We start from the raw sequence: 72,089 nt of genomic DNA on the forward strand, positions 1-72,089 counted from the left end.
CCCTCTGGCAACCTCTGGTTTGTTCTCTGTATTTATGCGTCTGTTTCTTCAGTTGTCTGTTCATTTGTTTTGTTTTTTTAGATTCCACATATAAGTGAAATCATATGGTACTTTCTTTCTAAGGAGAACTCCTGAAAACTGTCTTTGGATAATAACACAAAATCATGAATTGGTAATTTTTAAAATTCCAATAAGTGCTAACTCAGCAGACCTACATGTTGGATTTGGTAATCAAACTAAATACTACTATTTCTGGATGTAAGACGTAAGTGGTCGATTGCTTTGAAAATTTAGGCCTTATGATTTATTAAAAATCACTAGGAAACAGATGATGAAAAACAAATGAAGTTTCTGAAAATGTTTTTCATTTTTCTGAAAAATACTTTCATTATCATTATCTTTAGCAAATTTAATCTAAAAATCACCTACTTTTTCTGAGCTTTGAGTCCAAAATAATAAAACACTGTAGAATCTGGGAGAATTTCTGTATTGGCCAAGAGAATTTTGAGGCAGTGAAGTCTGATAAGAAAGGAAGTGAGGGGTGAGCGAAGGTCTCCAGCCAAATGGGACAGAAGAAAGAACCCAACTAGTTGTGACAAATAGAGAGATAGCAGCTGCTGACCAGCTTTGTGACCTTATTTATTACCTGAGGAGGAGAGCTGGCCAATGACAGAAAGGAGGAAAACCATATCCTCCCTTGGGGACAAGGTATAAAGATCAAGGGATCCGTGAAGTCTTGCATGTCCTGCAATGATGATGACGGTAATAATGACCACAGCAGTCCCTAGAGTGTGACACCAAAGTGAAGGGGAGGAAAAACATACCCACAAGGAAATGAGGAGCATTTTGCAGCAGATGGAAAGCCTTCATTTGATTTCAAGTTCTTTTGACAGGAAACCCATGCTTCTCCTAGATTACAACAGTGTCCCTTCCCATCATATCCCTTGGTTAGAACAAAAGTTAGGGGATGCGCATGGGATTTTCTTTAAGATTCTTTGTATTGGAGACGATGGAGAGGGGGCACCCATACACTGGTAGCTCTTCCCTTCCCTCTGTGAAAATATACCATATCCCTATATTAAGAAAAGAAAAGCATAGGGGAGAAGAGAGTTTGGCAGATGTTACCATAATGCAAAAATTATACTGAGTAAAAGGAAAGTCCACTCTTGAGGTACGCTCTCTCTCAACTCCATAAGGTGTCAGACGAAAAGATATTCTGACTGTTAACTCAGACTTACATTCTGTTTTTCCTTATCTTCTCCATCACTTCTCAATCATGAATTAATCATAGCATTGGCCACATTTTACCGTGTTTTGAATCCATTTTCATGGATCTCTCTATCCATTTGAATAAATATTCTCTGATATATATCATATCACAAAGAAAGGACTTTCTAAATTGTAAAATCTTAAGCAGAAGATGAAAAAAAAGCACATGGAGAATTTGGGGTCCAGGAGTAAGGCTATTATTGTACATTCTTCTAAAGGAAGCTGAAGCATACACATCCCAGGATAGATTTGGGTTTCATTCTTTTTGATTATTGCAAAAAAAAATTGTGAAACTGGGTAAAAGTTTGTCTTTTATTTTGGAAGCAATAATACTCATAAAAAATGCTAAGTGTGGGCTACAGAAGGCCACCCATGCACTGATGTGTCATATGAAGTGAGGACCCCACAAGAAGGCAGAAACTCTGCACACTGAAACCCCACCTCAAAAAAGAGGATAAATGATAGCGGCTTAAAAAAACTTTTGCCTGCAAGGTTTTCAGGACCCAAGACACTACTGAAATAAAGAGTTTACGAAAGCAGTCAGAGCCAATGTTATATTGCACATAGCAGCTGCCACTGAGTCTCTGCTTATGGAAGGTGTGAAAGCAATGCTCACACATTGGTACCCACAGCCACAGCCTCCCTAGAGGACAGCGGTTGGCAGCAAGAGTCATCTGTGCAAAGAAGTGACTCACACTGAACAGAAGCAGTCAGCCAGGGCAGGGAGCCATGACTCATCACCGGGACCTCTCAGCTGCCCCGATCTCCTTCTTCCCCTCCCAAGGCAAAGCATTTGGAAAAGACTGGATGTTTTCTCAGTATGAATTAAACTCAAAAGATAGAAATTTATTTTTATTTCTATCATTCAGTCCACTTACGCTTAAGAGACTGTTATTTTGGATGCCACATTGCTGAAGCAACTAAAATTCCCAAGCAGAAAATATCTGGAAATAAGACATAATTCTGCTTAAGCACCATTCCATTTGGATACGAGTCAGATTTTGCTGTGTTCTCTGCAATAACATTGGATTTGAGAAGTCAGAAAACATAGGTTTATTTTAGGATCATGTATTAAACATATGACCTTCATCAAATCATTTAACCCGTCTCTGTTTCCTGATTTGTGATACAGGAATCATTGCATTTGCCCTGCTTACCTAACAGGGCTGCTATGGGTATAGTATTGAATAATCACTTGCCATTAAATCACTTGTCATTAATAAAGTACTATTTAAATCCAAGGCTGTTTTCTCAAAGTAAGTTCTCAGCTCAGACCTCAGTCTTGCCAATAACTTCTTGGACCTTTTCTTTCACCCAGGCTGGCATGGATCCTTCCTTCTTCAGCAGCGCCATGCCGAATGGAGCTGTGCACATAAGCCACTCAGCTGGAGGTTACATCTCTGGCCTCCATACTGTGCCTGTGGAACAAAGTTCTGACCAATGATATGTGATCCCAATGCTTGGAGCCACTTTCTGGTTGTTTAAAGGTGGCTCATGTCCTCCCCTCCCCCAACCCCTCACCTCTTGCTCTCTGGACTTTAGTCATTATAGAGATGAAATGGCCATCTCAAACCACAAAAAGAGAAGCAACATGTGAGACTGGCAAGCAGTGGGATGGAAAGAGCTCCAGTCTTAAACCCTGTGGAGCTGCCATAGCAGCCCCAGACTGTCGATGCTCAGACTATTAAGTAAGAGACAATAAACCAGTTGGCTTAAGTTGCTGTTGTTCTCGAATTTGTTACAGCAATATCCTAATGGATACATTCTAATTAATTTTAATTGATTTTATGCCCAGCTCTACTGTAGCACTTATCACAGCATAAGAAGTGGGGAAGGAAGGTTCATTTAACAATAGGGGAAGGATGGTGTATCTATCAAATGGACTATTATTCTAGCATTTAAATCTAACAGTAGAGGAGCTCTTCTGATCCTAAAGCCAGTCCCTGTACTTGCACTTTGGATTTGATCTTTTCTAACCCTTCAGAAATTTACATTACCAATTATACCCTCTCTCATAAATTCAACCATTTTTTTTCAGATAGGTCCTTTTCTCGGCATCTTTTTTAGAAAAATATTCCCAGATTCCCAACCATAAATTTCTTCACTTGTAAAATAGGGTAAATTAAAGAATTACTGCTGGAAAATGTTCTTAAAGAATATTTTTCTCTGTCTCATTTGGTGGAATGATGGGTGATTGTGTTCAATACTGGCCGCATCTTTTGAGTCTCTTGTGGGCCCAATCCTTAGAACCACACTTTGGGTGATCTCATCTAGTCTTCCGTGCCTTTAAATAACATTTAAATGGTGATGATTCCCAAGTCTATATATCCAGTTCCAGCCTCCCTGTTTAGTTCTGGTAGTGTGTATACAGTTGCCCACTTGACAGCTTTTGACTGGTGTTCCAGACTTCTGAAATTTAACGTGTCCCAAACTGAACTCTTCATCTTCTTCCCCAAACCTGCTTTTCTTGCAGTATAACAACTCGATCCTTCTAGTCGATGTAGTGAAAAATCCCAGCCTTATGTTTTGATCACTTCTCATGCTTTCATCACAGTTGACTTGGCCCAAGCTGGTCTTATCTCTTGCCACATTATTGCAGTGATCTTTTAACTTGTCTCCCTGTTTCTGCACTCTTGCACCTATCCACCCCCTTCAATCTAGTCTCCACACAGCAGCCACACCAAAACAAAATTAATATCATGACATTTCTCTGCTCAAAATCTTTCAATGGCTTCTATCTCATGTGGAATAAAATCTAAAATATTTCTCTACCAGGCTCTATGTGATAAGGGGCTATTGGACACTTTGATTTTATCTGTCACTAACTCTGCTTTGGTCACTCGGAATTTCTTGCTATTCTTTGAACACAAAACCATTATGCTCCTGCTTCTACATCTTTGCATTTGCGATTTCCATTTCCCAGAATCTTCTGCCAGATGTTGGCATGGCTTGCATCTTCACTTCCTTCAGAGCTTTGCTGAACCCCATATAAAATATCACACATATATCCACCCACATATCCCCATTACTCTCTGGTACACACCTTCATTTGTTTCATAACATGTGTCGCTATCTGACATATTCTCTGTATTAATTTATTTGTAGATTTATTGCTTGTCTTCTCTCCACGACAGCAAGGTCTTTCTTTGCTTTCCTTTTCCCTGCTATCTCTTCAATTTTTAGAATAACCCAGCACATAAATTTTCTTGGGTGAATGAACAAATTAGTGCATTTCTATTTCAAGGATCTTCTATATATTTTCTCATTTGGCAGTCTGTTTTACACTTAATTATCTTAACATGTGAATATATTCATCTTATTTCTAACTATAGCAGACTGGGAAAACAATCCCTTAAAATAGTGTTAGAATTCCTTTGAAGGACGTGAGTGCTTTGGAAAACAATATTTTATAAACTGATTGAATTGAAAAGTATAACCATGTCAGCAAGAGCTGGCAGAAGACAAACAACAAAAGGATTAAACTGCTCTGCATTTGAAATTTGGAGCAATGGAAAGACAGAAAAATAGGAGAAGAGGGGAGAGTATAAATAAGAGACAAGCGAGCAAATAGGCAGGGCACGGCAAAGGGTTTATGACATCTAAATGTTAAGGTGAAGTTGTTTGAGTTTCTGTTATATAAGCCACTCTCTTTCTGCCCCAAATCTTCAATAAAGTCTGCTAATTCCAAAAGGGTCTTTTGTCAGTAGATGGTATATGCGGTGTGTGCACGTGCACGTGTGTGGAAACAAGGAAACGAACTGCATTCTGTGTTTGGGCCAATGTAACACCAGGGTGGAAAGTATAGAAAAACAGCACGTGGTGGATCAATGAGAATGCAGTGGAGGCAGGGGGCACGTGGGTGGCTCAGTCAGACTCATGATCTCAGGTCATGATCTCAAGGTTCGTCCTGAGGGGTTTGTGAATTCAAGACCCGCGTTGGGCTCTGTGTTGACAGCGCAGAGCCTGGAATCCACTTCAAGTCCTGTGTCCCCCTCTCTCTCTATCCCACCCCCAGTCATGCTTGCTCTCTCTCTCTCTCTCTCTCTCAGAAATAAATAAACATAAAAAAAAAAGAATGCAGTGGAGGCAGGACTAAGCACCAAAGGTGACCCTATGTGAGTGAGCCCTACTCGAGTTGACAAGCACCTTTATGAGGACATTGGGCTCTGAGTCAGTCTTCCATTGTACTGACAGAGTAGAGAGGCCTCAATGGTCCTCTGTGTTCCTTGACCAAACTTTCCTTGCATATAAAGCCTCTTTCAATGCAAACCTTTACAGAAATGTGACTTGAAGACAGATATTAAGTTATCTTTTCAGACAGAAACAAAAACAAAATAAAAAAAAAGCAAAACAATGTCATCATTGTCATCTAGAAAGTTATTTATTCCTTTTAGTTAAAGAAAGGTTTTTTCCCCTTCTATATTTGTTTCTATGCCTTCAGGTTCCTTTTATTTTCCTTAAAAAGAGAAGAAACCCAGAGTTAATGTGGCAAAGCAGGTGTAAAACTGAGTACATGAAGAATGTTCCTCATTGTCTACATATGTTCTTTCTGTGTAAATGCCAACAGTGAAATGTATGCATATTAGGAATGGACTTACCTGGATAGTTCACATAAAAATTTTACTACTAGTCTGATTATTAGACCTTCTTCTAATTATAAGTTCAAAGACTTATTTGTATAAAAACAGAAAGTTGAAACATTATTTTTGCTACCCACTCCATAGCAACTTTTCCTCACCAGTAGCTTCATGTCAACTGCATAGGATTTTTATGGGTAATTCAAACCTCACTGCAAAAAGCTCTAAGCTACTGTCCAAAGACCTTTTGTAGAAATATGATAGGAAACATTATTTGAAACAAGCATGCCATTATCTGGATTTCAAAAATGTATTTTAAAACAATAGATTTTGATGTAAAACAATTTGATACCTTAATAGGTTTAAAGTCATAATTGAATACATTTAACATATCACACATCTCAGAATTATCCAGCTGTGATACACTATGATTATGCTATTGTTTAAAAATACATAATATAGCTTGTAGATCTATGATGGTAGCCTACAGGAGAGCCCCTTACCTTGGAACTGATCATGCAGTTGGTCGGCTGCTCCATTGACCTTAGAAGAGTGATTAATTAATGATACAAATATCAGAGCTTCAGAAAGATTTGCTGCTTCAACTATCCTGGGTTCTGGCAAGCCGGATTTGTGCCCTACTGGAGCCACGGCCGCCTGTGCTGTTTCCTCTAGCATTTTGGAAATAAAATGGAAATGGAGTCTGAGGAAGGAATGCTTGGCTCAAATAACAGCTCTTACCTTCATCAACACAGGTGAGGGATCTTCCCTAGCCCCTTTGTTGCAATCATTCATTTCCATGATGACTGGTCCTCCACTGCCACCATCAACCCTTCTCTTTCATTCTCTTTTACATGACCCACTAATTCAAGAAATAAAACATTTAGAACAGTGCATAATCGCCACTTTCATCAAACTTTTCATTTCATGCAATGCTACCCATTAGTATCCTCTAAACCAAAGAAAAGTGATAATTTGGATTATTCCAACAGCATCTAGATTTTTCTCATTTGTCTTTGTTCTGTAATTGGATTCTTCCCTGATCTGTCTGATGTTGGACTGCCCACCAAATAAGGTCAGTTTCAATCACCAAATTATGTTATATGGTCATGGAAATTAGCACACTTGTTTTCACAGACAGACTGCTAAGTGTTTAAATCTTAATTTTGCTAAATTGTATCTTTTTAATTAATGATTCTTGATTTGTTTTAAGTTAAATTGAACGAGGAAATGCAAGTGTCTTTCACTTTGTGTTACCATCTGTAAGTCATTTTGTCTATAACAAAGAGAAAGACAAACAGAGAAAATGTACATTCTTCATTCTTTTGCCCATTATTTGGGGGGAGCAAGAACTTTGTTTATTATTAGCTTTATTATTCCCAAATACAAATACATTTAACCCCTAAAATAGAAATTAGTAGTGGCAAAAAATCTTCATAATCCACAGACTTTGAAAACTTTCTAATTGTAAGTGCAAAGAAAAACTTTGTGAAACAGTATTACTTTTGCTGCCCAAATTTAATTCTTTCAGAGACACAAAGGGAGGACCAATCACACCCATAAAAATGGTCAGTTTATTTTTGAAATGTTTTTAAATGATGAGAGGAGAATATATTTTTAAAAGTGGAGTACTGAATTCAAACAGAGAGGAGTGTAATTGTAGCAACCCTGGAGATATTTGTGCTTTGAAGCTGTGTCGCGGAGGCGGGGGGGGGGGGGGGGGGGGCAGTTGTCTTCTGAAAATATGCAGTGGAGTTTGCCAGAATATACCAAGATGGGGAATAAAATTAAGAAATGGCACAATAATAATGATTTTCAAAACTTGTAATAATTTCCATGCTTGTCAGTCCCACAAGTGAAATCACTAAGGCTTCAGACCTCCCATGCCTGCCTTTCTTGTGAGTAACTCCCTCCCTTAGATGCTTCGGGGACTTATGGTGTGGCTTTCCTGGCCATCACCTCTTCATCAACATCCTGTTCATCTTGTGACATTGCCCTTTGGTCATTGATAATTTTAATCCATCTCTTTAGGAATGGTCCTAGAGACCTTTCCTTTCTGTTGGGCATTATGCTGAGGTGGGGACAGGGCCTTTCCCTACCCAGCAGTGAAATTTTCCTGACCAGAGAACATGCAGAAGCTGAGAGCCTTCAGTTTCATAGAGTCCCCAGCATTAAAACTTTTTTTATTCTATTTTTTTATAGCAAATAATTTGCCTAAGAAATGTATACAGTTTTCTGCAAGGGTTATATCAGAGTATTATTCATTCATTCATTCATTCACTCATTGTTTATACATTATTTATGTAGAATCTACTATGTGCCAAGCCCTTGCTCATGCCATTGAATAGGATGAATGAACATGACCTCTCCTCTAAAGCTGATTTTCTAACAAAGAGAGGCAGATCAGAAACACTTACATTAAATTAATTTCAATAGTGTTATGTGCAATGTAGGAAACAAATCTAAGTGTGGATGGAGATCAGTGAGAGAGGAGACCTGTGTCATCTTTCCATAGGGAAGGCATTGGGCAGGGAAAGGAAGGTGGACAGGGTAGGTACACAGGGAAGGCATCTCTGAGCCCCACTAGTGCTGCAGCCTGGGGAAGGCAGGTGGCAATGCACTTGCTGTGTGTGGAAAACTGAAGGTAAATTGGTGTAGCTGGAGAATAGTGAGGCAGAGAGGGGTGCAGAATGAGGTCAGAGCATGGGTCCAGGCAAGATTATGCAGGGCCCAGCAGGTCATGGCAGGTGGTTTGGTTTTCAGCTCTTACTTCACACTAGTGTAAAAGAAAACACATTCATCAAAATTTGTGTGTTTATATCATGAATTCATTTGAAACTAGAGTTTGCTAGTGTGACTCATGTACCATTGTGTGCTAATGCCACAGTGGAGCCAACTGTCAAACTGAGGAATGGCCACACATTAGCAACTTCTAGAAAACGTATAAGGGACTAATTTTAGACACAAACCAGCTGATACTCATACAGAATTTAAAAAAAAAAACAAGAGAAAAATAGAAATGAATTGTATTGGTTCTCAGTGCTTTGTTCTGACACAAAGATAACACACTTTAGTTTTTCAGGATCAAGGTTATATGCATCAGTCTATGGATTGGTATATGGAAACACGATTCCTGCAAAATGTGTCATGTGAGACGAGAATTTCCACTTAAGCAAGCACTGCACATCAATATCACTGAAAAAAGTATGCTAGCAGGTAATGCCAGGAGGTACTCTAACCAAGAAAGCCTGGTGAAGTTATCTCCTCAGAAGAGTAAGTCATTATGTCAACTACTCTAACAGAAGGGGCATTTTTTTTGTTTTTGTTTTTCAGTAAGTGTTTATTTTAATTCCAGTATAGTTAACATACAGTGTTATATTACTTTCAGGTATACAATACAGTGATTCAACAATTTTGTATATTACTCAGTGCTCATCAAGACAAGTGTGCTCTTCATCCCCATCATCTATTTCACCCATCCCCCACTCACTTCCCCTTTGGCAACCCTCAGTTTGTTCTCTGGAGTTAAGAGTCTGTTTCCTGGTTTGTGTCTCTCTCTTTTTTTTCCCCCACTGCTTATATTTTGTTTCTTAAATTCCACATAGGAGTGAAATCATTTGGTATTTTTCTTTCTCTGACTTATTTCACTTAGCATAATATTCTCTAGTCCATCCACACTGTTGCAAATAGCAAGATTTCATTCTTTTTATGGCTGAATAATATTCTACTATATATGGTATATAGTATATATATACTATATATGCATACATACATACATATATATACATACATATATATGTATGTATGTATATATAGTACATATATACATATAGTACATATATACATATAGTACATATATACATATAGTACATATATACATATAGTACATATAGTACATATACATATATGTATGTATGTATATATAGTATATATATACCACATCTTCTTTATCCATTCATCTGTCGATGGATACTTGGACTGCTTCCATAGTTTGGCTATTGTAAATACTGCTACAGCAAACATAAGGGTGTATATATCCTTTCAAATTAGCATTTTCCAATTCTTTGGGTAAATACATAGTCATATGATTACGGAATTGCACAGTAGCTCTATTTTTAAATTTTTGAGGAACCTCCATATTGTTTTCCAGAGTGGCTGCACCAGTTTGCATTCTCACCAGCAGGACACAAGGGCTCTTTTTTCTCCACATCCTTGCCAACACTTGTTTTTTTGTTTTTTTTTCCTTGTGTCTTTTTTATTTTAGCCATTCTGAGAGGTATGAGGTGATCTCATTGTGGTTTTGATTTGCATTTTCCTGAAGATGATGTTGAGCATCTTTTCCAGAAAGGGCATTTTTAAATAAATCATTTTACTAGGAAAATTTTGTCCTATTAACTGCTATTTATGCCTATGTATAAATGTCTACATATAAGCTATTCTTCAAAAAGTTTGGGATAATTGGGGAAAGGGACCTAAATCTTGAATTAGTATTTCCTCCATGACTTTATTGCTATTTGGAAAGTCAATATAATAAGTAACACAAATATGCTGAGGTATCCTAAGAGGTCTCTTACAATATTAAACCAATAAGTATTAAGGAGGAGAAATTTAACCCACATGTCCTGATTAGCTAAGAATTAGCTAGTCATTTGTAAGAGCCATTTGATATCAAAATATCTTGTAAGATTTTTATAAACTTTGTTTCTTTAAAGCAAAAATATCTATTGTAAGGGTAAACAAAACTTGAAGGCACATCTACTTTAACAATCAAATAAAGAAAAAACAAAGCAGCAAACGCAAAAGCCATTCATTAGCATGATGAAAATATTTCACAACTGAACTTTCTCAAATTGTTCACAGCATTCCCAAAGGAGAAAATATAGTCATTTGAGAACTGTGCACACCAGCAATTCTCTAAGTTTTGATGCAGGTGTGGCTTTCTAGCCAATCGCATCTCATCCACTCATTTATAATTTGATGGGTAGGGCATGGAATGGAAACTTCCTGTTAAATGCCAACAGCTGTTATGATTGATCCATTCCCCACCCCAAACAACCACAAAACTCGCTACAGACCTGGCTGTGATCTCAGACCGGCGCAATAAGAATAGGAAATTTCTGACGGAGCAGAATTAAATTTTCCCAAACAGCTATGTAGTAAAAATTAACTTGCTCTTTCCTTTAAACTAAATGAAACAAAGTAGAAAGTATTAACTTCACTAAGCATGGGACTTCAGAGTAGATGGGCCTGACTAACAGGTCTTTTGTGACCAGTTACAAATGGGAGGAACATCTTATAGTTTGGCCCTTAAGTGAATCTGGACAAAGAAACAAATACAGGCATATAAAATATACAAGTCAGTTGAATCTTTTTTAAATATAAAGAATATAATTGCTAATGTTTCATGACTCAACCTTTAGAATCTAATAATCATATGTTTTTGGTAAAGGATTAAATGTGAGACCTAACACTGTCTCTATATTTTTTAAATAATGTATATAAAAAAGTTTTATGACCTAACACTAACTGTCTCTATATTTTTTAAATAATGTATATAAAAAAGTTTTAAGGCCAAAAATTTTACTATACATGTTAAAAGTATTTGCAGTCCATTAAACATTTAAAAATATTTAAAAATTATTTTAGGACAAATGCTAGGTCTGGGAGCTTGTCCACATCCCACTCTCCACACCCTGGTGGTCACCCTCTGAGTCAGTCCACTTTTGGGTCCTCCCTTTGCCTGCTACCATCATGATACCCTGGAAGATGCACAATTTTAATTCTCAGTTGTGCCCAGAATTCTTCCTTGGGCCCATGACGACCTCTGGCTTATTGACAGCTACGGGCAGCCCATGGAGACCTAACCCTTCTCTGTTTTAAGCTAGCCGTGTTGCCATTTCTACTCTCCTCTTGGCACAGGGCATTCTGCAAGTCTCCTGAAAGGATAGCAAATGAAAAACAGAGCACATGCATTGGCTTCCCATTCAAACCACCTCCTCTCCGTGATGTTCAAATGGACATTGGCATTTGACTCCAAGACTTCCATCCCCTTCTCTCTGGCTTCTCCTCTCGTGCCCCAGGAAAGGCTTGCATAATAGTCCAGATTTTTCCCTGCTTTATAATCTATTCTGTGGTCAGTCTTTCAGGCTCTGACTCATTTGAAACATACAAACTTTTCCCATTTGTCACTAAAGTCTGGCTTTTGAAAATCAAAAGTACTTGTTTTAGCCTTTTAATTAAGAATGGATTCAACAACCTCTGTTGTGAAATATACAGTCAAGCAATGATTCCCTTGATCTTGGCAGCTCCCACCCCACTTCCACAAGGCAATGAATTCCACTGATCCATTGCATAGGTCTACTCTAAAAAGGGGATTGCCACATAAAACATTGGTTTGATGTTTCAAAAATGTGTCTCTGGTACCAACCACTAGAAATAGAATTGTTGAGTTGAAGGAAATGTGTTTTTTATCTATTCTTCATAAACTTGAAGGTGTTTTAACTCTAATCATTTCCATTGTAATCTTATCCACTATTCATTAAATACTTATAATACATGTTACTAAATTATCCTCCAGTAGCATATGATGAATATCCTTTTAAAACTTTAACACATGTTAATATAAAATATGGATGCATGTTTTAATATTTGTCAAATTAATAAATAATATATATCTCGTTGCTTTAATTGCTAAAGACTATGAACAAATTTGATAGATGATTTGGTAGTTACATTCATTCATTCATTTGATAAACATCTATAGGTTTCCATGTGTGTTAGGGGAAAAGATCCATGAGACATGATTCTATTACATTCAAAAGGCTCACAGTTAAATGGGAGACAGCTTGTAAATAATTACTTCTGAGAATCAAAGCGAAGAATGACAGGAATGGGAGAAAGACATGAAATGTTTCTTAAAAGTTTATGAATCCCAACTGATACTTTAAAAGCTTTTTTTTTATTTGAGAGAGAGAGAGAGAACGAGGGAGAAAAGGAAATGCTTGCTTTATTACAAGTCAGCTAATAAATACAGAACGAATGATAGAAATAGAAAGTCATCATTTTGCTAGCACTATAAAAATAATTTATTAAGTTAGGGTCATCCTCAGATGCTAGAATTATTGGATGAAACCTTGTTAGGAGCAGTATACAGGCAAATGGAATTGAGAAACATTATCTTACTAGATTACAAAATTTAACAATAATAGGAAAAACTGACACCATGTGATTCAATAAGGCACATATAATATCTATGTAATATTCTTGCCAAAAATGTTCAACCTAAATTAATTATAAAGAGAGGCACCTGGGAGGCTTTGTCACTTAAGTGTCCAACTTCAGCTCAGGTCATGATCTCGTGGTTTGTGAGTTTGAGCCCCACATCGGGCTCGCTGTTGTCAGCAAAGAGCCTGTTTCAGATCCTCTGTCCCCCTCTTTCTGACCTTCCCCTACTTTTGCTCTTTCTTTCTCTATCAAAAATAAGTAAACATTTAATCATAAAAAAACATTAAGTTTAGATAGAATCAAATCGACAGACATTCTGAAAACAACTGTCCAGGATTCAAAAAAAAAAAAATCAAAAACATGTCACACAAAAGATTCCTCTCTATCCATCCTCATCCCCCCTCACCAAAATTCCAGGAAATTGTTTGAAATTAAAGACAAAAAAAATATATAACAACCAAATACAACAAGTGATTGTTGATCAGACACTAAAACCAACCAACCAACCAATCAACAAAACTATAAATGAAATTATTACACAATGGGAGAGTATTTGAATAGGGACAAGCATATTAGATAATAGTGTCAATATTAAATTTTGTGATCTTGGTTGTAAAAGAAATGTCCTTCTCATTAGGAGATGTGTTGAAATATCTAGGAGTGAAACACAGTGTTGTTCACAAATAATTCTCAGATGATTGAGAGAGAGAGAGAGAGAGAGAGAGAGAGAGAGAGATGGGGGTGGAGGGACAGAGAAAGCAAATACGATGAAGCACTAACCATCCACAAATGTAGGGGAAGGGCATATGGCTATCCATTGTATCAGTTGGCAACCTTTCCATAGGTTTGAATTATTTTGAAATAAATATTTGAGAACTTTTGTCATTATTGGAAAAAGAAAAATGAATAATTGCCACATATCATGAAAATTACATGAGAAAAGCGTTGGGAAGCCTTTTCCCGTTTTCCCTCAATGCCTACTCTGTCTCTTCGTGACAGTACCCCATCCTGTGGCTTAAATACCCTCTGATGCTGATGACTGCCAAATTCATATCCCTAGTCTGTACACTTCTCCAAACTTTTCACTGCTGAATCCTCACTGCCATCTAGTAGATCCTCAATAAATGTTTCAAATGAGTGAATGCATTTTTGCATGGAGAAGAGCAGGGCAATGTCACAGAGTAGAAGTTTTTTAATCTAAGTCTTTCAAAATGGGTAAATATTAGTAATAAGATCATTGGGAATGTGGCGTGGCACATCCTTGGCCCTCTCATTTTGCAATGTCTTTTGTTCTTAACAGTAAACTGGATAATCAGCACCAGCTGGGGCAGAAAGGAAGGGAAGCTGGTGAAATGAACACGTCCACTCTGTGTCACAGCAATGACAGAACTTCAGCTGATTGTTGTCTGTGATAAAGGAGACAAAGTATGGCCAACTTGGGTTTTGCAGAAGTCACTGGAAATCCACAGCTTTCTATGAAACTTCCCGATTCTTAACAGTCTCTAAAACAAGGTAAAATACATTTTCTGGCTGAATTATGCAGTTTGAGGTCCTAGATCCAGAACATGATATAGTAGTAAGAGGTCAGAACTGAGGCCATAGGAAAGAGTCATATCTTGGAGAGTCCTGTGCAAGATATGTTAAGGAGATATAATCAGGTTTTAGTGGAAGATTAACTGTGTCTGATAAGAGCAAAAGAAGAAATAATCACTGGTCAAATAACAATAAGGGAGACAGGTCCTAAGTAACAGGTAAAAAAATGTAACATCAACAGCAAGAGAGAAAGAGAACAAGAGAGACTCCCCTTTAAAAACAAGCACAGGGAATTTTTAGCTTTCCAGAATCCTCTGCACTGAATGTGCCTGGGAATGTGCTCAAGCCTGGCAGGAGGGGCACTAGTGGTGGAGATTGGACAGTGGGATGTATCCAAGTGGAGCTGCAGCAAAACTGTCTTGCTGACACTTACTGAGTTCTCACAATTTGTTCTAAGAGGGCCTTCCTTAGTACGTGAGCCAGAAAGCAGAAGTCACAGATGTTAGAGACCAGTCCTGATAGCACATTCTCAACTCTGCTATAACTCTAACTCAGTTACCCATTTCATCCTTCTTTGCATCTTTTTATTCCTAAGAAACATAAGAATTTTGCTAACTTGAGGAAACACCGATAGCACCCATAATTTGTATCCTTTTGTTTTCTCCATGTTTTGGTCTCCATATTTGCAGTTGTTCCACAACTGTTTCCTTGGCATACTCTAGGCCAGGGAGTGCCAGAGATAAAGTGAAGAACAAAGGAGACAGAAACAAAAGTTTGTGCCCTGGCTCATGCTTACCCTCGTGGAGCTTAGATGCCACTGAAAGATACAGACAATATAACAAATAAGTGAATGATACTTTGGAAAGTGGTAAGTACTATGAAGAGAAATCCAGCAGAGGTGAGTGAGAGCATGTGCTGGGATTAGGGAACGTACTCCCCAGTACTCCCAGGCTGCACGATCTAGTGGGGGCTGCTTCCTAGTTATTTGACAAGTCCAAGGGTATAAGTTAAATTTCCATAAATCTATCCCATTATTCATTCTTTCTAGAATTTGAAAGCCAATATCAATTTTTCTCAGAATGAGAAATAACTAATTTTTGCAAGTGTTTAACATGCAGTATTTCAACTTTTTCATATTCTCTTCCATCTCTGTTCAGTAATCACTAGTCAACTGTTTTTCAGTGATATCTACTATGAGCATATTGAACACATGACCTGACCTAAGTCTGTGAAAACAGAGATGCAAAATTAGAGTGGAAGCTACAGGGAGGTCCTATGCCAAAGAGCACAGCACCTGGTCATGGTGCTTGGTATAGAGAACTGGATGGTTAGGGATGGATAGGATGGATGGATCCTATGGATAGGATTTTGAAACCCAGGAGCCTTTTGCCTGATGGATGGATAGGATTTTGAAACCCAGGGGCCTTTTGCCTGATCTCATTCTGACTCTTAACAAGCAAAGCTTTTGTTAAGGGTGCTAAGTAGTAACAAAACAGCTTGATGTGTACTTGATGCTCTCTCTTTTTCCAATGGCTATGTGGTGGACATGGTGAGAAATGGAAATAGGCATAAAAATGAGATGTAAAGAATAAAAGGAACAGTCTAGAAATCCCATGAAATCATCATAGCCATCTCTGGGAGCACTTGGCAAAGCACCAGTTTAGGGTCACCTTGACACATAGTGGTCCAATGGTTTTTCCATTCTTTCCCCTTTTCTTCCTGAGTAACTGGGGGAAAAAAATCTTTGTGATTTGCAACTGATAATCTTAGTCAAGGTCATCCAAAGCAATTGTCTGTGCTGCCCCCCTCCAATAAAGACTTTTCTTCTGTTATATTTTAATTGGTTATATGATTGTTAGTAAAATTTTCTTAAATATCAATTTATTCCTTATTTTCCTTACCTTGAAATAATCAAAGCCTTTATCTAGGAATGACTTGATAAAAGCACCTAGTTTAAAATCAGCAACTTTTACAAAAATATCCTATTTCCTATCCTACCCTTTATTTGCATTATATTATATAATTAAGACTGCTGCAGAATGAAGACTCTTCACTTTCACCTACATTATTTTTGTTAATCCGTACAAATAACTGGTGTGGGATAGATTTTGTTCATGACTAAGATTCAGAAAGGTTAACTAATTAGATTAAGATCACACTGCTAGTATTATCTGATTTTAAAACTCATCTCACCATTAGTCACTGAAAGGCTTAACCTGGAATAAAAAGCTACAGTCTCCCATTACTCTTTTTTTTTTGTCTTCTCTCATATTCTTTCTCTTACGATATCGATTTTATCATGTTCACTCCCTATACTCTTATTCTTAGAAGATTGCTACAATTCCTAATGGACCTCCATGATTTTAGATTCTCTCTCCTCCTTTCTAACACACAGACTAATGTTACTAAAATATTTCTTTCATCTTATCACCCTCTTCAAAAATATACAGTATGTAAGAACAAATCCAACCATGTCACTTAGTTTAAGAACCTCCAAAATCTGAGCCCATTTTACATAGTGCACTGTTTGGGAATAACATTCTTTCACTACCAAACCATGCTCATTTTTCAGGTACATCTTTAATCCTATTTATTCCATAAAGCTTTATTCCTATTCTCTGTCAAGAGCTATTAAAGTCCCGGGGCGCCTGGGTGGCGCAGTCGGTTAAGCGTCCGACTTCAGCCAGGTCACGATCTCGCGGTCCGTGAGTTCGAGCCCCACGTCAGGCTCTGGGCTGATGGCTCAGAGCCTGGAGCCTGTTTCCGATTCTGTGTCTCCCTCTCTCTCTGCCCCTCGCCCGTTCATGCTCTGTCTCTCTCTGTCCCAAAAATAAATAAACGTTGAAAAAAAAAAAAAAATTAAAAAAAAAAAAAAAAAGAGCTATTAAAGTCCCAAGACATTACCCTACTTGCAAGCTTACAAATTAGCCTGCTATAACTTCATAGATGCTGGCAGAGGACATGAGACTCAGGGTTCAGAGATAAAGGACTGTATTACTCATGACAAAGCCAAGAATCCTGAGTATCATTATAGTTGCATTAAATTTTCTTCTTCCCAAGTTCCACGGAGAAAGAAATTGGTGCCTAAACATACAGTGGATTGTATTACATGAGAGAAAAACTGTGCTTAGGGACCCAAATCTTTTCTTGCTTTTCAATAATGGCTGTAAGCAAGTGTGTTCTTTGCCCCTACGAAGACCCTATCTTTATCTTCCAAGTCTGGTCACTATACAAACATCTTTGAAAAGATAACTTAGAACAAAGGCAGTCAGTGCCTCTTCTTGCAAGACAGGCAGAAACTTCACAGATCCTTAGAGAATCTTCTTCCAATACTCTGTAGTCCAAGCTAGTACTAAGTGCTTGTATTACATGATTTAATACTACTCTATCCCCCTGCATTGTTTTCAAATCATTTCCTACATGTGCTATGTCTCCCCTCAAAAGATTATTAGCCTCATGGGAAGGCTACATCTTATATTATTTCTATATTTCCTAACACTGAACTGAGTACTATGTTCATAGTGGTTTTTTTGCAGGAAATTGTTCAATGATGATAATAATCACTCAAGTATATCATGAAGAATTATCTAGCTCGGCACTTTCTCCTGAAGTGTATTACCAGAGAAATCCAAAATCTCTGCCAATGAAACAAGCAAAGCTTCTTAATAAAGAATATTCATTAAAAATATGATATTGCATTCAAATGCATTTTGTCTTATGTATGTTGAGAAAGAATATGTTTTCTTAGGTACACCAACAATATGGTCTTCTGTGTTCTGGTTTATTAGCCTCTCCCTGATTCTTACTTAAGCCACCAGTTGCTATTATTTGGTTTCAAAAGCATGAAATAGCTTGTATCAGTTAGTATTGTGTTGGGTTCTCTACACAACACCTCTGACAACCAAGGTCTGATTGTCTGGGACTTGACGATTCTGACCCAAGTGAAGGGAAAGGTGTGGAATGTTTACATGATTGGACAAAAATTATTGCCGGGGAAATATAACAGCATTAATTATATATAAGTCAATGTATGATTTTTTGAGGAAAAGAAGGGGAATATATTTGGGAAAAAAATCTACAGAACAAGAAGATTGCAGTGAGTTATTCTTAGACAACACCAACTAAAATCATCATTTACTCATTACTTTCAAAATAATTTATTAATCACTGGTTGTGTCTCAAGCTGTACAGGATGTTGGAAAGAGAAAAAAATTGTTTCTTCCCCTAGAGTTCACATACTAAGGGGAAAATAAAAACTTATATATAAGAAATCATTACAATATTTGTGGTAAGACCTACATTAGAGATGTCAGAAAAAACAGTTTCAGATCTCAGTCGAGGAAGGAGATAATTCTAGCCAGGGTTCTGGGCAGGCTTCTCTGAAAAGTAGAGTGAGAAATTTGAATTTGTTTGATAAAACTTGGATGTGTTTGGATTTTTTTAATTTACTAAGAAGCCAATGTAAATGATAAATATAGAATACCACAGTCAAATGGAGCAATAGAAAATACATTCGAGTGAGCTGCAAAAGTTAAGAACTGATGAGAGGAGGTCCTGTGACAAAGTATAATGAAGTAGGAAGAGCATCTGTGCTGTGCTGGGAAAGAGACGCGATGGTGAGAACCATAGGTAAAGGGGGTAGCTGGCCTTACTACCCAATCGTGTAAGGTTCAACAAGAAGAAAAAAGAATTGAGAAAGTGGAGATCTTGATACCCATTATGTCCCAATAATTTGGGAAACAATGTGCATCTCACTATATTAAAATCCCCATAATCTTCCTGCTGATTGGGCCAAGAGACCTTAAGACCTTTCACACGTCAGGAGTATGGTGGGAAAAAACTGCCCTGTGATGGAGTCACCCATTCCTTTCTCATACTCAGTATGGGGGGCGGGAGGAGAAAGGGTGAGCCCTGGGCACCAGCAGTAAAGACACATATGGTGGGGGTGTACTGTAAAGAATTTTTTTTAAGATAATAACACTGATGAAAAATTAGTCCACTTTTCATTATCACCTCAAATGGACAATTCTTAACAGTATCCGTGATAAAACACTTCTCCCTCAAATCTGTTGTTTGTTTAAGTTCCAAACAATTAGTGTGGCTGCCATTGACTTTCAATGATATATGTGAAAGCTTTATTTTTTTAAGTTTATTTATATATTTTGAGAGAGAGAGTGAAAGAGTGTGATTGGGGGGAGGGACAGAGAGAGAGGGGGAGAGAGAGAATACTAAGCAGGCTCTGTGCTGACAGCACAGAGGCCAACATGGGGCTTGAACTCATGAATGGCAAGACCATGACCTGATCTGAAATCGAGCTGGACACTTAACAGACTGAGCCGACCAGACACCCCTATGTGAAAGCTTTAAATGAGCATATTTTTGTAACTTAGCTTTTCATAAGCATTATTTCCTACGTGGAAGTTGGCCTAGAGAGTTCCCAGTTTTTGAGCTATCCTTTAACATACACAGACTCAGTTATACATGTAAGCTCAACTTACATGCAAAAGTTCTTAACAGGTTGAAATGCTTTGACCTCACTTTGGGCGTAATTTGTCTCTGCAACCCCTCGGGTGCTACATAGTCCTCTAACTAAACAGTAAATATGAAATAAACAGCGATGACTATATACATTTTTCTTTTCTGAAAGATCTTTTTCAGTCATAAAGTTATAAATGAGGTTAATCAGATGCAAAGAAATGTTTACAAAGAGCTGACATTCACTTTGAACAATGAACAATAAAAACATCAAGCTTTGCAATCACTCCTTGATTGGTCCACAGAAATTATGAAATAAGCCATTAACTATTTCATAGAAAAAAGAATCCAATTTTAAAGAAGAGTGGCAGGACAAATGACAAAAGATGCTAGCATTTCATTATCAGGAGAAATCAAAGGGCCATGTTTGAATGTTTCAATTATTTTTACTAAGACCTGGACACTCATTCTAAAAATGGATTAAATAATGCCAGCCATTTTCTCTGACTTTTGTAGAGGAAAAACTCTGGGAGCTTTACCAAGAGTGACAGAATTTTTTTTTATCACTTTTGTGATGAAAATATTTTAGTGGATGTTTGCAATTATAGACACATTTGAAAACTATTTGAATCAATATTAAAGAAATAAAAATATGGGTAGTAATGCAATTTCTGGAATTTATGATGAATTTTTGTGTGATAATTGTGAGTTTTTTCTGGGATTTTTGTGAATCTCTGCCGAACATATTTTTAAGACTTTTCATACACCCCCTCAACACACACAGAGGAATATTTTTCAGCCAGGAGAAAGAAGGAAATCCTACCATTTGCAACAACATGGATGGAACTTAAAAGCAATACGTGAAGTGTAATAAGCCAGACAGAGAAAGACATATACTGCATCGTATCACTTACATGTGGAATTAAAAGAAAAAAAGTTAAACTCATAGAATCAGAAGACAGAAAAGTGGTTGCCAAGGGCTGGGGGTGGTTAAGGAAATAGGGAGAGGTTGGTAAAAGGGTATATAAACTTCCAGCTGTAAGATGAATAAGTTCTGAAGACCTGATGTAAAACATAATGACAATAAGGGCACCTGGCTGGCTCAGTCGGGAGAGCAGGTGACTCTGGATCTCAGGGTGGTTAATTTGAGCCTCATGTTGGGCGTAAAGATTACTTAAAAAAAACCCAAAACATGATAGCTACACAGGGTTACATACCTGTACTGGGGGAGTATTACTTAAAGGTTTTGAGTATTAAATGACAAAAGGTCAAAGAAAAAAAAAACATGATTGACAACACTGTATTATATAATTGAAATTTGCTGAGAGTAAAACATTAATGTTCTCACCAAACAAAGACAAAAACAAAAAGAAAGAAAAAAGAAAGAAAGGAAGAAAGAAAGATGAATATGTGAGATGATGGATGTATTATTGAGATGGTGCAAATCCTTTCACGATGTATTTGTACATCAAATCACCCTGATGTGGACTTTAAATATTTTACAATGTTATTTGTCAATTACACCACGATAATTTGGGGGAAAAAAGAGAATATGAGGCACATTTCTATCTACTTGCGAACTTCTCTAGTAAAGAGCTGAAGCAGGTGCATACCAGGAAACATGGGCCAAGGAAGCAAACCCCAGCACTTTCCATGTGTGGGTATCTTCAGACAACTTTCCTAGAACTTATAGACTCAAACATGAGAGTGATTAGGTGACCTCCTAAGAGAGTTTCAGTGAAAATTGAGTATTGAAATTTGAAAAAAATCTAATGTTCATTTTTGAGAGAGCGAGAGAGACAGAGTGTGAGCAGGGGCGAGGCAGAGAGAGAGGGAGACACAGAATCTGAAGCAGACTCCAGGCTCTGAGCTGTTAGCACAGAGCCTGACCCAGGGCTCAAACTCCCCAACTGTGAAATCATGACCTGAGCCGAGGTTGAAAGCTTACCCGACTGAGCCATCCAGGCACCCTGAGTATTAACATTTTTTAAACACCTGAAACTCTCTTTGTAAAAATTCCCACATGTAGACATTCCATAAATAAAAGATATTAGGATACTCCCTTGAATAACTCAAGCCATTATGATGATATAACTCGAGTTATATTTCATGCTGATTTTAGGTACTTTCTAATCATAGAGGGGAATTCAGAAATCTTTTGCATCAGCAAGAATGCCTAAGTAAATCATTTATGTGAATTAACATGTCAGCAGAGAAACAGACTCCTGATATAATAGATTAAAGGGACAAGGAGGGAGAACAAAATCTTGAATGCTCAGTTCCATTTAATCCTCAGTGAAAGCAATCTAGAAAGAAATCTAGAAAGCTCTGTATGCCACACTTCACATCAAAACTTAAAACGTCCGTGGACATGTACCTGTGTTATCTATGTCTAGCCACTCTGAGCAGCCTTTGAGGATTAGTGTTAACTCAAAACACAGCTGAATGCACAATTAGAGTTTTCAAGATGTACTTTCAAAATTCACCTTTCACACGGAAAGAAGAAACATGACCAAATAACAATTGTCCATGGCACTATATAAGAGCTATTTTCTGTCATTAGTTACATTCAGCCTTGATTTGACATCTTAATTCTGTCAGTACATTCTATGACTCAGGCACCCACATTCTGCTTGAGAAAATACAGTTAAATATTGGTAACCAAACTCATTTGACTTTTTCATCCTTGTCACTTCTGGACCGGACCTACTGCAAGAGTCTGGGTTGCAGTTCCCATTACTGCTACTACCACTACTGGGAATAATGATAACAGTAATGTGTGCCACAACTTTCAATAGTTGTTAAAGTATTTATGTAAATAGCCTCCTCCCCTAAGTTCTCTAAAATAGAGCTGAGAGCGATATATAAGATACTCAAATCTGGAGATATACATGTTTAACACTCATGCCATTTGTCTTTCCCCACCAAATGGCAGACATTACTAATCACTCTTTCCCACTAAGCATAGACACCCCTCAGGGTCTTTCTCAACTTTCAGTGAATGTGTAGGCAGCCACTACCCACCTATCATCGTTGGCATTACAAGAAAGAGAATATTTGCTATCCTTCATACAGCACAACCCATCCTTTCACAGACGAAGAAATGCTCACAAAATGCATGACAAATTAGTGGCAGACTACATATAACATTCTGTGTCAGCTCCCCAGCTCTCAACCCAGTGCTCTTTCCACTGCCCCATGTACTTTACCAGAATATAACACCCAAATGACTAAGCAGATTCTGGTTTCAAAATTAAAATCCTCACAATGACTTTTAAATTTCATTATTCAGAAAGCTGTGCTAATAAAGAGACTTTGGTCCAATATATTTACTACCTCATCTGGCTACCATTCTTTACACAGCAAGTATAATCAGTTATCCCTGGGGGGCAGAGGGTGATTTCAGCAGGTGCCGAAATACATGCATTTATAAAGACTGCTAGCATGTTCACATCCTACAAAAATGCACACAATCAATCTCAAAACATCACCAACTCTTCAAATAGGAGGATTCCAGCTACATGTGAGGGGTAACTGATCACAGTCAGCTAAGACTAATAAATATGAAAAAGAAGAGCCAAAGAGAAAGACAGATGCCGATGAGTACTTCTTACCATTTAAGACAACTTATAATTCTAACCATTCTGCTAAAAACAGACAACGGACTGATTGCTATTGTTTTACTGATTAACTATTCTCTCTGCTTTTTCCCAAAAGGCACCCTGGCAAACTTTGCTTAGTAAATATTGACACCTGTAAACCAAGCTGGCTAATGCCGTTGGCTGTCCAGCTATCTTCCCATCTGTTGCCTGAGAATTTTAAGCAACGCATTTTGGGACTCTTGCTCTCTTTCCATTGTAAACTGTAAAAAATGCTACCCAGAAGCTAATCCGAAAGCCACATGGCCCTAGAGGGGCCTGTGGTAAGTAAAGGGAAATGTAGTCTAATATGTAAAATGCGTATCCCACTGGCCTCCTCGGCCACCCCGTCTTTAGTTAATAGCATGCCGGGGTAATCTGCTTAGTTACCAAGTGGAGCTTTTTTCCCTCTTCCCCATGAGATCACCCAGACCACGATCAAAGCCCAAACACACTCTCTGCCAGCTCTATTGTTCCCCAGAGTGGGATTAATGACTAATTATGTCAGGTCACTCATCCAGATGGCCTCTCAGATGTTCCTTTGTCATTGTCTGACCTTCCATATGCCCCTTTGACCTTGAGGTTTATTTCCATGGAAACATGAAGCCTCAGTTTCCTTGCTGAGATTGCCAAGAATTGGCCAAAAGGAGGGATATGGGATAATCTACCCACACTTTGTATTCTGCTTCCATCTCATGCCTTGTTAAATCCAATGAATAGATAAAAAATGCTATCTGGTCCCAGCTGAGTGATGACCATGGTCATGATTCTATGTTACATGCTATGTTTTTTAAATTAGCAGCCAGCTTTGTACATGGAAACGTGCATTCAATTTGAAGAACATCAATCGCCATAATGTGATCTTTTTATCTCATTAATGTTAAGCAAGGGTAATAGAATGGAATTACACAATATCACTGTGAAAGGAATACAATTCAGAGAATTATAGATATCCCCCATTAAAGCCCTAGAGATGTTTGGATAAGTCAACTTGTTCAGTTTCATAAATTAAAGATTCTTTACTTACTACCTTTTCTGGGGTTTAAATTCTAGCCTCGGATGTTGATCTTAATCTGAAGAAGGATTTTAAAGTGGTTAGAAAATGGAGAATTTCCTCAAAACTACCAAATAAGTAAATAAAAATAGAATAGGAGACTGACTCATGCACTCAATTAAATAAAAAAGGTTGAATATGTATTTGCATGGGATGAAATGTATTTCCCTTTATATTATAAAGAAGACTAAAGAATAATTCATATATCTAAAATGTGGAGGCTAATTCACTTCTCCTGAGTTCATGCAAGAATGAAGTGTCTCTCTGCTCTGTACAGAAATTCACACAAGCACAGAAGTCTCACGGAGAATGCAAGCAGAGTGGAAAGTAGACTCTTGTGCCCAACTCTTCCTGGCAGGGTGGCAATTTATGAATCTTCCCTCACCAATGATCAAGAATCTGCAGAACAACCTGAGAGTTACCAGTTTATTTAAGAAGGAAATTAGAGCTAGGTGAACAAAGGATTTTATTCCTTGTATTGTTCTTGATGGGCCATTTTGCCTTCTGAATCCGGGGAAAAAAACCAAAACCAAAACCAAAACCTTGGGTCAAAAGGAAAAACGCATCCTGGTTAATGACAGCCAATCCCCTCACTCCCCACCGCCAGGACCCCAATGCCCTTTGGAGGCAGTGATGGTCCCTTGCTCACTGCTCACCACAGTATCACCCAGATGTCTTGTGTCCAGCACAGTGCCTGGCATCATCTAGGTTTCTAGAACATCACTAAATTAATGAATGTGAAACGAATGTTAGTGCTAGCTAATGTGTGCCAGAAAACTTGAACTTTCTCTTTGTTTTCTTCCAACGGTACAGTCAGGAACTGCTTATTTAAGGAAGCATTGTGTGCAAATTCAGCCTCAAGGAACACAATTCAATGTAAAACAGAGAAATCCTTTCCTTCCATGCAAAGAGAGGCAATTTATAATTAAAGGATGACAACAACACAGTAGATTTCCACAAAGCATAAAAAGGCATGACAGGTTCCTAATCACTTGAGAATGTGGCCAGAAAAGTCTTACCACGTTTCAGCCAGCGTCCTGGTCCTTTTGCAATAATTCCATGCCACGTAAGATGCTCATTCCATCTCCCGAGTTTGCCATCATCCCTCCCAGACAAAGATCCTTTCCCTCCTCAGATGGCATTGCTCGGAGACGGAGCAGACTGACTACCCACACTGCAGACACAGAGAGTTGGCAAGACTGACATTTTTCCTAGGAATATAGCTACTTAATTTCTAAAATTTCCAAGTGCTTTGTCATACATAAAACTCACAGGCATAGAATCATCTTAATTAACACCATAGCTGAAATGTTGACATTGTATCTCAGTAGAAGTATAATTTGAACAAAAGTTCAAATCTTCCATTAATGAGGCTCATCACGACAGCATGGGACACTTTTCTAAGTCCCAGCTTCCTCACCTGGAAATCACACTATTGTACCCAGTAAGTCCTTGCAATAACTATGAGTGGAAATAATTCTCCCAGCAGGAGGGACTTAGAATTCTCATGTACTAGAAGTGCAATTCTCACGGTTGCCTGAAAGATACACAAGAGTCAGCTAGTGTATCAGAATATCACATCAAGGGGGAAATTACAGTATCAAAGAATAGGGAACTGAAAATCAGTGTCATCCAAGTGCTACTAGTCTGATTTTTACGGTCCTTATAAATTGCCTTGTGAGTAGATTTATATCAATGAAAAAATATTTGTTAAGTGTCTGCAGTGTGTCAGTCCTGGCTTAGTTTCTGTAAATACAATGAAGATGGAGTCAAATCACTCTTATCCTAGTAAGGAGACTGAGGAGTTAAGTCAGAGTGCCTTGGGAAAGCCTAGGACAACTTCCTGGAGGAGGTGACATCTTCGTTAAGCTCTGAATAAGAGCAAAGCAGAAAACAGAAGAAGAGTGAGGAAAAGTAACCTGATAGAGGGAGCAATCTATGCCAAATCTTATGTGGGAAAATGGATGGGCCAAATTCAGAGATTTGCAGTAGTTCAGCATGACTGAGAGGTGGTATGAAGGTGAGGTTGGACAGGTGACCAGGAGCCCCATCATCAAAGGCCTTGTGTTCCATGTTAGGTAATCTGCAGCCCCAAAGGATCTGAGCAGGAAATGCCAGGAGACTCTCAGGGAACTCTGTTGTCAGGCGGCAGGGCCTCAGACTCCTGGCTGGAATTCAAGGATAGGATTCCAGTCCACAGAAAGAAATAACCCAGGCAAGTCACGACCCTCATCCTAGTAGGTCCTAGTCTATTAGACAATCCAGGCATGACTTGGGCACTGGCTATAAGAGGGCAGAGATTATCCTGTGGGGACTGATTTTAGGGACAAGAAAGAAATCCAGAACTCTTCTGTTTCTCCCAGACAAGCATTGGAGGTAACTTGGAGCAGAGTTTCAGAATGCTGCACTGGTGTTTCTTAACTCTCTCTTCTAGAGAGAGGAGTTGGCAGGCCGGAGCAGGGGGTGAGTGGTCGGAGGGAACATGTTGCGCCGTTAAAAGTGAAGGGTCTGGGCTGCAGAAAGAAGAGGGAAACAGAGGCAGGAACTCAGTAGGTCTTTCCTTTGCAGCAGTGAGAGGCACTGGATCTGGAGCTGATTAGCTCTATGACTTCGAGAAAATGTTCTTCTTAGCCTCTCTGAGCTGCCATTACCCTGTTTATAAAATGAGGACAGCAATGCTTTCCATGCTGGATTGTTGTGTGAATTAGAAAATAGAAGCAAAGTATCTGACATCGAGAAGGCAATTCATGATGGCCTGTTTATAAAATGAGGACAGCAATGCTTTCCATGCTGGATTGTTGTGTGAATTAGAAAATAGAAGCAAAGTATCTGACATCGAGAAGGCAATTCATGATGGCAGTAAATAAATAGTAGCTTTTTTTATATATATTTTTTAAGTTTACTTATTTGTTTTGAGTGGGGAGGGGGGAGGGCAAAGAGAGAAGGAGAGAGAAAGAATCCCAAGCAGGCCCTGCACTGCCAGCATGGAGGCTGACATGGAGCTTGAAATTATGGTTCGTGAGGTCACGACCTGAGCCAAAATCAAGAGTCACACGCTTAGCCCACTGAACCACCAGAGTCCCCAGTAGTAACTTTTATTAAGGGGGTATACTGATAGTTACCGTGCGGGAGATGTGCATTAACCACAGCAGGGAATAACTAATAATTATCTTTACACTAACTTTATCTGGCTCTCTTTCATAGCATTTTCTTTCCACTTTACATTTGTCCTTATGCAAATTTTATGATAATTCAGTTATCAGTATGTATTATATTATGATTTATCCATGTTTATATTCCCTAGAATGGATATTACAGCTTTACATGGGATAGGTACCTAGGAAATAATTGTTGAATGACTAAATAACCCCTTTGGGGATAAAACATGAATCACAGGGCCGTTTCTAAAAGTTGCTGATGTTATTGGTAAGTTCCACCCATTCAACACATATTTATTGAGTACCAATTTGTACCAGGCCATCCCATCCACCAATCGCCAGCTAATTCTTTTACCAAAGCAGTCAGGATCTGTTTTTATTTTGTTTTGCTTTCCATTAATGTTATGGTTCCAAGGAGAGATCAGTTTGTGGATTTTGTCAATGTGCAGTTGTTAGAAAAAGCAATGAAAGCATCCCTAATCTTGGCTGTTCAAAAGGAAAGAAAGGATGAAACAAGATCTTCCCTGGGTGCTATCATATGAACCCCAATGGCATGAGAAACCGGGGATGGAGATAACCCACCGCAATGCATAGTCAGTGAACCCCTCTTAATGCACAAATCATTGACTCTGTGTCAGAACTATTATCTTTGCTTTAGATTCTTTAAATTTGCTCTATTAGAAGCTCAGAACACAGCACAGAATAATTGTTTAATGAACTGACTTTCCAAAGGGTCAGTACAAGAACAATAGGCCCTGTAAGACACATTTAGAGGTATACATTGCATTCCATTTGTAAATGGAGATGCCTTTCTTGGGCGAGAAAGATATTTTTAAGATATAATCAAATGCTGTAAAAATATTTTCATTAGTAACATAAAAATTATATAGGTAAATACCAACCTAATAACAAATTTACTGAGTTAAAAAACAATACAGTGTATCCAAGACAATTTTATATTTGATATAGTAGGCAAAATATGAAAAGGAAATAGAATTACATATTGCCAAGGCATTACTTTTATTAGTCTATTTTCCTACCTTCGACAGCAGGGTAATTTTCAACTCTCCTTGGCTATTCAGACTCTTATTTGGTACTTTATTTGATCAACTGTCTAATCTAAATAAACAGATTAACTTGTATTTGAGAAAAGAGGAGATGGAGAGACAGCAGAGAGAATGATTCAAAAGTAAGCTTTAAATATACAAATGGGATAGTTCCTTTATGGAAACATTTCCATTCATAGCTTGCTAAAGCCCATGGGCAAAGATACCTAAAATTTCATATGATGAGTTTCTAGTTGCTATGTATGCAGTCAACTTACTGGTTATACCTGTAACATTTGCAGATACCCAACAAAACCCCATATAGGCCAGATTTCTGCTTAACAAAGTCTACCTCTTTGACATAGAAGCAACTAGCAACCTAATTCTGAATTATTCTTTACTTTTGAAGTCTATTTTTTTTTGAGATCTCGTATTTGCTTAGTGCAAGATAAACACCATGTTTTAATGGTAATTCTTTTTGTGAAATATATATATTCAACAGAAAAGAAAAAATGTACAAACGAATGGTCATCAAAGCCTCAAGTCAAGAAGAATACATGAATTTAATATTCTAGGCCCCGGAGATAGGTAACACATGACTAGCATGTTTAAGATAAATAGCTTGATAAATTCCACCACGGTCAGTGCTGCAGGAAAACAAACCAACAAAAAACAAAACTTAGAATGTAAAAAAAAAGAAGAAAGAAAGAAAGAAGAAAGAAAGAAAGAAAGAAAGAAAGAAAGAAAGAAACAGAAAAAAAGAAAGAAAAAGAAATTTCAAAGGAGAAGAATTACACCCTGGACAAAATTGATTATTTGATAACTTTGTTATCATGCCCTTCATTTAAATATGCAAAACTTACATACATTTTTTATCTTTCATGAATAAAAATATCAGCCCTAATTAGCTATTGGTCACCAGGAAATTTTAATATCTTATAAGGTGAGCTGAAAAAAATGTGTTGCAATTAAAAATGTGCTTATGAAAGGGTAGCTCCTTCCCGACCACCCCGTGGTCCCTGCTCCTTAAGTCACATCTGCTTTCCTTACTAAAGAAATAAGCCCGTGGAACAGAGGAGCTTATACAGCTGAGGAGGAAAAGTGCATTCCTTTTTGTCTGGTGCATCATCAACCAACCTGTCAGCTACATTCCAAATGCAGAATCTTTATTTTGCATGATGATTCTAGGAGGCAGAAAGCACAGCTTGGCTGACTGATCCCAGGTGGAGTTTGAAGTGCTGACAGCAAGAGAACTAATGTTTAGATTTATAAACTGAGTGAAGTTGATGTGGAAATCATTGCAAATGAATAAATATAGAGCCTTGCATTATCATTTTTATCAACTCACTTTGCTCACTATAACCCTTTCTATGTAATTACTTGCGATGAATGGGAGTTGTACCTACAGCAGACATATGTACCTACAACTGCCACATATGTATGAAATATGTAGCCTCTTCAAGGGAAAGAAACACACCAATTTATTCAGCATACAGATTGAAAATACAAAAGGCAAGCCAGCATCCTATGTAACAGGGAAGGAAGAGTCCGTGGCTTGTATAATTCATATCCTTAAATGAGTCAAGGAGTATTCATACCCAGGAGTGAAGATAAAACCGGTATTTTATTGATGACATTATATAAATGTTAAAATGTATATATTTTATATACTAAAAAAAAGGGAGATAAATAAAAGCTAAATCAAAGAAAAACTGGGTTGTTGGTACAGCACTTTATCTTTCATAATGACTGGAGTATATATTAAGCTGAACTATTGAAATTACATTGACATAATTACTAAACGTAGATACATTTCATCAAAAATATGTATTTACTAATATTAATCTATTTTATCCATTGATGGCTATCAGTCTTTTCTCTTTTATATCTTTTGTTTCTACAAATTAATATGTATTTTATGCTTCAAAATGTCCTTATGAATAGCTCTGTAGTTTTTATGCTGGATAAAGCCACTGGTGGCCATATTTCTCTCATAGCCCTTTCGGTGTGAGAATGGAATCCAGCTGCAGAGGACAATACCATTCAGATGCCATTGGATCTCTGCCCTTCACATCATGCCCATTTTTGTTGCTCTCCCTTGGCTGGTTGGAATGTTATGGTCAGAGTGCACAATGCCATATACACTGCAGTTAGGGGCAGATGCTAAGTGACTCGAATGTTGCTAAAAAGGCTGCTTTTAGGTTGTTTGAAGGCATATCCAAGGACATATTTTGCCCTATCATCACAAGATGCATACATAAATGCCTGTGTAGTTTCTGAGGCACCTGGCCTGACTCCGTTGGAAGAGCATGTGACTCTTGATCTCCAGGTCATGAGTTTGAGCCCCATGTTGGGTGGAGAGATCACACACAAAAAGTAAATATTTAAAAAATAAAATAAATACCGACACTAAAAAAAATCATTTCTTTCTTCTAATGTGTGTTAACATTAAGTAGTAATATTAACACTTTCAATATACAAATACATAACTTAGCTAGGATGACATAAGGTTTTTATAGGTAGATAACACCTAATATATGAAATACATGCCCTTTTTCTGGCACACTATCAGAGAATCTTGATGCTTCAGGAAGGTGTAAAAGAAGTTTAGAGATACTCCTATTTAACTCTAGTTAATTAAAACAAAACACAAGTATATGTTGCTCCTGGGCATCACTTGAGATTTTTACTTTTTTATTGGTACTATTATTCTATATTTAAAAAAATACTATTTATTTATTCATTTTGAGAGATAGAGATAGCAAGCGAGTGGGGCAGGGGCAGGGAGTGAGGGGGAGAGAGAATCCCTAAGCAGGCTCCATACTGTCAGCATGGTCTCAGACCCACAAACCATGAGATAGTGACCTGAGCCAAAATCAAGAGTCCAACCATTTAACTGACTGAGCCACCCAGGTGCCCCTCTATATTTCTATTATAATAAGTTTCACAAAAATTTGTATTTACTAAGAAACTGTCATTACTACTAATGTATTAATATAAATAATGTGAAATTTCTTTGAAAGTAATACAATACTTAACATTCACTTTCTAGATAATGAAAATATTTTTGTATTTTCTTTTTAACTAAATTAATGTCTTCCTTGGTTTTCAAACTATAAAATCCTACTGGATTTCATGCTATTGCTTCAAAAGAAAACAATTTGATATCTTAAAAGTTTTTGCCATTCTGAAAAACCAACTTGAATGGAACCAACATTCATTTTATCCAATTCAATCTGGGGCTAGACCAAAATCTAGAATGGTTTCCATTTCTAAGTCTTCATAAAAAATTTGATTCAGTGAGTCATCCCTAAGTTCTATCTGATTCTAGAAACATAAGTCCAAGACAGATTAGGGAGGCAGTAGTGAAATGTAGTGGGAAAAAGCATTACTGGCCTGAAAGGGAAGACGTTACAGTCCTTCTCCAAGTTGATTTAAGAATGTGGCTTGAACGTTCATTATCTTAGCTGTTCTTGTATAAACCAAAAAGCTGGTAAAACTGTGGCTTCTTCCTTCACAAGGTCTTAACCACAAATTTAAATCAAAACACTACATTATTATGAAGCATAGGTATCATAAACACCTCAGAATATTTCTCCTTCAAGACTGTTGGCTATGCATAAACTGACTATTAATACAAAAACGCATTATAAAATTGCGGGTACACTTTTTCTGCTAAGTGGGGGAAGAAAATAACCTAAAGCTGTAGATTTGAATTTAATTTTTATTTTTTAAAATTTATTTATTTTGAAGGAGGAAGAGAGAGAGAAAGAATCCTAAGCAGCCTCCGCACTGTCGAGCAGAGCCTGACATGGGGCTTAAACCCACGAACCGTGAGATCATGACCTGACCCAAAACCAAAAGTCCAACACTCAACCGACTGAACCACCCAGGTGGCCCTGTAGATTTGAATTTTAAAACTTAGATTATAAATCTAAATTTTAAATTTTTTTTTTCAACGTTTATTTATTTTTGGGACAGAGAGAGACAGCATGAATGGGGGAGGGGCAGAGAGAGAGGGAGACACAGGATTGGAAACAGGCTCCAGGCTCTGAGCCATCAGCCCAGAGCCCGATGCGGGGCTCGAACTCACGGGCCGCGAGATCGTGACCTGGCCGAAGTCGGACGCTTAACCGACTGCGCCACCCAGGCGCCCCTAAATCTAAATTTTAAATTACACATCACATCACTACTTTAAATTACCTCTTGCCTTTTATCTTTGAACAAAACATGAATGTGTGTATGCATGTGTATGTGTGTTTATGTGTGTGTGTGTGTGTGTGTGTTATTTCATTTTAATTTAAAGAAAACTACCAGGACTACTGACATATAATTCTTCATTGCAATGTGAATCATATTTACAAAATATTTCTTAGAAAAATATGTGGTTCATGTGCACTATTTTGAAATGCAAGCTGTTCAAATTTCTCCACAAACTTTTGCCCACAACCAAATAGATATGAATATTTGCTGTATTTTTATCCTGAGCAAAGAGTCAACCATAAAGTGGTTTAAGTGGTTGGTGTTTAGTTATTTAGATACTTTGAAATGCGATTATTCTTTTACTTTACACATAGCAATAAAAATGGGCTTATTTTGGGGAGATAATATTATTATGTTGCTAACCTTCCATTCAAAATCTATCTCTTTGTGGGTGACCATGAAGATTACAAAATAAGAAGTCACGGGTCTCTGGATTAATCCCCAATGTTGATGGCAATTCCATCAGGAGGCACAGGGTTCCAGACTAGAGAGAGGTAGGAGGAAGCAGAGAATATGATAGCTGCGAAATGCTTGTAAAACATGGTCTCTGCCTCAAAGGGCTTACAGTCAGTTCAGGTGAATAAACCAGTTTAGTAATGATGAGTCGTGTCAGCAAGAGGAGGCAGCAAACGCCAGGAAAGCTCAGCTCCTTCTGCTGAGGGGTTTGTGGAGAGAGATTTGTCTGTGGAGAGATTAGGACCCATTCTGCTGAGGAGATGGTGTTGGAGGAACAGCCCTGGCGGAGGGAAGGGTTTAGACTGAAACAGGTGGGGATTGTGAAGCAAGTTGAGAAAAAGATGAAGCAAAGTGTTCAAAGACAGATGCTGATTTCTAGCATGAATTCCACTGTGAACCGCGTCAGCAATTTCCTCTCTCCTTGTTGCACCAGTAGTATAAATGTTTCTTTTCCACTCCTCCCAACGTAGAATCCTAAAATGTTACTTTTGTTTGCTTTGTGTTTAGTTATAAGGCAATAAATACTCAAGCCAGAAATCTGAAAGTTTCCTTAACTCGTTCCGCATCGTCATCTTCTTGCCCTGCTGATTTCAGCTTCTAAAACTCTCAGGGTGCCTGGTGGCTCAGTAGGTTGAGCACCAGCCTCTTGATCTCAGCTTAGGTTTGGATCTCACGGTTGTGACTTTGAGCCCCGTGTTGGACTCCATGCTGGGCATGAAACCTACTTAAAAAAAAAAAAAAGTAAAACTCTCTCAAATATATCCAGTCTTCTTCATTCCCTCACCCACCCTTTCAGCCCAAGTGCCATCTTCTCTCATTGCAATAGATCTCTTAATAAATTCTCCACTCCTAACAACGGCACCCGCCTTTAATACACTTTTCATATAGCTACCAGACAACAGATTTAAAACATTAACTCCATCAGATCATTCTGCTAACCTTTGGGGGGAAAAAGCCAAAGTATGTCATTGTTCTTGAACACATGTGTGATCTAACCCCTGCTTACCTCTTTAGGTTACAATCTCAAATCCCTCTCACCCCCAACTCCTACAGCTTTTTAGGGCTTTGGGAAACTGCTTCTACCACCAGCTGCCCCAAGCCCCTCTAACCTGGATGACCATCCCACATCCTGCTGCTCATCTCATCTGAGTGACCTTTCTCTTGGGAAGAACTCCCAGGCCCCCACTCCTTACACCTGCAGACATGGTTGGTCCCCATCCCACTGTCTTAAAACACGTTGCACTTCTCTTCCTCATGAAGCCAATCACATTTAGTTATTAGCTGTCTTCTAAATCATGTCTGTTTTGTTCATTGCTATGACCTCAGTAGTTACTGCAGCGCCCATCCTAGAGCAAGCTGAGTTGATTAAATGAATAAAAAACCTAACTGAAGTACAGATGCTTTAAACTCTTGGCTAGAATATTAACAGCTTGCATTAAATTTACTTGCGTATTTCTAAATTATTTCTTTTTCCAGGTATTAATTAAATTCAATATAAGTACTAAAGTAGTGCATAACAATTGCAATTAATTACTTCCTTTAAAAACTGGACATACTCTATTGACAAGCTTTGGGATAGTTGGAGGTTAGGCACAGAGGATAGGAATTGCTTTCAGTTGGGCTTAATGATCAGCCAGAAACATACAATCTGAGGAGGCAGAGCTCATTTATGGGAAAAACAATGATTAGGATGGAAAATGTATTTCCTTGGAGTAAGGGGAGGCACCACAGTTTATAAAAGGCAAATTAGGGGCGCCTGGGTGGCGCAGTCGGTTAAGCGTCCGACTTCAGCCAGGTCACGATCTCGCGGTCCGTGAGTTCGAGCCCCGCATCGGGCTCTGGGCTGATGGCTCAGAGCCTGGAGCTTGTTTCTGATTCTGTGTCTCCCTCTCTCTCTGCCCCTCCCCCGTTCATGCTCTGTCTCTCTCTGTCCCAAAAATAAATAAACGTTGAAAAAAAAAATTTAAAAAAAAAAGGCAAATTAAAGGGGACATAAATTTTAAAAAACCTAGGGTAACAGATTAGAAGTGGTGTATATGTGGTGAGAATTAGAAGTCAGTTTCCACTTGTTTTATCTCTAACAAAAAAAAATAGGTAACTGATACTAACATGGGCTATAATCCAGCATTTTCTCTCCTGACCTTGGAAAAACCTTTGCATCTTAGAAAAAAGTTTTGCAGAGAAAAACTTTTAGAAAAACTTGTGCACCAGATGGTATGCACAATACTGTTCATAGTATCAATGTTCACAGTAGAATAGAAACGAAAACTGGAGACATACTAAATATCCAACAATAGGAGATTGGATAAACACATTCTGGTGTATTCATACAATAGAATACTATTACATCAGTGAAAATGAATGGAATTATAGATGCCAGGTCAGAGAGATGAATTTCAGAAACATAATAATGAATGAGAAAAGCAAGTCTCAGACCATGTATGTAATAGTACCGCTTTAAATATTCACAACAAAAGAAAAGTAATACATTGCTTAGGGATATATACTTATATAGTAGAAAAGGAAGAGGATGGTTTTTAAAATTGTGTTAGAATTACTCTTGAAAAGATTCATGGGATCCAGGAGAAGTAAGAAGGTTGTTTTAAACAATATTGATGTAGTTCTATGCCTTAACTTGGATGGTCAGTTCACAGGTATTCATTTCATTTTTATGCTTCATAATTTACACATACATTGCATAAATTCTTTTGAACATATCACATACTTCATTATTTTTAAATGAGGATAAAAAGCAAGTAATTCCAGTGTATAAAGACTGGACCCAAAGTCTGTCACATAATATATGAATAAGAAACACAAATCTCAAAATGTAAGACTATAGGATGGTCAGTTTAGGATATTAGTCTATATAAACTCCAGGTGCTATACACATTGAAGAAGTAATATTCGCCATGATCACTCAATAATATTCATGAATAAGTGAAACTTTTCTCCCCTATAAGGCCAAGAAAAAAAAACATAAATGAGATTTTTAAAAAAAATTAGAAATTTCAGCACTAACTGACCAATGACATGTGTTTAAAGGACACTGGTTTGTTGTGGTTACAGCCTTAACTGCTGAGACAGACAAAAAGCATTATCATGGCAATCTGTATAGAGAGTGTTGGGCAAGGGTGGGCATGACCGTGACTCATATTGAGGATGTAGGACTTGGTCTTGGGTAAAGTGAGACCTATAACAGAGCCTGGCACATTATCACTTGGTAAATATTTGCTGAATAAAGTAGAACAGTGAAAGTTGCAAGTCGTCTTACTATGATCCCCCAAGGCAGTAGAGGAAGCTTTTAGTAGGCAAAGTCCACCTGTGTGAATTGTAAACCTTACTCCAGAAAGCTGACCAAGGTAAGCATGACTAATTCAACTCCTTGTTCAGCATACATTCAAACCCCACTCCCTGGCAATCAGGAGCAGCACAAGAATGAAAATTATTTTCCTCTAGCCTGAGCTCCTAAAAAAAAGGAAAAATGCAGCATGTACTTTGGCAAGTGACTGCTACTTTCCTCTTCTCAAAACGCAGGGAGGAGATGTATGAAGGTCATAGATGTCTCTGTGGGTTATCTCCTAGCTAGTATGTTTTAACTGAGGTCAACTCTAACCATTTTAACCATTGTGAACTGCACAGTTGAATGACATTAAGTACATTCACACTGTTGTGCATCCATTATCACCATCCATCTCTGAAACTTTTTTCTTATTCCCAAACTGAAATTCAGTACCCATTAAACAATAATACTCTATGCCCCTCTCTTTTGAGCCCCTGGCACCATCATTCTTCTACTTTTTGCCTCTAAGAATTTGACTACTCTACATGCCTCATAAAAGTAAAATCATATAGTATTTGTCCTTTTGTGACTGGTTTATTCCACTTAGCCTGATGCCCTCAAGGTCGATCCATGTTGTAACATGTGTCAAAATACCTTACTTTTTACGGCTGAATAACACCCCATTTTGTGTATATGTCACATTTTGTTTATCGATGCATCCATCAATATGCACTTGGGTTACTTACAACTTTTGGCTATTGGGAATAGTGCTGCTATGAACATGGGTATACAAATACCTGTTCAAGTCCTTGCCTTTAATTATTTTGAGTATACACCCAGAAGTGGAATTGCTGGATCATGTGGTAATTCTATTTTTTTTTTATTTTTTGAGGAACCATCATACTGTTTTCTATAGTGACTGCACCATTTTGCATTCCTACCAGCAGCACATAAGAGTTCCAGTTTCTCCGTATCCTTGCCAACACCTGCCATTGTCTGCTATATTTTTCGCAGCCATCTCATGGGTGCGAAGTGGTTAGTCTTTTTTTTTAAATAATAACCGCCTACTGGGTGTGAAGGCCCCTAACTAGTATTTTGTAGCATTTTCTTAGAACCATTTCCTTTCCTGTAAACCACTTCACTCATATGCTTCAGCTAACCATCCATCCTTGCCTTTTCATCTTGATAATTACCAGTCCTTCACAGGAAAACACTTGAGCTATCTACTGGAACCAAGTCAGAGTCCAGCCTTTTGGACCTTTCAAGAATGCAACCCCTCATGTCTGGGGAAGACGAATCCTCTGGGGGTGAAAGCAGGAAAAGGAACACGTCTTTCATCCCCACACTGATAGGCCACATCAGGCTCTACATGATTTAGCTAAAGCCAAATAAAACTATAAGATTCTGAAACACGGTAATCTTCAGATGGAGAGAAAACAACACATTCAATATTCAGTGTTGACTGTCATTAATGACACAGTTTAGAAACCAAACAATTTTGTAAAAAGAAAGTATTGATTAGAAGATGTATGTATTTTAGGTGATGGGCAAAGTGTAATATATTCTGTTGATCATATTTATCCAGTCACTTAAGATTTTGTGTTTTTTCCCTCAAGTGAAATAGTCACAGATTCCTAAATGAGTTACTGAATATCAGCAAATTGGTTTTTGTTTGTTTGTTTGTTTGTTTTGCCTGTTACCATTCACTTTTCCATCTCAGTTCTTCCTGCAAACCAACATTTTACAAAAATCAGACACAGTGACAAGCAAGCTTGGCCTCCAATGGTTTCTATCTTAAGTAATCATTATTACCCAGAACCATGCAGCTGGGTCTTCCTGCAGAAATAGCTATTACACTATCACTTAAAGCTTCAAATTTATAACACTGCAGAAGGAGAAGAGTAGAATAATGTGAGAAGCATTAAGCAGTAACACTACAATAAGGGGTTTATAGAATTATAGTCACCTGTTTTGCATTTATGAGATGTGGGATATTCTTTAACTGCTCTGTTATAAGATTTTTGATGAACATGGAGTTTAATTAGATGGGCTTTTACTGCTGGTTCAAAGTATTTGCTCCTTACCATGGATGTAATTTTTGATGACTAAGAAAATTAATTTTGTAGCACAGACTATTATATCATTATACCATATGTCACTGTAGCATAGGCTTTGTCAGATCCCAAAGATTTGTCATTTATCCACAAAATCTCACTCTGTGGTAAAGTGTTGGGTGAGAATCCATCAATACCAGATGTAATGGCTTCATAGTTTCATGTACTGCTGTATGAAAAGAGAGTTAAGTTCTTTAACTGTATGTTGCTATCTTCCTATAAGTTATGCTTTGGTAGGCACCAGAAAAAAAAAGTATTTTAAAACACCAAACAGGGCTTTCCACACAAGACAGCATCATGAAGGAAGGGATCTAAGAGGACTGTCATCACTGTGATCACGGCATATCAACAATTTTATACAAAAGGAAAAACAGTGCTCATAAAAATGTCAAGAGACATTCTTGATGGCACTGAATTAGCTACTTGGGCATAGAAACTAATTGGTAAAGGTATAAAAATTGAAATCCACCAAATGCACCTCAAATGGGAGAATCTACCTATAGCTCCTAGTGTCCAAACTCACAATCCTGAGGTACTAGGCATTTCAGCCTCAGGCAACCACCCATGGTTCACCTTAAATTCTTGGAAGTGACAGAGTTCCATCAGATATCATATTTACCCTGCCTGCACTTCTGGGATACTGACTGACAGCCTTGCCCCTGCCCTCCTCCCCCTCCCAGCTCTGGCGGGCCAGGCCACCTATTTTGTCGCTGCCTCCAGCCCGGGGCTGGCTCAGGCAGCCTGTCAGGCTGCTGGAGGCTCCAGGCCATGGGAGCCCGCCCTGCCTGCCTCACCGCTGCTGCTCTGGCTGCTGGCTGCCACTCTGCCCTGGGCCCAGGGAGACCTTCTATCCGGCAGAGAACACTGGAGAATTCCGACTAATCGGTTCAGCTTCCCTGAGGCAAAGGAAAAAAAAAAAAAAAAAAAAAAAGGTTTCTTAAAAGGAAAAGGATTAAGAGGGAAAGTGAGCAAAGGCTTGCCTGGTCTCCACTTAGGGAATCAGAAAGAGTACAATCAATGAAATAAATGGTTCACCTAATCATGGGGACAGCAAGGGAGAAGGAAAGCTCTACTTTGCGGCTTTTTGCTCTTATAGAATCATCTAATAGTGACAAGCTCTGAAAAGTTTGAAAATGGAAGACATCTTCTTCACTCCTCCACATCCCATGGCATAATTTTCCTTTTTCTTCTCTTTTCTTGTCTTTCTTTTGAAAGTGCACTTTTTGCCGTTAGCCACAGTCCTTCACACTGTGTGTATACGTATGTGCACGCATACATATTCACACAGATGTGTCTCATGGTTTACGCATTTTTAGACTGAACTAGTTAATAGGTCACCTTAAGACAAAAAGGGGAGCTAGGAAGACTATATGATTTTGATAAAGACCCAGCACCATTAGATTCTATGATGATGGAATTCTGTAAGTCCAAACTGGGAATCTATTTACCAAAATTGTGCTGGGGAAAATATTAGTGACTATTCTGGCATTCTTTGCATTTGCCCTTTTTGATATTTAGCTGGGTTTTCCTAAAAGTTCTCCCGGCTATTGTATCTTGACTTCCCAAGCCCTCTTCCTCATGAATGATATCTGCTTGGAAATTAGGTGTCCCAGTGCAACTGCTTGCTAATTGTAATTTAATTTGAATCCCACTTAAGAAAGCATTTTCTTTGGCGGGAGACAAATCTTCAAGGAAAAAATACTTTCAGGTCTTGATTTGTATAACTAACCCCTTGCACTTGGCGGGTCATTAGATCTCACTAGTTTGTAATGCAATCAGAGTCAGCATTCTGCTCTTAAGGGCTGCTCAGTAATTTGCTTGTTAATATATTAGCACACAGCATTGATCAAATGGCTAATCCAATCACACGCTTGTTATTGATCCCTTATTGATTACCCAGCCTGGTGATCACTTTTGTTGGGTTCAGTCAATAGCAGATGCCAAGTAGCCTTTCACACACCTAATTAGCTTATGAAATAAACCAAACATTTTGCTTGGCCCCGAAGGCAAAGATCAATGGAAAGCTTTGGGGCTGAATTCAGATGATTTTTTCATCAACTTTTCCTCTTTTCTTCTGCAGCCACTCAAGTTCACATTAACACTCTCCCTCTGGTTTGAAGACATCTGAAAAGCAGCTGCCATGTCTGAGACACTGAAGCAGCTGTAAGCCATAAATCACAAGGGTGAGGGATTCTGGGTTGCACATTGGCATGTGGTCTGTCAGGCCAGAAAAATAGAGACATAAAAGAGCCAAAGGTCAGAGGTATGTAGAGTTTAGAAGCCTGAACTTGTGCTATATTTCATGCAAGAAAACCTTGGCATTGGTGGTTCTTTCCAAATGCTATTTAACTTTACCTTGCTGATATGGCACTTGATTGGGTCTTTACTCATCGGAATGAGCTGACTCTAGCTTCCTGCTCTCCACCCTGCTACTATCACCTTGATCATCTACCTCCATGCCATCATCCAGAAGACCAGTCCCTCCAAGGGAAACTGGGCTAAATAATAATTTTCCAGTTGCATCAAAACACTCTGATCCACCTGAAACAATTTTTGCTAACTTACACTTTAAAATGAAAGCAGTATTTGAGATCAGTTGGTGATGCTTGTCATATGACTCTAAAGAAGTATCCACTCCCCTGGGCCCAACCCTAGTCCTTACTTCCCTACTCCCCAGGCTGGACTCATCCTAGGGAAATTGCCCAGGGACCCAAGTAATAAGTGAGCAGGAAAGTGAGTGGAATGGCTTTCCTGGAAACTACCAAAGTAGTTGATCCCAGAGCAATACGTAGTAACGACTCCCAGTGATAGCAAGTTCCAAGTTCCAAAACACAAACCCCAGTCTGGTGCAGTGTGAACAATCTCTACTGACAAAATGAAGTATAGAACTGAAACGTGATCCTAAAAGCAATCCCAGAATGTTCCTGCCTCAATTTCCACTTTTAGAACAGAGAATTTACCAAATGTCTTTCAATTTAAAAAGAAAGCAAATTTCCAGAAATTGCCCTTGGCTTATATGCTCATGGCAAATTTTCCTGAGCATTTAGGAGAACAATAGTTTTAAGGCCAAAAAACAACCAATTAATCGATCGATGGAAGAAACCCACATACATGGTAGGGCAGAATAATCATACTTGTTCTTATTTGTCAGGACATATGGACACAAGTAATATTTCTTTAGGTATTATCTAGACAATTTCACCAACTTTTCACCTTGCCTTGGAGAAAAGATCTATGAATACAATAAACATCAAAATGATTGTTTAAAAGTTACCTGTTTTAAAAGGATTTTTTGACTTTCTTTTCCACACACCTTATTTAGAGTAGTTTTATTTGGACCACCAAGATTTTCTGTTTTTTCCCATATGAAACAACAACAAAAAACCTTATCAAAACCAATGCTACGTACCATCATATAGAATGATTACTTTACAGTTTAAAAGTATTTATGCACATTTGTTTTCTTTTATAGAGCCAATTTATTTATTCGTAAATTAATGCGAGATACAAGGAAAAGATCAGCTTATCCACAGTGGCATGGCTTAACAAAGTTGACATAATACACAGATTCTTACTTCTGGGAGAGATCATGGGACCAAGACTGTCTCCTTCCCTGAACAGATTGTGAAAACTAATCCGAAGCAAAGTTGAAATTTGTGATTTAGCTGGTGAGGCTCCTATACTCCTCTTCTGGACTTTTTTTCCCTATAGGTTCCCAGTCCTAGATCTTCATTCTTATTTGTAAGGAACTGGTTAAAGGACAATAATCCTTAAACTCTAGAGCCAGGCCAGCTGCGTTCAAATCCCCATGCTGTCGTTTACTGTGACCTTTGAGTTATTTGACTTTGCCTCCGTTACATCATCTGTAGAAGGGGGATAACTGTAGAATCTACTTCTTAAGGTTTTTTATGAGAATTAAATGAGTTAGTGCATATAAAAAGTCTTAGGACAGTGCTTGGCACCTGGTAGGCACTCTAGAAATGCTGGCTCTTCTGCCCATTATTATCTGCCTAGAAATGATCTCCTCCTGATACTTCTTCAACCCATTTGCCCACCTTAAGGATCCCCGAAGGTAGATTGTCCCCATCCAGTACCATTAACAGGGTTTCAAATGATCTGACAGTTTATCTCAGAAACCCCACCTTAAGCGGTAGGCCACAGAAGAAAGAAATCTAACAAGTATCCTTGCAGATAAGGAAAAGATGACCTGTATCAGCTCAGTGTGTCACCCTTCAAGGGTCATTTGTAGTTAAAAGTAAGCTGCTCTGGAGGCAACGGTGAAGTCCCTTTACATTCCCAGATTTAATAGTTATGGATTCAACTATTCAAAGCCTGGCCTCAAACCTGACTTATCGTCAGGGCTCCAATTTGACACCAGTGTAGTAGGGGGCTGGTATGAAAGAGATCTGAGTGAATTTAGCAGACTAGATAGCCTCCCTCATCTTAATGCTGGGCCCTCATGAAAGATGTCCAACCACTGGAGATACACTGTTCAGAATGAGGAGAAAGTAATGGATGTAAGACAGTGATGGGTTTTCACTCCTCCAAAAGTAGTCTTATGGGGAGATTGGTATACTCTGTCCAGACCAGGCAGCCAGGTGGAAAAGATAGGCTTCTGAGCTTCCCGCTCAGGTAGTACTCAATATATGAGCCAGGAATGGTTTTGTATCTAGTCACTTCCACACTGAATTGGAATGGACATAAGCAAGTCGGATATAATTACTGATTTTGTTAGCATTTTAGTTTTAATCAGTCTAAAAATAATAAGTTATATAGTATCTTTCTGTGGGGATCTGTAGAAATAGGACAGAGCACTACCTTTGGGAGCCTACATAGTTACAACATGGTTCAAAGATCCATTTCTGGAGTTTTCTTTTTTCCCCTCCGGTGCTGTAAATCTATGGTTTTGTCATTTCAAGATTTTGTTTCTCTAGTTTTTCATTCACTGCACTGGTGAATTCAAGCTAGAAAAAACAAAACAAAACAAAACATTATCTTTTATAAGTATTTACAGCATTTAATCACGCTGCACTAGCCATAAGTAAATTTATAAGGGTGTTTCATCTTGTAAAATAATCACGGCCTGCCTACCACTGGAAATATTTGCTGATCCTTGGATAAATTATATATTAGTCCCCTTACATCTAAATGACATTCCCATAGGCCACAAGCTGCTAGAGTGTAAGAACTGCCAGCAATGTATAAAAATATCAACAAAATTTAGTGAACCTATCACAGCTAGCAGGATTGTAAAAATCTGTTTTTCTGATTTGTAGAATCAAATATATTGTGGGTCTTCAACTGTGCTTTTAAACATAAAATGAATGTACAGGCTTTTTCTTACTATTTCCAAATTGGGGTGGTTAGATTTTCCAAACAAAATACAAGTACTGAAGAATTTTAATTAATTTAGTTAGTTATAAACTTAGGTAATTGCTTAAATATACACAGAGAAATCCATAGGATTAAGAAGAGTGTACATTTAAAAAGTATGAATAAACATTTGTAATGCCAGTGCCAAAAACTATTAGATTTTGTGTGAATATTTCTTTTAAAATGATATCATACACAGATGTGAAGTATATATATTCAGCTTACTTAAGGATAATGGTGGTATTGAACAAGATAATGATTAGAAGAATATATAAAATACACTTAGATACCAGTTGTCAAATAGTAACACCAATCATCTTTTAAAAATTAAGAATGTGAATGTCTTTCTTGTTCAGGACTATAAATGAAAAGTAAAGCATGAAATCTATGTGTGTATTAACTACAAAATGCTTTAACATCTAGCTGGATGTTTTTGGTAAAGTGGAGGAGGTGGCTTGTTTTTTCTTGTTTTTTCTAGCTTTGAAGTTAAAGGATGCAAAAGTGTTTTAATATATTAGTTAAAATACAAAGAAATAAGCGTTAAAATGTTTTAAAAGTTAAATGTGAAACATTTATTTATTTCAATGAAGCCAACATTGTAAGCAATATACCATTGAGTGTTTAATAAAATTAAAGCAAGCACTTGCAAAGCCATAAAAACTGGCTCTTAAGTGGGCAAAATATAAAATTGATGTTTATATGAATCAACTCTCTAATCAAATTGCAGACTTCTTCTACTCCATGAAATTCAAATATACTTCCTAAAAGAGATCATTACGAGAAAGTTTCATGAGCTGTAACCTTGTTTTAGTACATTGTGTGACTATGATATGCTAACAAGGAGCTAACCAGTAGATTCTAGGTTTCTGCTGTAGAACTGTGTTTCAAAGAAAGAAATGACGAAAGTTCTTGAAATGAGGCTGGAAACATACTTTTAGCCGCCTATAGTGTTTACTTTTAAGAAGCACACATTTTAACCAAAAAGGAGGTGACATACAACATCAGGCTTGCCAGACCAAAAGTTCATAAAAGTGACACATGATCTGGTGGCACTTTCTGGAAAAGTGATTTGGCAGTGAGGTCAGCGTGTTTATCGTAGGGGCCCTGGAAGGTGACCTTTGTACATTGACCTTCCACCATGGAGAGGATGACCAAAGAGAGGGACCAGAGAGTGGACAAATAAGCCTCTTCCTATTTCTCTTTGTCGTACGCATCTACCGGAAAGAAGAAAGGGAAGAAGGAAAGGAGGGAGGAACAGGCAGACACTCTACTTGGGTGCAAACTTCTGTCATTAGCCACTTCACTCTGGAAAGTCATTAAAGTAACCATGTAGATGATTAAGGATTTTTGTTAATATGACATGAATTTTTGTTAATATAAAATTCATATTTGTGAGTCAGCCAGCCAGTCTGTTTTATGTTTACCTGGCATTCATCAAACCTAAACAAGTTATTTTTACTCTCTGTGAAATAACTATTACGTCTGCTAAATAACACACAACATTTTCTGCCCTTCCCCCCAGATCCAGGTCCAGCCAGATACGGTAGTGTTTCCTGAACTACAACTGAACTCTCTTTTCAAAAGAAGCAAATGGCTAGAAAACAATTTGATGCATGTAGTATTTACCCAAAGGGAAGCAATTTTCAAAGCATGTGTTGAGGTCAGCACAGTTTTAGAAGGCATATTAATGACCTGAAGACTTAATTCAGCACTTGTCCTCTGACAGACATTGTGTAAGACATTACTGTGAATTAATGTATTTTATCTTCACAACATCTTTTTGAGGCAGTTATTATTCTTTTTACAGATAAAACTGAGCTCAGGGAAAATTACAAACTCGCCCAAGATCAAATCGTACCTAAAGGAGGTGGGATTTGAACTCAAGGAAGGAAGGCCACAGAGAAGACAAGTAGTAGGTCCACTGGCTGTCAATCTGTCCAGTTCTCCCCAGGACCTGCATTCAGATGATGAACTCAGCCCCCGAGTGCTCCTTGGCCGTCAACAATTGTGCTACATTACATATGCTATGTTTCCCAATCACTTTTTACAAAATGAACGTTCAAAGACAACTTTCACATTAAATCAAATTAATCAGAATATTGGTGTAGTCAGAAGACAAACTTCCTCAACCAGTCCTACTAAACACAACTCTGTTGCTTAAGAACTCAACAGGAAGAAGAAATACTTTATGTAATAGGAATACTTCAAAAGTTGTAAGCGAAAAGTTTCAGCAGACGGAGAATTACCTTAGCTAAAATTTAATTGGCACAAGCATTCCTCTGCATAAAAGAGGACAAAATACTTTGCAAATATAAGTGCTGATAGCTACAGGTAGAAGAAAACACCGCTGGCATCTGTCAGCACTGTGCTAGAACATCACTTCTGTGCCACCCTTAGAAAGAGGGGGCCACTGGGACAGCCCCTTATGATATCTTCTGTTGCCCAGAAGTCATTCTTTATGAGATCAAATGCAGTTGAAATCAGGGCACAAAAAAGTTTGTCCGCCCCGAGACGAAAAGTTAAAGATGGCTATAAGTTTGGGGATGGGAATAAAACGGGAGGATGGAAGAACAAGAGATGTTCAGATTTTAAATAAAATTTCTACATCTTTAACCACAGGTCTTCCGGTTTGTAAGAGACGAAGTGCTGGAAAGCTGATCCTTGCTCAGTAATAAGATGCAGGCACAGTCAAAGCAGGGTGCTTGCAAGGCACCGAAGTGGGGCTTGGCTGGGAGAGCAGCGTGCAGTTCTGAGACCCTTCTCACAGTGCTACTCTGGCTCCAGCAAGCCCCTGTGGGGCCCTTAGCATGGCTTGACTGACTAACACCGGGCAAATTTCATGCTGGCTTGAACCTAATACCTCTCTGTTTCTATTGCGTTTTTTTTTTTCCTTTCTTTTTATTTACAAAGAGACTTGCACAAAAAAACCCAGAATAAGATTTCAAAGTTTTTTTGGACGAGGGTGAGGGTTTGGCTACAAGTTGTCAGGGGAACATAAAACCAAAAACACAAGCCTTGGCCTCATTCTGGGTAATTTCAGAAGCAAACAAGCCTTTTCGGAAATGTGTGCTCCTAACAGAGCTGGCTGCAGTGCTGACGCTACGGATTTGCAGTCTGCAATGGAACCAGGCAAACCTGAGTTCATGTCCCATTTCTGCTATTTGTTGTTTCACTTTGGAAAAGCCACTTAGTTTCTGTATTTCTTCATTTCCTCCACCTCACGATGGGCATAATGAGACTGCTTACTTCACAGAAGAGGGATAATTAAGTCAGACAAATTGTGGAAGGCATTTTCTACAGTGCCTTCCAGGTAGTAAGTGTTCAATAAAAGCCAAGTGTTGTCGCTGTAATTGTTTTATAAGGTTTGCAATTTGATTGAACTTCATTAAGATTCCAAAAGATTCTCTCCCTTTCTCTCATTCCCTCCCCCTTTTCTCCTCCCTCCCTGTCTCTCTCACCTATTTCAGCTCAATTATTTGCCACCATATGGAGAATTTGACAATACTGATTCCAAAATGCTTCACTAAAGGATACATAAGTGATTCTGGGGAAGCTAAAATGGTAATCCCATCAGAATTGTCATGTTCACCAGGAAAATATAAAGACTGAAAACATAAGAGGGTTGGGGAAAACATGCAGTGGAATTTGAATTCTTAGTGGATCAAGTCATTCCAAATGTTTTCATATGGATATTTTCAGAGTAACTTGGAAAAAAGTAAAGACAAATTTAAGAAAGCTGAGGTATGCATAAAATGTGCCATTCACAAAAAATCTCCTTTTACTTCAAGACATTTAAAATGGCCCCATGAAAAGATCTTCAGATCTTACATTAAATTTTTGCACACGGATTTGCAAGGTAAACGGGAGTTGGGTTGAAAATATAATTTTTCTCTGGGGTAAAAGTGAATACAAATTAAAAGGTAAATTCTTAGGTTAGGAAATGTGCTTGACTTCAAAAAGAGCTGTGTGATTCACTCATATGCCCACATTTATTTAATGAAATGTAACATGCTACTGAAACATTGCTTTCCACCAATACTTTATGCCATAGTCTAAGAAAAGCTGAGGATTAATAGCAGAGAAAACAGCTCTGTTTGGCTGAATAAACATTGCACAAACACTGAACTCTGTGTGGGATCATTAGTTTTTTCATCATACCATTTCTAGAATTGAAAAATCACAAATCCCTCTCCAGCTTAGTTCTTTTATGCAACAAAAGCATTACCCAGACCAGCTAAGATGTATTCTTCGGGATTCTGACATCTCTGGAATGTCAAACAGGTTCAGTAGACACCAAATACAGATTCTCTCTTTCATGTGGAAAGGTTAAGTAAGAAAAGACTTCATGTGAGGAAACTGCCCCATAATTCACGGTTATTTTAATTTAATCTGAGTGTGTTTCAATTTACATATAGACTGGAATGCAGTCTCAGAGGGAAAAAAATCTATTTTGAGTAAATCAACATTTGGGGGGAATAAAACTGACCATTTTAAAAAACGATGCACATCCTAAAGCTCTATATGTATTTGAGAGAAGCCAGCATCAATATAACGTAAGATTGGCATTATTTAAAAATGAACTATCCATAAAAACATTATGAGTGTATTCCTTGATTAAAAAATTGGCTCTACAGCCTTCTGAAATTTTGAAAGACTTATGGTCTTTAAGACGCCAGAGCTTTTAACCAGACAAGCACATTCTTCTGGAAGATATTCCTTCAGTAGAATATAAATTAACCACAGACACGATGAAATGGCCAGAGCTGGCAAGAATGGGAGAGAGCTGGATGATATTAGAAATTAAATGAATAAAATATGGTGAACCTTTATCAACAAATATTTAATCATCAAGTTATTTTTATTGTAACCTTGAAAGAGGAGAGTACGATCAATAAATAATATTTGTATATCTGCTCTTCCTTAATTACAATTATTTAGGCTTAATGTTATGGACTTGTCAGAATGAATATAACACTATGATTTTCTTGCACCTCTTCAAGAAATGATTGCAGTCACTTTGCCTAGAAGTTTAATTCAAATTATGACTAATTATTTCAGTCCCCTGAGGAATCACTGAATGTATTTAATTTAACCTTTAGCACAATTTATGCTGTTTAACCTTAAGCATAAGTTCAAAAAAGCGCTACAATTAACATTTAGGACACAGATCTACGGAAAGGGAAGACTTGAGTTTTGTTTTGTTGTTGTTTGCTTGTTTGTTTGTTTTTCCATAGGGTTTGAAGTCAACTTCATACACAAATCAATTTAGTGTCTACTTTCACAAATAGTACCTGTAAGACACCTTTCTGTTATCTCTTCTGGGACTCCTTTCATGTCTGAAAATCCGTTATTAAAATTTCATTTCTTTTTCTGTGTTTGCAGATGACTTTGTTGTCCATGTAGAAAATTCTAAAAAATATACCAAAAATCTCTTTAAACTAACAAGTGAATTTAGCAAGTTCACACGATCCGTGGTCTATATACAAATCAGTTGTATTTCCATATATTAACAATGAACAGTTGGTAACTGGAACAAGGAAACAATACTTTTAAGGATGGCATCATAAAATATGAACTATTTAGGACATATTTAAAAAATATATATTATATATATATTACAAAACATTACTAAAAAGCATTAGGTAACAACTAAATAAACAGAGAGGTGTATCATGTATTAAAAGTTCAATATTGGGGCGCCTGGGTGGCGCAGTCGGTTAAGCGTCCGACTTCAGCCAGGTCACGATCTCGCGGTCCGTGAGTTCGAGCCCCGCGTCGGGCTCTGGGCTGATGGCTCGGAGCCTGGAGCCTGTTTCCGATTCTGTGTCTCCCTCTCTCTCTGCCCCTCCCCCATTCATGCTCTGTCTCTCTCTGTCCCAAAAATAAATAAACGTTGAAAAAAAAAAAAAAATTTAAAAGTTCAATATTGTTAAGATGTCGTTTCTTCCTGGATTAGTGTACAGATTCAAAACATTTTTAATTAAAATCATTACAGTGTTTTTGGTTTTGTTTTTGGTAAAAAGTGATAAATTGATTTTACATTTTATGTGGAAAACAATGAAACTTAAAACAGCCTAAATAACTTTGGGATGGGAATAGGAGAACAAAGTTAGAGAACTCCCATTGTCAAATTTCAAGAATTACCTCAGTAAGCAAACTAATGTGAAACTGGCATATGCATAAATATGAAGATCAATAGACGAGAATAGAGAATCCAGAAATAAATCCAGACCAATACGGTAAAAGGGTTTGCAACAAATTGTCAAAGTAATTCAATGAAGAATGATAAAATTTTTAAAAATGGTGCCCAAACAAAAATACAAAATAAATATATGCAAACATAAATATACCTCACATTGCAAACAAAAATTACTTCAAAGTATATCAGCAAAACTATAAGACTTCTAGAAGAAAGCACAGAACAAAATCTTTTTCACTTGAGTTACACAAAGATTTCTTAGGACACAAAGACTACGAATCAAAAAAAAAGTAATAAATTAGCCTTTATTAATATTAACATTTTCTGCTCTTCAAAAAGCACTGCTAAGAGAATGATAAGGCAAGCCATATACCAGGAGAAAATATTTGCAAAGTTTTTGTCTGATAAAGGATTTCTGTTCAGAACAGATAAAAACTCTTCAATTCAGTATGAAAATACACAACCTGATTTTGATTAGTGGGCAAAAGATTTGAACAGACACTTGACCAAAAAGGAGATATTATGACAAAGAGAAACATGTGAAAAGATGCTTAATATTACTAGCCACTAGGAAAATGCAAATTAAACCAGAATGAGATATCACTATGTACCTATTAGGATAGCTACATTTTATTTTTAATTTTTTAATTTTTTTTTGGTTATGGAACACAATGATTGCATTTTAAATCTTCTAAAAAATTTTATTTAAATCCAAGATAGTTAACATATAATGTAATAATGATTTCAGAAGTAGAATTTAGTGATTCATCGCTTACATATAACACCCGGCACTCATTCCAAAAAGTGCCCTCCTTAATCCCCATCATCCATCTAGCCCATCCCCGCACCCCCCAACCCTCCAGGAACCCTCAGTTTGTTCTCTGTATTTAAGTGTCTTTTATGGTTTGCCTCCCTCTCTGTATGTATCTTCTTTTTCCTTCCCTTAGAGTAGCTACATTTTAAAAATAAAAAGAAAGACCAAGGTCCGATGAGGATGCAGAGTAACTGGAACTCTCATACATTGTTCATGGGAACAGAAAATGACAAGGCCACTCTGGAAAACAGTTTTGAATTTCTTTTAAAGTTAAATATACACTTGCCTTGTGACCCAGCCATTTCATTCCTAAGTATTTATTCAAGAGAAATGAAACATACATTCATATATAGATGATACCTAAATTTCTAAAAACATTTTTTTGTAAGATCCCCAGAGAACAACCCAAATGTTCAACAATAGGTAAACGGGATAGATAAATTGTGATATATCCCATACAGTGGGATAATACTTGACAATCAAAAGGAATTAACATGCAAAATCCTGGGTGAATCTCATTAACATTAGGCTGAGCAAAAGAAACCAGACACAAAAGATTTCTGCTGTATGATTCCATTTATATGGAATTCTTGAAAAGACAAACTGAGCTATGGTGCTCTTTGCAAAAGGAAGATAAACACATAATTATACAAGTGCAAATGAATACCTTGTTCTTTATTGAAGTTATTAATACTAGGTGCTGTAACAGATGAGCCCTGAAATTTCAGTGCATCAGCACAAGAAAAGTTTATTTCTCCCTCACACGGAACCTAATTCAGTCCATGAGGGCTCTTATCTACCCTGTGACTCAGAGATTCAGATTCTCTCCCTCTGGGATGTTGCCCTCTGGACACTTTGTTTCCAAGGTCACTGGAGCAGGGGAGAAAAGAAGTAAAGGAAGCACACCAGCTCTTAAATGACTTGGTTCAGAAATCACACGTGTTGCTTCCATTTATATTCCATTGGTCAGTCTTAGTCATTTGGCAGTAAACTCCAAGGAAGATGGGGAAACTTAGGAGCAAATGAAATATTTGGTGAGCACTGAATCTGCCCCATACATTTTACCAAGTTCAAGATATGAAGATATGGATAAAGGGTGAAGGAAGCTTAAAACCTGAGGGGAAAAAAAGAGATCCACATGGTAGCCTGGACAAAGAGAGAGGGTAGGAAAGCACTGAAGACAAATTATCTCAAACCCAATCCTCTGTTAAACCCAACCCACTTCTGCTTTCATCATCTCTTCCTAGAACAGACATTGACCATCTCTCTGTTCAGCTTCCTCACCTGCAACATAGTAACAACTCATTTTTCTACTAACATATTGAGCAAACACAGTGGTGCCACAGGGATAAAATTGCATTAACCTTACCATAATACTATAACTGGCTCTGCAAATTCCAATTATTGGCTTTTCTGCATTATTGCAAAAAATTGCAAAATTAAAAAACTGATTGCAAGATTTGCAATCATGATTGTGAGTCATTATTTACAGTCGTTATTATAAGATTAAAGAACTGATGAGGATAAGCCTGTTGTGGAGGACAGCACCCAATTACCAGTTGTGTCAGAGCCGAATTTGTGTTATCACAGGATAGATTATCATAGGGATTCTCTTCATGTAAATGAGGTCATCGCCACTAATTCTTGTGGAAGAAAAGCTAGTCTATGAAATGTTTCCTAGTGCCAAATTTTTGGATATTTTTATTTAGAACAAACTATGGAATGTGCCACAATACAAAACTATCTCAATACGAATTCAATTCAAATAATTAACTTTCAATAATCTTAGTGTTTTAATTCAGCAACATTTATTACACACTTACCAAAGGGCAAGCATCATTCTAAATGTTCACATGTATTATTTATGTTCTAAAACTCTTTAAGTTAGACATGACTCATGACTGTTTCTTTTTTCTTCCTTCCTTCCTTCCTTGCTTCCTTTTCTTTCTTGCTTCCTTTTCTTTCTTTCTTTCTTTCTTTCTTTCTTTCTTTCTTTCTTTCTTTCTTTCATAGCTCAGACTCAGAGAAATTATTTGCCAGGAGCTCAAAAACAACAGACAAGATTTGAAATGAAGTCTTCTGACACCTGCACTCCTTCTGCTGCAACTCCAGCCTCAGCTGAAGAAATTAAAAGGTCTTTCTTCTTCAATTACTTCTTTTAACCTTATTGTTGTGTTCTCACTTTTTACTAAATATACCCTATCTGTAAATAGCTACTAGGTAGCTGAAGAAGATGTGATGAGGTACATGTGGAACAAGTGCTCACTGTAAGGTCCATTCCTGTCAAAGCAGGTACTTTGGCACATTTTACAGAGGAAGAAACCAAGGCTCAGAGAATTTAAGGGAATGACTTAAGGTGACATTCATTACTACTGAGCCAGAATTTGAACACAATCTGATACAATCCCATTTCATGGTACCCAGAGCATCTCTACTTGTGGATGAAGAGAAAGGCAGTTGCCCATAAAGGCTCCACGTACATACGTGATAGAATTGTCTCCGGAATAAGTTAAATTTTATAACAACACAATTACCTAAAATGACTCACAGTCTCATGCAAGAAATTGCATAACCTTCATCCTTTACACCATGACATAGGAATACAACCCTAGGACATAAACAACAACAACAAATAGTGTGCATGAGAGAAAAATTACTTTCAATCAATCAACTGTAAAAATACATGATTATTATAATACAAAGAAAAGTATATTTAATAGCTGAATAGTAGCAGAATCTTCTATTAGCATTCATCAAATGTTCCCAAAACATGTAAGGTTATAGATGTTTTACAAAAGGATGTCAGCCAGGGGCGCCTGGGTGGCTCAGTTGGTTGAGCGGCCGACTTGGGCTCAGGTCATGATCTCTTGGTCTGTCAGTTCGAGCCCCGCGTCACGCTCTGTGCTGACAGCTCAGAGCCTGGAGCCGGTTTCAGATTCTGTGTCTCCCTCTCTATGACCCTCCCCCATTCATGCTCTGTCTCTCTCTGTCTCAAAAATAAATAAATGTTAAAAAACAAAACAAAACAACAACAAAAAAAAAAACCCAAAAGGATGTCAGCCAGAGATGAGGTCAGCTGCCAGCAATTGACTTCTCTTCATGTCAAGCTGACCTGGCCTTAGCTATAATTTCTGATGAAGGAGCCAGAATCATACCCATTTTGGTATTTGGCAATCCTGTTAGTCACTAAGGAAAATCAAGGCAGCTAGATGAACACTGGGCAGGATACCTCAGAGAAATTCACTGTATTCTGCATCTTGCCCAGCACCCCATGAAGTCTTGCTGGTTTTATTAGGGGAGCCAGCCAGGATAGCTCCAGAATTTCCATACAGGAGGGCTTATGGGCAAGAGGCAGCTGCTGCATTGGCATTTGCCTACATTTCACATTAGTTCGAGGAAATATCAATTATTCACATCAGAGGAGAGGTGGAATGGAGGACCAAGACTTGTGGAAATAATTAAAGGAGCAGGGGGGAGTTTTCCAATTCCCTTGCACCTGGGACCAGAGATCCCCACCAACTCACCACCAGATTTTGGGACACCCCACTACGGAAGCAAGTGAGGCCCTATCTCCTGAGGACATTGGTGAGAGTTGCAGGAACCTTGTTTCTGGGACTAAGAGATGGCAAGGGGCCAACTCCTTTGGCAAGGAGCACAAACTGAAGATAACTCAGCAGACATCACTGTGGAAAAACAGACCTGCACCAGATCCCCGTCCCTACTTTCTTCCCCCTGCCCACATACAGTCACACCACCTCCATCTTAAATCAGCTCTGGGGGGAAGGGGTATTTTCCATGAATTGGCTGAGATGTTTGGCCATGGGGCAGGGCATCATCATAGAAACGTAAATGATATTAAATATAATTTATAAAAATAATAAAGTTACCTTCATGCACATTTGAGTCTGTGGACTGAGTTTAGACCCCACACATCTGTGTTAACCTCACAGCTTGTCAACCAGACAACTGGAGACGATGTACCTGGGTCCTGCCTACCTCTGTCCTGTTCTCATGAATAGTGCTGAATGTGTTCACTTCTTCCTGTGCCATTTCTGCAAACCAACACACTGTTCCATCGTTCACATGCTGTGTGACTGAGAGTCAGTCTCCCTTGGTCTGTTTAATTAACAAAAATAGTATTACATCTCCTATCATCCTGAAAATCAAATGCCAATGGTAACCCTGTTTTGAACTTTAAGCCAAGTCCTACCTACGTCCTATGTATCCACACACAATGAATCCACCTCCAGGAAAATGAGTGCAGACTTCCACTCTGGTTGAAAGAACTCATCCTAAGCTGCACCACCAGCCTTCAGTCTTAACCTGCTTGCCCCTGGCCTGCCTTTGCTCCAATCTCATCCCCATCTGGTCTCAAACTCTTGATCTTTGACCCTGCCCTCAATCCTACCTTTGGCACTGTGGACTTGATGTTTATACATGGTCTCCTTGGGTGTGACCTTTGACATTTTCCTATGGACTTTGACTTGACTTGTATTCCCTACTCTCAGGGTCTTATTCTAGCCTGGGCATAAAATTCCCTACTCCAAGTTCAGCCCTACTGAATGCAAGTCCTCACCCTGGCAGTTCAACAAACATCTAGTCTGGCCAGGCCTGGCCTCCCTGTAATTGATGAACTTTGGCAGATAAAATGGAGAGGAAAGTTTTTTTAATGGTTTCAATTATAAAGACACACTATTAGTGATCACCATTTCTCTACTAAACATCCAATACCTAAAAACAGCACATTGCTTGCTCCTTTCCATTGCTGCTCTGAAATCCACTGACTGCACCACCCCCATTCGCTTCTTTCTCATTCTGCTTGTTTGCAGTCAAGTCTCCGTATAGTAGCCCCCAAAGCCCAAGAAATTATTTTAGGCTTGGGCAATGTATGAATGACAGCGTGTGTTAGAAGGATGGCCATGGGCTGATAGAGTTCAAACATTTCCTCCACAACTTATCGAGTAAGAGCTGTGGTTTCCTGATCTAGCAAACAGGGACGATGACACATCACTTACTACAGGGTTACTCTGAGATTTAGCATACATAAAACACCTAGTGCCATATATGGTACACAGTAGGTACTCAATATTTGTTTTCCCTTATTCCCACCTTCCTTACTTGGTGGTAACAGTTGGGATACTTGGCTCATGAAGGCCTCACTCAAAACACTATTTTGGAGAGAGTAGAGTTGGATGGGCCACTTCGGTGTGGGATAAAGACAGCCATGTCTCAGCGCTTCCTTTTATTTATTCCTTTTATCAATCCACTACTCTGTGGTGTTGGCCATGGGTTACCAACTGGGGTGTCATGGGAGGCCAATTGCAAAGACCCATCCAGAGCCACTAGTGTGCTCCAACTATGGGATAATTGCTTGAGAAGTAAGGAATCACTTCAAACCTTTCTGTCCAGGTGGGCTGTTGCATGGCTGACAGACTGTCTTGTCAACTCTCTTTCCAAAGTGAACCTAACACCCAAATCTCAGAGACTATTGGGTCACTGCCACACCCAGAAAGCAGGAGAGAGAGAATAGGCTTGTGGCTCTTCTGAGGTCAAGTTAACAAAATACCTATGGGACCAAAAATGCAGTACATGGAGAAAGGCAAAGTCCCGCCTATCAGCTCGAAGGAGATTAAGGGGCAGCCATTGTGTTCCTGAAGATTCAAAGTGAAGCCTTCTTTCTAGTTTCTCCAGTTAGGGGCCAGGAGGTCAATCTCTCTTCCTCATCTCTTGGGGCTGGAGTGTTTGCCTTTAGTCAACACAAAGAATCACCTCGAGGTGATTATTATCACATTCTTATCACCTCCACAGCTGCTTGCTACTTAAGGAGCAGGAACCTCCAGGATGACAAGGAGCAAGACCAAGGAATGTGAGATGGCTGGATGAGAAAATTAAAATTACTTCCACACCTCTATTGGTTAAAGTAAGAGAAAACTCAGAAGCAGTTCCCTGCTACCCTTGTTCTAACACAGTGTATCCAACATATTTTTTTGTTTGATAGTTAAAGAAAAAAAAAACCAGTATATAATACCTGAACGTGAGCATAAGAAGAAAGAAAGAAAGAAAGAAAGAAAGAAAGAAAAAGGAGGAAGGTGAACTCAGTATAAAGTATCTTTAAAAATATGCTAATTATAACCAAAAAATAGTGTGAAGTATTGAAATGTTTCAGTAGCCGTGTCCTGAAAAGTTGAAATAACTTAAATTATAAGTGATAGAGGTCCGTACTGAGAGTAGATAATTTATGGTGTTTGTACAGGGAGAGACATTAGCCAACTACAATTCATGCTAAGGAGGATTTTGAACCAAGTCCAGATGGTTTCTAACAGTAAAATGCAGTTACCCTGGGACTATCTGGTGAACAACGAAATCACTGAAGTCAGGCTCGCTGTTCTTTATAAGAACCAAGTTCAACAGAAGCAGAACCAAAAACAATGGAAAACAGTTGTACAGTATTTTATGTTAGGAATGGCACCGTTAATATTTATTTTATTGCCTAATTTTTATTTAATGTGCAAATCATATTTGTACTGCAGCAAAGGGGAAAAAGGGGCAAAATTTCCACATTCTCATCATCCCAATACACATAATTACAAGCACACATAATTCAACATAACTGAAATCAAAGCACAGCTTCAATTTTCATTCTTTTCTTTCCATTTAACTAAATATTAAATGATCATTGCGTATCATCATTTCTGGCGACTCCATAACATTCTAATTTATGTACCACAATCTACTATTCAAGTCTCTTATAAACTTGCCAGTTAGGATGCCCTCAGATTTTTTTATTCTTAGAAATAAAACTACGAAGCGTATCTCAAGCAAATAACTACTGTCCCTTTCTGATTTTTTTAAAGTGCCGTAGTCTTTTTTTAAATGTGACAATATAGCTCCAATATTTTCTTCAAACGAATTTTGGAACTTTTAAAGGAAGACAAATTAGTGTTGTTATGTTTAGTGTCTCTTTCATATGTGTGCTAATATCTTCACCTTAAAATTTTCCATTTCATAAAGCTGTCACCAAATTCTACTGAGCTCAGATGACTGCTCACAGTAAGTTCCATTTTACTTGGCTCCAATCAATTACAGGAATATAGATGATTTACAATCCAAATCATTTCAGCTCATACATTTCACATGGGGTAAAACGAAGTTGACAACCTCACTTGAAAATGTTAAAAGGGTAGTCCATGTTTTCATGCACTAGTAAGTGATTTCTCAGTTAAACCTGAATGAATTTGAATATGTAATAGAGCCAAAATAGCACCAAGTCTGGATTTTGTGGAAAGCACAGCATGGGATCATTTCTATACCGAGATTAAACATTTCATTAATTAGCTAAGTCTCAGATCTATTTTTCCTTTTTATTCTTGATTTGGTAGCTCCCTTCATGCTAGTGCTTCTTTTCTAGAAAAAGAAAGAAATAATGTTTTTCTTAGACAAACTATAAAAGTTGTATTTAAAAATTGCTAATGGAATTCTGCTTATGACAATATTATAGGATTTCTAAATTGTCTAGAAGTTCATTACACCCTTAAATTGCCTCTCCCTCTGTCCTCAGTGATTGTTTACTGAAGGAGGGTGTGGGCAGGCAGAGCTCACCTAGCTACATGGGATGAGGGCAGTGGGACCAGTCTGGAAGAAATTGGGACACCAGGGAATGAGCTTTGAGTTGTCCTCTTCTACAGTAATTGATAAACTGACTCAGCTCATATGAGCACTAATGAGGAATTGGTACTGATAACCTGATCAGAAAAATTCATGTTTGAATCATTATAAAGATAGAGTCCTCAATTTCCTTACTGAAGTCTGGAATGGGAATGATAAAAGTGAGTTTAAATATTTAAAAAACATTATATAAGACATACTTCCAGGGGTGCCTGGGTGGTTCAGTCTGTTAGGCATCCGACTTCGGCTCAGGTCATGATCTTGTGGTTTGTGGGTTTGAGCCCCACATCAGGCTCTGTGCTGACAGCTCAGAGCCTGGAGCCTGCTTCAGAGTCTGTGTTTCCCTCTCTCTCTCTCTGCCCCAGCCCCTGCTCATGCTCTGTCTCTCTCTCTCAAAAATGAATAAACTTAAGAAAATTAAAAAAAAAAGACATACTTACAAGAGGGTAGGGTAGTAGGAGAGATACCATGGGTTTTATTTTTTTTTGTTGTTATTTTTTTTAAGTTCATTTATTCATTTTGAGAGAGACAGAGAGAGAAAGTATGAGTCCAGGAGGGGCAGAATCCCAAGCAGGCTCCATCCAGTCAGCACAGAGCCTGCCGTGGGGCTCAATCCCATGAACCGTGAAATCATGACCTGAGCCAAAATCAAGAGTCAGATGCTTAACCGACTGAGCCACCCAGGCACCCCAAGACTATAGGTTTAATTTGGAGCTAGAAACAGCAAAGGAATTCGATTCCACTTTTATAGATAATAAATTTATAATTCAGAATCAGCCATTTGAATAAAACTCATTAGAATAAGAGGAGGAAAAAAAAAGATAAACACATTACTGCACACATCCCACAGCTAGATGTGATAGAAATTTACTCTTGTGGCTGATGTTGGTCTAATCTTTGTGTTTTTATTCTGTACAATGCGATCTCACAAGAAACAAGAAGAAACAAATTCAGGAGAGAAATGTGCCAGACTAATCACTTTATAAAAGAAGTATCATCACACATTAAAAACACAATTCTGGCAGATTTCACAGCAAAATAAAAAGGAAACAATTGGCTTCACTTAGAAGCAAGTTAACAAATATCATGAGGGCATTACAGATAACAAAGTGCTTTAGGAAATACTAAAAATCATGACTGCACTCTGAAAAAGGAGGCACTGAAATCACATGCCACTTTAGCTTGATAAGTAAAACTTTTGATTCTATCTCATATTCCATATTTTTAAAATAAAGGATCATTGAAAACATCTTTCAGCTATTTTTAAGTATGGGAATACAATGATTTTTGAATATTCAAATTATATATTATATGTCATATTGTATATTGTATATTCAATTTATACATTATATTCAAATTATATTTAGATACCACTGTACCAAGCAAACTCCTCTCTTTCCTTTCTTTTCCTTCTCTCTTTTTTTTTTAAAAAAGTTGATATTCTCTGGATTTCTCTTAGTATATACTTTTAACTGCTTTGTTTTATTTTTTTAATAAGACAATAGGGTATAATTTATAAATAAATATACTGGAGAAAGGTGACAATGCCTAAACTGATCTCAAAAGTTCATCTTGGTGTGTAGAGTTCCAACAAATTTAATGACTTCCAATATGAATTAAAGATGAATAGGTGTTTACCAGTCTCTAAGCACATGTGTGGAAAGAGTAGCACTGTTTCTATGGGAAAGGGAGAAGTCAAGACACAATCACTATCTAAAGCTGACAGTTGAACTCTTTGGAATTTCTAGAAAGGGAGATAACACCGGAGAGGTAGAATGGCAGTTTTGGTTGACACAATGGCTGGTGGGTGCTACCAGCAGTTAGAGCCCAGAAATCAGAGATCTACAAGTTCCTCCACACTCTAGATGGTTCTATACACCAAAGACTGTTCAACACAAAATGTCAACTGCTTTTGAAACCCAAATGAGAAACCCCTGGAAAGTTTGAATTTGATACTGCAGACCCCGATGCATTCACTCATTAACAAATGACTGTTGAGCAGCCATTGTGGGTCAGATGCTGTGCTAAGACTATCAGAGATGCAGGGATGAACATGGTTCAAGCCTGAAATCTATTGGAATAGAATAATATGAAAATCAACAACCATACTATAAAAAACTGCTATAGTAGAATACAGAAGGAAGGAAAGAGTTCCAGGGGGCTCTTTAACTCGGCAAGGTTCACTTAAACACTTAATTCCAGTGGGTATTATTAGAAAATGTTTCCAAGAAGAGATTAACACCTAAAATGCATGTTCATCAAGTGTTTATTTCTTCACAGATATGTGTTGAGTATAGGCACTGTGCTAAGTACTGGAATTCAGCACTGGACCAGGCAGACATGGCTCCTGTCTCCATGGAGCAAATATTCTAGTAGGGTTGATGGTCAGTAAATAAAACACTGATAGTGTGATAAATGCCACAAAGGAGATCAGTTGTTCTGGTATAAAATGTTAAGGCTATATGAAGCTATTCAGAAAAATATGGTTAGAGAAGTCCTATCTAAAATGGTGACATTTGAGTTCTGACATGAAGGATGAGAAGGAGGGAGTCAAGTGAGGTGGTAGAGTGAAAAGGATTCTGGGAGAAGCAACTGTAAGTAACTGAAAACAAAATGGCCTGTTTTAGAAAGTGAAGAAAGACAATGTGACAGAGCGTAGTGCACAAGTAGGAGAGCAGTGTGAAATGACCCTGGAGAGGGAGGCAGGAGACAGTTTCTTCAGGGCACTGAAGGCCAGGGCAAGAGCTCTGGACTTTATCAAAAGTGTAAAGAGAAGCCACTGAGGGTTAGTTTGTTCATTTGTTTTGCTATCAGGGGATTTTAAACAGGAAAAGAACCTGATCAGATTTACTTTTCTAAAATGTTGTTTTGATGACTATCTGGAGACTGAATTGTAAAGAGGCATAAATGGAAGCAAGGAAGCCAGGCAGGAGGCTCTACCACAAATACATGTGAAAGAAGATAGGGGTTGAACTGGAATGACAGCAGTGGAGATGTGGACACCAGAGGCCTGAGATGTACTGTGGAAGTATAATAGATGGGACCTAGGGATGGGCCAGATGCAAGAGATGGTTCAAACCTGGTTTATTTCCACTCAAGTCTAGGTAGTCAGGGGTGCCAGTTACTGAGATGAGAGAACAAAAGGCGGAACAGGGAGAACAAGGGAGGAATTTCAGATGCTCCACTTTGGACTGGTTAAATTTTAAAAAGTCAGAAACATCCAGGTAGAGTATGCAAAAGAGACTTCAGCTGGAGATAAGTTTAGGAGTGGAACTGTATGAGGTCTCCAAAAGAGAGAATTTAAAGAGAAAATAGTCTGGAATCAAGCCTTGAAGAGCATCAACACTTGGGAGTTAGAGGAGGAAGAGAGAGTAAGGAAGCCTGAGAAGGAGCAATCAGAGAAGTCTGAGGAAAATCTGGGAGGATCCAAGGAGAACAGACAAGGAAAAGGGAGCCAGGAAAAGAAACGTTGTGGAGGGGAGTAGGGAAGGAGCAAGAAAACTTCAGGCAGAGACAAGAGACTTGAATGAGAGCGCACAGACAACTTTGGGAACCCAAATTAGCCCAGCAGGGCTGAAGGAAAGGTTACAGTTCAGGAGATACTGGAGATATGTTTTTCATTTAAATTCAAGTTAGTTAACATACAGAGTGGTCTTGGTTTCTGGAGTAAACCCCAGTTATTCATCACTTACATATGACCCCTAGTGCTCATCCCAACCAGTGCACTGGTGCCCTCCTTAATGCCCATCACCCATTTTCCCCATCTCCATCAACCTCAGTTTGTTCTCTGTATTTAAGAGTCTCTTCTGGTTTGTCTCCCTCTAGGTTTTATCACATTTTTCCTTCCCTTCTCCTATGTTCATCTATTTTGTTTCTTAAATTCCACATATGAGTGAAACCATGATATTTGTCTTCCTCTGACTGACTTATTTCACTTAGCATAATACACTCTAGTTCTAACCACGTTGTTGCAAATGGCAAGGTTTCATTCTTTTTGATGGCCAAGTTATATTCCATTATATGTATGTACCACTTCTTTATACATTCATCAGTCGATGGACATTTGGGCTCTTTCCATACTTTGGCTATTGTTTATAGTTCTGCTATAAACATTTGGGTGCATGTGCCCCTTTTAATCAGCATTTTTGTATCCTTTGGATAAATACTTAGTAGTGCAATTGCTGGGTCATAGGATGGTTCTACTTTTAATATATTGAGGAGCCTCCATACTGTTTTCCAGAGTGGGTGCACCAGTTTGCATTCCCACCAACAGTTCAAAAGTGTTCCCCTTTTCCCACATCCTTGTCAACGCCTGAATTGTTCATTTTAGCCCTTAAAATCTGAGGTGGTATCTCATGTGATTTGTATTTCCCTGATGATGAGCGATGTTGAGAATTTTTTCATGTGTCTGTTAGTCATCTGGATGTCTTCTTTGGAAAAGTGTCTATTCATGTGTTTTGCCCATTTCTTGGCGTGTTTTTTGAGTGTTGAGTCTGATAAGTTCTTTATAGATTTTGGATACTAGCCCTTTATCCAATTTATAAATATCTTCTTCCATTCTGTTGCCTTTTAGTTTTGTTGATTGTTTCCTTCACTGTACAGAAGCTTTTTATCTTGATGAGGTCTCAATAGTTCATTTTTGCTTTTGTTTCCCTTGCCTCTAGAGACATGTCAAGTAAGAAGTTGCTGCAGGCAAGGTCAAAGAAGTTGCTGCCTGTTTTCTCTGTAGGATTTTGATGGTTTCCTGTATCACATTTAAGTCTTCCATCCATTTTATTTTTGCGTATGGTGTAAGAAAGTGGTCCAGTTTCATTCGTCTGCATATCACCGTCCAGTTTTCCCAACACCATTTGCTGAAGACACTGTCTTTTTTCCATTAAATACTCTTTTCTGCTTCATTGAAGATTATTAATTGGCCATACATTGTGGGTCCATTTCTGGGTTCTGTATTCTGTTCCATTGATTTGTGTGTCTGTTTTTGTGCCAGTACCATCTGTCTTGATGATTACAGCTTTGTAATACAACTTGAAGTCTGGAATTGTGATGCCTCCAGCTTTGGTTTTCATTTTCAACATTCTTTTGGCTATTTGAGGTATTTTCTGGTTCCATACAAATTATAGAATTGTTCATTCTGGCTCTGTGAAAAATGCTAGTGTTATTTTGATGGGGATTGCATTGAATGTGTAGATTGCTTTGGGTAATATAGAATTTTAACAATATTATTCTTCTAATCCATGAACATGGAATGTTTTTCCATTTCTTTGTGTCTTCTTCAATTTCTTCCATAAACTTACTATAATTTTCAGTGTACAGATATTTTATCTCTTTGGCTAGGTTTATTCATAGCTATTTTATGGTTTTTGGTGCAATTGTAAATGGGATCGATTCCTTGATTTCTCTTTCTGTTTCTTCATTATTGGTGTATAGAAACACAACCGGTTTCTGTACATTGATTTTATATCCTGCAACTTTGCTGAATTCATGTATCAGTTCTAGCAGTTTTTTGGTGGAGTCTTTTGGTTTTCCATGTAGAGTATCATGTCATCTGTGAAGAGTGAAATTTGACTTTTTACTTGTCAATTTGGATGCCTTTTATTTCTCTGTGTTGTCTGATTGCTGAGGTTAGGACTTCCAGTAGTATTTTGAACACCAGTGGTGAGAGTGGACATTTCTGTGATATTCCTGACCTGGGGGGGGGGGGGAACTCTCAGTTTTTCCCCATTGAGGATGATACTATCTGTGGGTCTTTCATGTATGTCCTTTATAATGTTGAGGTATGTTCCTTATATCTCTACTTTGTTGAGAGTTTTTCTCAAGAAATTATGCTGAATTTTGTCAAATGCTTTTTCTGCATCTATTGACAGGACCATATGGTTCTTATCCTTTCTTTTACTAATGTGGTGCATTATGTTGATTGATTTGCAAATAATGAACCAGGCTTGCAGCCCAGGAATAAATTCCACTTGATCATGGTGAGTAATTCTTTTAACGTACTTTTGAATTCGGTTGCTAGTATCTTGTTGAGAATTTTTGCATCCAGGTTCATCAGGGATGTTGCCCTGTAATTTTTCTTTTTGGTGAGGTCTTTGTCTGGTTTTGGAATCAAGGTAATGCTGGCTTCATAGAATGAGTTTGGAATCTTTTCTTCCATTTCTATTTTTTGGAACAGTTTGAGAAGAATAGGTATTAACCCTTCTTTAAATGTCTGGTAGAATTCCCATGGGAAGCGATGTGGACTAGGACTCTTGTTTGTTGGGAGATTTTTTTTATCGCTTATTTGTTTTTAATGTTTATTTTTGAGAGAGAGAGAGATACAGAGACAGAGCACAAGCAGGGGAATGGCAGAGAGAGACACACACACAGAATCCAAAGCAGGGTCCAGGCTCTGAGATGTCAGCACAGAGCCTGACAGGGCTCGAACCTACAAACCGTGAGATCATGACCTGAGCTGAAGTCGGGCGCTCAACCGACTGAACCACCCAGGCACCCCTATTGGGAGATCTTTTATTACTGATTCAATTTCTTTGCTGGTTATGGGTCTGTTAAAATTTTCTATTACTTCCTAATTCAGTTTTGGTAGTGTGAGTTTCTAGGAATTTGTCCATTTCTTCCAGGTTACCCAGTTTGTTGGCATACAATTTTCTTAATATTTTCTTATAATTGTTTGTATTTCTGTTGTATTGGTTGTGATCTCTCCTCTTTCATTGATGATTTTATTTGGGTCCTCTCTCTTTTCTTTCTTTCTTTCTTCCTTTTTTTCTTTTTATAATTCTGGATAAGGGATTTCCTATTTTGTTTATTCTTTCAAAAAACTATCATTTAGTTTCATTGATCTGTTTTGAAGGTTTTGTTTGTTTCTATATCATTTATTTCTGCTCTAATCTTTATTATTTCCCTTCTGCTGGATTTAGGCTTTATTTGTTGCTCTTGTAGGTGTAAGGATAGGTTGTATATTTGGGACCTTTCTTGCTTCTTGAGCTAGGCCTGAATTGCAATGTACTTTCCTCTTAAGACTGGCTTTGCTGCATCCTAAGAAAGTACAAGGGTTTGGAATGTCATGTTTTCAGTTTCATTTGCTTCCATGTATTTTTTTATTTCTTCTTTGATTTCCTGGTTAACCCATTCAATTCTTTAGTAGGATGTCCTTTAACCTCCATGCATTTGAGGCTTTTCCAAATTTTTTCTTGTGGTTGATTTCAAGTTTCATAGTATTGTGATCTGAAAATATGCATGGTATGATCTCAATTTTTTTGTACCCGTTGAGGGCTGATTTGTGACCCAGTGTGTGATCTATTCTGGAGAATGTTCTGTGTGCATTCGAGAAGAATGTGTATTCTGCTACTTTAGGATGAAATGTTTTGAATATATCTGTTAAGTCCATCTGGTCCAGGGTGTCATTCAAAGCCATTGTTTCCTTGTTGATTTTCTGCTTAGATAATCTTTCCATTTCTGTAAGTGGGGTATTAAAGCCTCCTACTATTATGGTATTATTATCAATGAGTTTCTTTATGTTTCTAATTAATTGATTTATATATTTGGGTGCTTTCACTTCTGGGGCATAAACGTTTACAATTGTTAGATCTTCTTGATGGATAGACCCCTTAATTATTATATAATGCCCTTCTTCATCTCTTGTTACAGTCTTTGTTTTAAAATCCAGTTTGTCTAATATAAGTATGGCTACTCTGGATTTCTTTTGATGTCCATTAGTATGATAGATAATTCTCCATCCCCTCACTTTCAATCTTTCAATCTGCATCTTTAGGTCCAAAATGAGTCTCTTGCAAGCAGCATATAGATGGATCTGTTTTTTTTTTTTTTTCCTATTCTGATACCCTATGTTTGTTTGATTGGAACATTTAGTCCATTTAAATTCAGAGTGATTATTGAAAGATATTAATTTACTGCCATTGTGTTACCTTTAGAGTTGGTGTTTCTGGTGATATTCTCTGGTCTTTTGTAGCCTTTGTTGCTTTGGTCTGTTTTTTTTTCCTCCACTCAGAGTCCCCCTTAAAATTTCTTGCAGGGCTGGTTTAATGGTCATGAGCTGCTTTAGTGTTTGTTTGGGAAACCCTTTATCTCTCCTTCTATTCTGAATGACAGACTTATTGGATAAAGAATTCTTGGCTGCATTTTTTCCCAATCAGCAATATTGAATATTTCCTGTCACTCTCTTCTGGCTTGCCAAGTTTCAGTGGACAGATGTGCTACTACCCTATGTCTCTCCCCTTGTAGGTTAAGGGCATTTTATCCCTGCTTTCATAATTCCCTCTTTATCTTTGCATGTTGCAAGTTTCACTATGATATGTCACGGTGTTGACCTGTTTTTATTGATTTTCAGGGGAACTCTCTTTGCCTCTTGGACTTGAATACCTGTTTCCTCCCCCAGATTAGGGAACTTCTCTGCTATAATTTGTTCAAATAAACCTCTGCCCCATTTTCCTGTTCTTCTTCTGGGACTCCTATGATATGGATATTGTTTCATTTCATGGAATCACTAAGTTCTCTGTCTCCCTCTGTGATCTAATAATTTCCTTTCCCTCTTTTTTTCACCTTCATTATTTTCCATAATTTTATCTTCTTTTTCACCTCTTCTCTCCTTTGCTTCTTCAATCCTCATTGTCACTGTATCCAGTTTGCTTTGCCTTTCATTTATAGCATTTTTTATTTCATCCTGACTACTTCTTAGGTCTTTGATCTCTGTATCCAGGGTTTCTCTAGTGTCTTCTATGCTTCTTTCAAGCCCAGCTAGTGGTCTTATGACTGTTGTTCTAAATTCATGTTCAGATATGTTGCTTATATCTGTTGTGAGCATGTCACTGGCTGTTATTTCTTCTTAAAATCTTCTCCTTTCTTTTCAGTTCTTCTCCATCTTGTCAGTTTGGTTAATTTCTGTCTTTTGCATGTTTTTAAAGCTTGTTATGTTTCCTGCACCCGAGAGTACTGCTATGTTAAAAAGGGGTCATACACTGTCCAGGGCCTGGCACTTGATTAAATGTTTCTGGTGTATGCTGTGTGCACTCTGCTGTTGTGTTCTGACTCCTCTTTCCTCCTGGTCAGTCCTCTGCAGACCTCCTCCTTGCTTGCAGTGAGGGAGAGTTTGGACCTTTAACTAGATGTGCTTTGATCTGTTTTTTAAAAAACGTTGGGGGAAAAGTGGAGAAAAAAGCCTGATCCCCTCCCAAAAAAAAGATAAAAAGAAAGGGAAGAACAACAAAAAGAGAGAGAGAGAGAGAGAGAGGGAATCAAAAACTATAAGGCTAACTCCAAAGAAAAAGAAAGGGAAAAAAAGAAGAAAAGGAAAAAGAAAAGAAAAGAAAAGAATAAGAAAGCCTGATCCAAAACAAAAGAGATAAGGAAATAAAAGAAATAAAGAAACTATGAGCCTGATTCCAAAAGAAAAAAAGAAGAAAGAAAAAAAAAAACAGAAGAAAGAACTGCAGGTGTTGTGTTGAAGGACTCGATGTTCAGTACACTTGGTGCATGCGGGGTGCTGGCTTTGCTGGTCTGGAGCAGAGGTCCCCTGCATTAGCTGGAAGTCAGTCTTGCCTTCTTATATACGCACTTGCCAGGCAGAAGAGGGTGGAATTTGGTGTAAGCAGGTTCTGCCTCCACTGGGAGGTCGCTGTGTTGTTCTCTGAAGTCCCACTGTGTTGGTGTTGGGGGAAAAATGGTACCACCCTAAACTCTCATCCCCAGACTGGGGATCTGGAACTCCCTACTGTTCAGGCATAATGAAGGCAGTCAGCTTGCCCTGCACCACAACTCTCCTGTGTTTTCTCTTTAGCATGCGACTGGGATTCAAAACCCAAAGTCTTAAAGGACCTGGCACCATGCAGATCTGCTCCCCTCCTCTGGAGTAGAGCCTATCCATGCTTTGTGAAGTCCTCTGTCCCTGAAAAACAGTGCTCATGCACAGTGCGCAGAATATATGGTGAAGCACTGCCAAGAGCAGCAAAGGTTATATTCCCTCTGGGTGCACCTCTGTCCGCTGCTGATGAAAGGCTTTTGGCTGGCACCTACAGGGCCTTTTGTCATCGGGGAGGCAATATACCCTCTTCCAAAAGTACTCCAGGAAGGGGAATAAGGGGATGTTCTTTCCCATTGCACTCTGGAGATCTCTACACCACGCTATGCACTCCAAGGCCAACTCCCTCCTCTCCAAGAGCATGTGTGCCTCAGCTCCAGAGAGTCTCACACTTCCAAAACCTCAGAGTTTGAGCTCCAAATGCCATTTACAAAAACAAACAAACAAACCTGGGATACTGAGTACTTCTTACACCCCAGTCCATGGTCAAAAAAAGGTTTTCCTCTTTTGCAAACTCAAGCCGCACTTTCTCAACTCCTCTGTTTCTCTCCCTTTTGTCTCTGCACAGAAAGGGTTCCCTCTCCTCCGTGGCACCGCCATTTTTCTCTCCCCCAATTCACCTCCATGCACCTCACATCTACCAAGCTGTCTCCCTCCAACTGTGGAGATCCTTCTGCCACTCCACAGATTGATTTCCTGGGTGTTAAAGTGGTCTGACCTCAATACAGCTGTGTTTGAGGAAAGCCCAGGGTCCCCCTACTTTTATGCCGTCTTAATTCCTCCTCCACCACACCCTATTTTAGGGAAGGTAGAGATATGTCAGATTATGATAGACTCTACTTCCATTTCTAAAGAGTGTGAATGGGAAATTTTGCCATGAAGGGATTAGGAATCTAGTAGAGGATTTTAGGCAAGGAGGGGACTCAGGTTGATAGATGTTGTAGAACAAACCCTCTGGAAGTTCTGAGGAAGGAGAGGAAAAAGGAGGAAGAGAGCCCAATTTTAGGAATTTTGTAACTCCTTAGGAAGACCCCAAATTAGGATACTGGGAATGGGTTAGAGAAGAGAAAACAGATTGGAGAGGTATTTAGGAGGTGGAAAGAACGCGAGTTGGAAATGGGGGGTGATGAGGGAAACCTAGGATGATTTCAGATTTAACCTTTCAATGATTCCAAGGTTTCTCATGCAATTGACCAAAGTGAGGAAAACCAGAGTAGATGCAGGTTGGAGGAAGGAATAGAATACATTTGCACATGCTGAGTTAGAGGTGCCTGTGGCATATCCATCTGGAAATATGGACCTGAAGCAAAGGCAAGTGGCCTAAGATAGATATCTAAGAGTTCTGGGCTCATGGATGGTAGCTGAAAGCCCTGGGAAGAGGATGAGAAAGGAGAGGACCCATAACTCAGCATTAGGGAATCCTGCATTCAAAGGTCAAGTTAAGGAAAGCCTGGTCAGTAAACTTGGAGAAAAATCAAAAGAAGGCTATCCTAGAAGTTAAGAAGAGAAAGAAGATGTGATCAATAGTATCAAATATTACAGAGAGGCCAGGAAAGAAATTGTATGAAGTACATTGATATACACATAATATAGAGAGATAAATAGATATTATTAATATGCAGATTAGATACACACTGGATGTTTGTGTCCCTCCCCCACAGATTTGTATGTTGAAAGCCTACCCTCTCCCCAATGTGATCATTTTAGGAGATGAGGTTTGGGGAAGGTAATTAGGATTAGATGAGGTCATGAGGGTAGAGCCCTCAGGAATGGGTTTAGTGCCCTTGTAAAAGTCACAAGAAAGCTCCCTTCTTCTCTCTGCTCTCTGCCGGGTGAGGGCTAGTCAAAGATAGCCATCTATGAAGTAGGAAATGGGCTGTCACCAGACACTGACTCTGCCAGCATTCTAATCTTGAACTTTTCAACCTCTGAACTGTGAGAAATAAATTCCTGTTTACAAGCTACCCAGTCTATGGCATTTTGTCATAACAGCCCAAATGGACAACACACACACACACACACACACACACACACACCCCTCCATTGTTCCATTAAGATATCATGAGAATTAAATGACCTTCCAGGTGTAGAAAATAAACTAGGAGCTGAGCACAGAAAATTTCAATCATGGACAAAGGGAAATAAAGATACTGCTAGGAGTCAGCTTTTTGCATTGTTGTCATTTAATCTATGAGAGTGGAATTCTTTTAGTGTGTGATGTGAATACTATATGATGCATATACATCATATAATACATAACATTGATGTCTATAAAAGTACTGAATAAATAACAAAGAATAAAGAGAAATTACGGAGTACATTCATTGTTAACTGTTAACAACTTCATCTATAAAACAAAATTATTTTGAATAATAAATTTGTAATAATCAATAATCATCGTTTTTGAGTGACTCTTTAACTTAAAGCAAACCAATACTTTCTAAAAGATAAATTTAAATTTTAAATACATTATTCAAGTTCAATAAAACGTTGCTTGTATAAGCTAAAATTTTCACTGACCAAACAAAAATACCACACCTCATAGTTCATATTGTGTCGTACTCTTTTAAATTTTAAACACAAATAAAAACTCCTAAGGGCCATTTAGTATGATAGAATGGAAATGACTCAAGTTTTGTCTCACAGTCACTTGCTAATTTTGAACCTTCCATTTAAATTCAGGAATATAAAGTATCACAGGGATTGGAGAAAAGAACTCCTCCTGAGGTGAGCTCAAAAGTTTCAAACAATTTTGAACTTATTCCTAGAAGGAACATATGTAGTAGCTGAATCTCTATGTATTAGAGTGATTCTATAAAAGGGAATTTCTTCAAATTAACCTTCATGTAGAGTTGGATGTTTATTAAAGGATAAGTAATTAAAATGTCCTAATTTGAAAGTTGCATATATAGTTAAAACTCAACAGTAATCACAGCAGTTAATTAGAATGCAGACAAAGAAGGGCACCTGGGTGGCTCAGTCAGTTAAGCATCCGACTTCAGCTCAGGTCATGATCTCACGGTTTGTGAGTTTGAGACCTGTGCCAGGCTCTGTGCTGAAAGCTCACAGCTCAGAGACTGGAGCCTGGAGTCTGCTTCTGTTTCTGTCTCTCTGCCCCTCCCCTGTCCATGCTCAGTCTC

The sequence above is a fragment of the Prionailurus viverrinus genome, chromosome B2, assembly GCF_022837055.1.
Source record: "Prionailurus viverrinus isolate Anna chromosome B2, UM_Priviv_1.0, whole genome shotgun sequence".
Lineage (NCBI taxonomy): Eukaryota > Metazoa > Chordata > Mammalia > Carnivora > Felidae > Prionailurus > Prionailurus viverrinus.